A 72089-nucleotide genomic window follows, 5' to 3' on the forward strand; every position below is an offset into this window, starting at 1 on the left:
TTACTGCTACTGTTGTTATGAGAAAACCAGAGCAGGCCTTACTCTAACCTCTCACCCTAAATTTCATTGAGTCCAGTACTCAAGTGGTGGGAGATAGATATGGTTTTAACCAATAGTACTCCTTCCTTCCAAGTTCCCTTCCAAGACCTTCTCTTAATCACTGTCTTCTCCTTTGCCTAATGCCTTCTCCATTTTTCCTTATCCTATCCTACCTAAAGGACAAAGTGGGGAGGTGTGCTAGAAGGGAGAAGAAATTTTGTACATAGTGACCTTATATATCTTCTTTACTCCAACTCCTTCAGTTTTACAGGTAAAGTAACTTGCTAACACACTGTCATACTATATTAATTTATTAAACACAACTTAAAATTTTAGCAGAAAATAATAAAAGTCCATTAAAAATCAAACCTTTTTGGAAAATGTTCTCATTAACTTTTGCCATTTTTGGAATATTGGAATGTTTGGAAGTGTTAAATATATCAAACAGCTTTTCCAATAGAAAGCTATGGAATTCTTAGGAGACTTTTTAAAATAAACAAACAGGGAAGCTAATATTAACTATTTAACTGCAAAAACTTTCTCACTGACAGAAAGTGAATTATGCATATATGTGTGTTTCAGGGAAGGAAATAAGCATTTGTATGGCACCTGCTGTGTGCTTGGCATTGTACTGAGATAGGCTCATTATTATCTCCATTTTACAGTTGAGGAAAATGAGGCAAACAGGTTAAGTGGCTTGCCGAGGAGCACAGCTAGCGTCTGAGGTGAAATTTGAATTTGAGTTTTCCTGACTCTAGCCCAGCACTAAATCCACTTCCACACCTAGCTACCTATGTATCACATACAGGACATTCCAAAAGCCTTAGTGCAGTCTTAAGCAATTAAAGTTTACTACATCTTTTTGTTCAGGATGTCAGTACCTTTTCATTCTGCGTGTAGGCCTATCAATCTCTTTAATTAAGTCTTAGCATCTTTTACTTTAATGACAAATGCTTTTTCTTCAAAAAGCTATCTTCATACATATTTCCCCACAGAGTTCAGAATCTATACAGGATTTACTTTAACTTTTAGACCCTAAAAATGTGGTGATCCCAAGATGGGGGACTGCTTATAACTCACTGTGTAAGCATGCTAGTACATACACAAACACATACAAAACATTCCCACATTTTTAGAACATAAACTAACAAAGCTCATTCTGTTTCTTTAAAACTGTTTAGAATCCCCAATCCTCCCCTTCTCAAACTTGAAAAAAAAAGTGTTTATATGATATGTGTATGTATATAAAGTAGGATTAAAATCCTACTCTGACACTCCATCATGGTGTAGAGCTGCCACTGGATTATCAAAGGCTGTTTAAGCAGAGCACAAGCTTTGACAGGCCCTCCCAAGCTGGAAAGACTTCAAGTATGGACTCAGCTAGATTATTTGTCTATAGCCTAAGAACTGGTTCAGAGAATGTCACCAGGTTGGATGATGAATTTGCTGACCACAAGTCTTAAAAATCTACCAAGTCATAGAGGGGTTGCATTGTCTGTGGGGAATGACCATACCAGTGAAGTCACCAATCTCTGAAGTATTCAAATGGTTGTATTTTTTTTTATACACATATATATAGTATCTCATTAGCCTATTATGCCCACATGCTATAAATACACAGATGTCTTGTTACTGTATGGGGGAGGGGAGGTACAAACAGAATACTGATAGAAAGCACAAAGCTGACTAGCTCAATGATCCTGTTCATAAAAGCATTATTTTCATATATATGCATATGTATATATACATATGCACACATACACATTAATTAAATAAGTAGGAAGTATGAGTTGGAATTAGCCAATTGGAATGAGACCAGCCTTTGCCAGTCTCAAAAGTACCATCTTCAACACTGCTTCTGTGGTATTATGAGTAGGAGTAGCAACAGAAAACTCTGCTCAGGTCCTATCACATTCACAACTACAGAATTAGAATTCATAGTTGCACAAGTGGAATTACAGAGATATCAAAAATGTTAATGAGGGATATTTAACTTAGATAAGGGGAGTAGCATGGCCCCCAGGATGACTACTGTAGTGGTTCTGTGTATGGGGCACTCTGGCCTTGAGCCCACACCAACCTCTTTGAAGATCAACCCCTACAATCAATTCCTTAAATATGATTTTTTTTAGTCATCAATGTCTACTTCTTACACAATTAATTCAAATTATTTTTGTCTGTGATAGTTCAAACTGTTATGTGACATACCAGAAATCCTCTTTAAAATGGAATCAAGTTATGTTTACAAGTATTTGGTTTCACCTAAATGTAGCAAAAAAACAAACACATACACCTAGTATAAGTCAGGGTAAACAATTAAGAATCTAGATTTAGTTCAGTATATAATTTTATAAAATATACATTTTAATATATTCTGGTTTAAATGTCTAATCTAGTTGTAACAAAATAAATTCAGTATGATCATACTCTATACTACAGACATGGTCAAATTGACCAACCAGACATACATACATACATATATATGTATATATATACATACACATATATAATTTTCATTAAACATAACTTGAATACATACATTTTTCTCTTATTTAACCTGCTCAGATGCATCTGCACTTAATGTATTATTCACTTCACCTACTAACCAAGAAAGCCACTGCTATACTAGTCTTCTAGGCCAGATGGAATTGGGAAATAAAGCTACTAAGGAGAGTTACTGTGCAAAGAAGGTGCAGTGCCTTGCCTATAGCAGGACCTTAATAAATGTTCAATTAAATATTTGTGTTGGACTAGGACAACTGAGAAGCAGAGATAGAGCTATGCAGTTTCTTAAAATCCGAACTGCACAATTTTTCTTATCTCCTGACTCCTATACTGTTATCATTATTACCAGTTTTTAACAGCTATTTTTATAGTTACATATATTTAGTTCCCATATATGGTCACAATAGTGATATAGTGAAAAAGAGTACCAGACCAAGAGTCAGACCAGTGTGATTTGAGGCATTCACTCTCCTCATTTGGGGCCTTATTTTACTCATCTGTTTGTTCCATGAAGAGATTGAACTACATGAACTTCAAAGTCCTTTCCAGATCTAAATTCCATGAGTCTGAGTAATCAAAAACCAGTTATTAGCAGGCATCAAAAGCAAATTAGAGAGCTTTCTATTATTTAAGAGACAGTGTGGTATAGTAGAAAGCGCCCTGGACTGGAAATCAGGATTTGGGTCAAGCTCTGAAAGGAAGTTGCTTTCAGATCTTGTACAATCACTTAAACACACTCAGCTTCAGTTCCCTCTTCTCTAGAAGATCACTAAGGACTCAAGACACCTCTGGTTCTACAAAAAAAAAAAAAAAAAAAGTTTTCTGTAATTTACTGTTCCTCCTCTTCTTGATTTTTTTTTCACTATAATCAAATGCCTTGACCTTTACTTTCTCCCCCATCCCTATGACATTCAGTTTCTCTAGAATACAAACACTAAATATGCACGAAGGCATGAAACAGTCTTTCAATAATTTTTTGTTTCTTTACAGTACTTTTGGGATAGGGCACAAATTAGATGTTAACCATGTGTCTCTGTCCCTTGTCTTACAAATGTCTAGCCATGATTCCAAATGAGGAGAGGTGAGGAATAAGCACTAGTAACTGTTGAAAGGCAGAATGACTGTGGATAGTAAGAGTTCTCTTGGCAGGAGAGGAAATGGGATTGGGTATAGGGAAGATGAAAGAAACATCTTGCTATTACCACTCAATTTTCTGAGCAATGCCTCCTAAACAAATAGTTGGAATATATTCCTCTACCACCTTCTCTGCTATTCCTTCCCATTTCCAGTCATTTATAAGCCCAAAATAAATTAATTCTATTGTAATGCTCCTGGTTGCAATGGGCAAGTTCGGTGTTAGGGAAAGATTTTAATTTCTGAGGAAGATGGCAAGATGACAAGAGTCTCAGTTTTATTTAAGCTTTGCATGTTGTGCAGTCCTCAGGACATACTACTTAAAACATGTTTTTGCAAGTTAATGTAAAAACATGAGGGCAGAATTAGTCAATTTTTGCTATGTCTTTATCCCAACTTGTTTCCTTTTCTCCATTAACCATAATCCACCAACCAATTCTCAGATTTACTCAGTCTTGTCCACTAGTTAAAGAATGAATAAGAGATTCCAGATTTTAATCACTAGAGAAAATTTGGAGCTACATCTATAAAGTGAAAGATTGAAGTCACCATACTCTTAAAGATAGGTATAACATCTAAAGCCTGAAGCTTAACATGTAAACCTACCTAGGTTTTGCCCAGTGGGCTAGGACACTGATTATCAATCTATTTGGAGGTGAAAAACCCTCCTTTTTTGTTGTTTGTTTTTGGTAAGGCAATTGGGGTTGAGTGACTTGCCCAGAGTCACACAGCTAGTAAGTGTCAAGTGTCTTGTCTGAGGCTAAATTAGAACTCAGGTCCTCCAGACTCCAAGCCCAGTGTGCTATCCACTGCACCACCTAGCTACCCTGAAAAACCCTCTTAAAAAAATTGTTTTGGAAACATATCTCATCAGTTTACTCCCTGCTGAAAACTTTTGAATGGTTCCTGATCCCCTATGGCCTGCACAATTAAAATGCAAATTCCTTAAGACTGCTATTTAATGTCTTCTAGAATATGCTTCCAACCCACCTTTCTAGATGTATTTCATACAATCTACCTTCTAGCCAAACTGGATTACCAGCTGTTGTCTTGCCTTCTGTGCATTTACCCAAATTATTGCCAATACCTGCAACCTTCTCTCCATACTGCCATCTGGTGAAATTCTTCAAGCACCACCTCCAAGAATTTTTCACTCCCATTCAGAGTGACCTATCCTACCTCAGTTTTCTTGTACCATTTTGGATCTCTTCTTCGCCTTTATTCTACCTTATATTATATATATTTTTTATATGTTTCTTTTTCCCTCTCCCCGTTTATTTAGGAATCTTTTAATCTCCAGCACCTACCACAGTGCTTTGTGCATAATAGATATTTAACAAGTGTCTGCTGGATTAAAACTGAAATATTTATAGTTTGATTTTGAAAATGAAAATGAAAAATCAATTTTGAGTATGAAAATTTTAAAACTCTTAAGTGACCAAAACCAAAGGCCAGTTATCCTTGTGCTAGTCCAACCAAACCTTCCTTTTTATGTAAGGTTTATCACAAGGAAATAGTGTATGCTTTTGGTATGAAAAAAATACAAGTATCAAAAGCCCAAGAAGAAAGTGATTCATTCATCCAATAAACAGTATTAGGTAGCTGCTATCTGTAAAGCACTATGCTAGCTGTTAAGGATATAAAGATGAAAAATGTTACCTCCTTCTAGGCATATGACATGTACACAGATAAGTACAAAACACATCAGGGAATGATGAGGGCTATGGAGTAGCAAATGGACAAATTTGTTGAAAGAAATTTGAAGACAGAATATTTTCATTTAAGAGTAACTTCAGAGTTAAAATGGCTAAGTTGGTCTATCAGAGTTGGTTTTTTGTACATTTTAAAAAATATAACTGTGTGAAACTACTCTTCACAACACCAAAATCATTCAAAAGACATGTTTGGTGAATTAAAACTCTCAAGGGTTTCTTCCTAAAAAGTTTAGTGGATTGTACTCCAGTAAGAGAGACTAAAAATCTTAGCTCATATTACCTCCTAGATCTTTAACATAAGGGTTATGTGTCTTAACTAAAGTCATAAGCACAAGTGAATACATTTACAAAGCAAGTAATATTAAATATGGCCAAACTCTATGATGGGTAATTATGAAAATTGTCAATATTTTTCCTTTTCTTACACTTGTTATAGAGGCGGTGTATAGCACAGCACATCAGTCAAATAAGATTTTTCTATCACCACTTCTGAACAATATTTGTAAACATGAATGGATAATATGCAGAAAACAGAATTAAGTTGTACTGGGATAAAAATCAATAGACCTATTTAATCTAGGAAAAAAAGTAGTTTTTAAAATCTCCAAATTCTGGAATATTAATGCAGGAGAACTTAAACAGTGACTCTCAAATTTATATTCTACACCTTTCTGAGATGTCTTACAACCTCTCCTAGAGGGATGGGAAAAGAAGAGAGAAAATGAAGCTGGCCATTCTAGGAAGAGAAAAGAATGGGCCAAGAAGAGAAGGCTACAAGCTGCTGGGAAGTGTAGAGAAGCTGGACAAGAGCTATAAAAAGTAATTTTCCCTAGATCAGCAATAAGGAAATGCCACCAAATTTATGCAGATTAAAGTAAATTTAAAATATATGGAACTGTGTAACTGAAAGTATTTAAGTGATTTTCAAGAATACTCCTAGGGAAATGTCCTCAGGACAAGGAGTTGACAAGTTACAGAATCTTGAACTACAACATTACCAATCTAGAGAGTTCACAGTTGCGTCTAAATCTATGTGTCTAATAGTAAATCTATATCTACTGGCAAGTGCTAACAGAAAAATGACCTGCTGCAGCTTTCTATTTAACTGCAAAACAAGTACAAAGGAAAGAGCTATATAAGATTCCACCCCTTTACTATAGTACCACATAAAGGGGCTTGTTTTGTAAACCTGAACCTACACAAAAATCTCTAAGGAGAATTAATGGGCATGATTCGTGCACTCACTGGCCTATGAATATACAACAATTAGCATCAGTTTTTCTTTTTTATATTTCAAGCCTCATTATCCGATGCAAATTGGGACAAACTAATTAATATATACTATTACTCAATCAATCTGTAAATTATTCAAGAAGAGTCAGTATGTGAAAACAGATAAAATTAAACTATACAGGATTTATACCACCTATTTCATTCCTTTCCCATAACTGCAACATGTTATCATTTATATTATACAAACTAGCCATAAAAATCACCAAAGAGAAACTTCATATCATGTTCCTTGGAACTGTTCCAGTCTCAATGATGTTACCAAGCTTCCTGTTCACCTAACAAAGTGACCATAAATGAGAGAGCCCACAAATAAGTCTCATTACTTTATAGCCTCATCCTATAGTATTTTTCTTTCCCTAGAAGCAGAACTGATCAACATGTGAACCTGACATAAATCCTGAGATTTTCACACATGTATTTGACCTCAGGCTAATGATTATATAAAAGACTCATGTAGGTGAGGCCCTGGACCTAATGGGGAAAAAAACCTTAACACAGAGTTTAAGCATCCTCATACTGCTGATCTGTAAACTGTATACAACTAACTTGAAAACAATTCCCCCAGATGCCACTAGGGTTTTTTTGTTTTTACTGAATGGGGTTCCTGAGGTGATGCTTAACTAGATCTGAAATATCCAGTAACAAAGAATAATACTATCCTTATATATGTGCCTTCTGAGCCAATGATACGTTTCAACTACACCGTCTTGTTGGTCTTTTCTCCCTTTGAGACAAGTAGCAGGTTTTTAAAGCCTGATTAACTGGCACAGACTGATTTTGAATAGGACACCAAATGACCATTGGTAGGGCAGCTGGCCTAGGTTACAAGGGCCATAAAACAAACAAAAGCTAACAGAGCCACTTGATGATCTAACCCATGCTTCTGACATTTACCACTGTGTTCTCATTAGGTGAGCTTAACTAGTCATGGGCTTATCTAGTCAGTAGAAAAAGGTAAAGGATTACAGCCATAAAACAATTATATAAAGATTTGAAGATGGATCAAATATCAGCTTTATTCTAATAATTATCAATCATAAATGACTAAATAAAATTTTAGACTTAATGAAATATCAAGATATTTAAATAAGTTATTTCCGTATGACTGCTACTTTATCAAACATGCTTAACTCAATACTATTACACTGTTTATTCTGATGGGCATACAAAACAAACCTGAGGCTGCAGATTAACTTATCAAAGGTTATTACTATAATGTACTTTGGAACTGTAGTTATTGTTTAAATAGACAAATGCAGGATTCAGTTTAGCTGATTAGCTGGGGAAAATATGTAGCCTAGTAACTCCATGGCATTCCTTTTTTAAAAAAAATTCTCATGTCTAATCCAATTTTATAAAAATTAACACAAAATCACAATAACACAAAAGCAGGGATTATTACCCTGGGGTCTATCAACTTTTTAAAAATATTTTGATAACTATTCCAATTTAATTGGTTTCCTTTGTAATATTATTCATTTTATACATGTAAAAACATTATTCTGAGATGAGATCTAAAGGCTTCATCACAATACCAAAGGAGTTCATGACATAAAAATGGTTAAGAATTCCATGCTTTATAACATATTGTCTTTGGTTTTGGATGGTATTTCAGAGCCAGTATTACCAATACTTTATGGTTAACATTACTAAAACTTTTTTGCTCCTGATTTAAAAATCGGGTTTTTAAAATTCAGTAACTAAATCTACATTTAGAAGGAGAAAATGTTTTAAATACTTCTGTCTCTTTATAATACCTAACTTACCACCTTTGATGCAGTAACAGTTATTTCAGATTATTCAAATATTTTTCATCTACAACATATTAAGGCATAATTCCAAGGAAACTTATTAAAAATGATTACCAAAATTTGTGAGATATGGAGAAGTTGGGGAAAAAAGCAGCATGTTTTAACTTATAATTTTAATATAGCAACCAAAGAAAACTCCAAATACTGTACAGTGAAGTGTAATATGATACACTATATACTGTTATAATACACTATCATTACATTACAGATTTAAAAAACCCAAATGTAATTAATACAGCAATCACAAACAAAACAAATCAAAACGTGCTAGATAACAATCAGTGCTGTAGGGATGGTGTAACTTCTATGCTAATTTCTTTTAGTCAACATTTAAAGCAATTGCTGTCTTCTAAATATATACACTATTACTTCTTATTTATATATTTTAAATAACATTTTCCTCCAAAAAGTGCACTCATTAGTTCTTGGCAATAATCCTCAAAGTCAAATAAACCTGAAAATACTAATAACTTTTTCAGTCTTTTATTGCTCTACCACAGGCATAAAGGCTCAGAAATGGGATTCTGCATTTTAGAAAGGATGCAAGATCTTAAAATGTAAAATACTAAATAGTTGATATTGACAAGGAAAAATAACATCAACTTTAAAGTTCAACTAGTTTTCCTTTTCTTTTACATGACAATAATCATGTTACTATTGTAATATAAAAGCATATAGATTCCATAATTAAAAATTTTTAATGTCAACTATACAAGTAATGGCATTTTCTTCAGTAATTCACATTTCGTATGATTCCTGGTGTTTTGGAACAAAGCTAAAACTCCCACGATTTAATAATACTAACATGAATTAAAACATTTAGCATTTCTATGTATTGTCAAAAATGGCAGAACTTGCTAAGTTACCTGGCAAATCTCATGTTGTTAGTACCCTTTGTTATTTTGTTTTACTAAGCATACATTTAAATATTATGTTTTTTTTATATATAGCAACAGTTCTGGGTCTTCTGGTCCTCAAAATAATACATTTCTTACAAAATTAGTAATGATGGGCATTAGGACAGGATAATTCTGTAAAACTAATCTAATAATCCTCTTGTAAACCAGGATCTACCAATCTTATTCAGAATACCTATTTTGTTACTAACTCTAAAAGGCCATCTAAAATTCAATTGTAAAATGGTTAGAATTTGGCCCATGGTACAGTTGTATGACAGGAAAAATAGCCCAAATGTAAATTGAGTCTTAAGAGAATTTTTAAAAATCTCAAATTCTTCTCTGCAGTATTTTAATAATAAGCCAAATCAAAGTACTCTTGAATGGCTTTAAAAACAAAATGATATAATGATTTTAAAAATAAAGATTTTATGATTGCATAAAAAGTTCAAGTTAATATAATGTCAAGTTCTTGTGTGATTAATAAGAGAAGTGGCATATTAATGCTGTGCCTAAATATTCAGACATTCCTAAGTGTTAATTTGTAGGAAAATGTTAGCTAGCAGCTTATATTAGTACTTAACCATGTAAAATAATACTGTTATAAATTTTTCCATTTTGTAGCTAACAAATGCTACATCAGTGATCATCAACAAACGTCAATACTGACTGGTATGTGGAACTTTAGCAAATGATACTCCCTGAGGTAAAGACCCCTGCACAAAACTACTGCTCACTTCCCATTAAATTGGATACTGTAGAAATTTCCAGAAAGTCTAAGAACCACAGCTGTTTTTCAGTCATGTCTCAATGATAAGCAGTAAGCTTGATTGGGGAAAGAAAAAAAAAAAACAACCAACCAACCAACCAACCCCAATACTGTTACAAAGCAAGAAGTTATCTTCATATCTTCCATAGTCAACAGCAGCTGCTAAACTTCTTGGCTACACAGCAGCTTCCCAGGGAATATTATGAGGACAGTGATGGGGAAAACAATAAATTTTAGGCTTTTAAACTTATTCCTGAATATATCATCTCTTCATGGTTCATAATTCACAGTTAATAATAGATATTTTCCTACATGTTATTGTGCAGTACTGTTGTTATATATTAGTTTTAAATTTTCAACTGGTTTCTCCACACTCATTACCAATATTCTGGTTGTTTTTAGATATATCTGAACTTGGACCATTAACAACAAACATGATAAGTTTACCTATAAGAAAGAGAATTGAAGGGAAAAATATGCAGAAATTAATTTAAAATGTTCAACCAGACAAAAGACTGTAAAATAAAGCTTAGTTTGAAAAGTTAACCTAAAGTTATGGCATAACTTCTAAGAGGAAATAAAAATACAATGACCACTGCAAGACTTTCCAGTTCACAGAGTAAAAGTTTGGTGATCATTTACAGTGATTCCCATGCTGTCACAAAGGGCAGGACTAAAATAACAACATTTAATTCTACAGTAACCTATTTGATTATTGTACACGTAAAAGAAAAAGGATGGCTATAACTAAACAGAATGAGACAAAATAACTATAATGAACTTCTGCTGTGAGACTTAGTGAAGATCTGTCATTTTTCTTATCTCTTAACAGGCAGCACCTACACCATCGGAGACCTCAACTGAGATAAAATCATTTCTAGGAATCTGATCACTTCAGAGCCAAGCATTTTATTCTTTAAACACAAGAGAGCCCAAACTACTAATGTAATGTCCATACATCAGTGTAATGTAAGCAGCCATGCTGTAGCAACAGAAATTAATAAAATGTCTGACGTTATGACCAAATTACTGCTTTGGCATGTACATTCTGATTCACATTAGATAAGCATGAAAACTTAATACGAGAGGTGTAACTTTGTGTTTGTTTTGCTTTATACTCAAATAGGATTTGGAAGTCATCAACTCAACACACAAAGTCACTAGTGAAGAAAATATTTCTGTGTTAAAGAAAAGGTGGTTCTGTGATTTACCTGGAAGCAAGGAATTACCTTGTTAGACAGTTTCCCTGTGGTAAAAGAAGAGGAAATGTACATTTTAGTGACCAAGAAAGCCAAAATAATTATTGTGGTTAGATACTGTAGTCTGTAGATTTATACATAAGAATTCTTACAGCCAAATGTAAAATGTTATTTGGTGGTTATATTTCACACCTTATGCAAAAATAGTACACACTATAAAATAGTTAGTTATAAATCTCCTTCAACCTCTCTGATCTGCAGAAAGACAAATTCTTCTAAGTAAAATTTAGAAACCAAAAAAACCTGAAAGTTTCCAAATTAAAAAAAAAAACTTGATAAAATTAACCCAAACATGCCTCACTCAGTTTAAAGTGTTCAGATTCTCCAAAATTAAGTGACTTCAATTGATTTACTTTCACGAAGAGAACCTTTTTTTTTAACTGAGAAGCATCAATTAAAGTGCCTAAATTCCTTATGACAAAAAGAGGTTTTAAAATATCTGATAAGATAACATGCGAATATTTTCCAAATTAAAATATAATTTTCATGGACCTGTTTTACATGTGCAAACAGAAAAAGCCAGGCCTTCAATACTCTAGAGAGGAGACTATTAACATACATTTTGTCTTTCCATCCATGCAAATACAACTTAATTTCTGTGAACAGAGGAAGAATGTAAAATAAAATGCACATTACAGAATACAGATCTGCAGGATAAGAGGTAAAATAGTGCAATACCAATGTGAGGATAAACATTCTTTGTCTTATGGAATAAGCACGACAGCTGCTTCTCAAGGAAGCTGGCACTAACAATTTCATGAATACACTAAGTGAATGCCAAGTTGCTCAGGGTATGATGCAGCAAAATTTGCACCACAAATTCAAGTGAAGCCAACAAATGATGATCCTATGGGCACCAAAAAAAAAAGAAAAAAAGGAAACATTATCTGTTTCCAAGAAATTTCAACAAAGACACTTAGCATATATACCATTGATCAAAATTTTAGAACAAAGCAACTCATTAATAAAGAATAATTCTCAGCTGATAAGTTCTCTGTCACTGACAAACTTTGAAAATTGGAGATCATGTAACTATATCTACCATTATCTATTGTATTTCCTACCACAACACTCCCTAACCAACCTTTCTGTGAGTTTAAAAAATTAGATGGCATTTGCCTTGCTTAGGATTCAGGAGACAGTATTAACATGCTACTGCTTACTAACAGCATTCTACAGGCTGTGTTGATTCAGACAGTAACATAACGGAATCAAATTCACTTTATCATTCTAGACTAGCTTTTTTTTGTTTTAACCTTGCTCAACTGGCAAAAATTGTATATCATTACACTCTATTTCCAAGTTATTTTAATCAAGAATACCTAGCTCTATGAATGTGTTTAAATCTAAGGAAATGTCAGGTTCATATAAAGTGTCTAATATACTGTATTATGAATTTTAATATACAGTTCAGTTCTGGTTGTTCTCAGATTTACATAGATGTATTTTTACACTATAATAAATGTCTGGGATGGTTATTTGGAATAACATTAACTTCAACAAATTTAATTTTTGCCTAGTTCTAGCTTTTTCAATAATCTTAAACATACTTTTAGCAAGAGAACTTTCACATGTTTGAAGAATTAAGACTCTCATGGAATTAAAATTACAAAGAACTTCCAATTACCCACACATCTACAACAGAAACTCATTCTCAGTGCATCTTCTAATAACTAATTTACAGGTAATTCAGAGCCAGCCTGGGCAGGAGTATATTAAAAGCTATTGCCAATCACACACTTGCTATCATGCACTGAATAACAAGATATAATCTTTGAAGTATACATACAAGATTTTTTCTTTTAAATGACTAATCATGTATGTGGTCCAGCCAACAACATTACATATTCACAATAAACATTCTGCCCTTATTAGCCCCTCACTAATCAAGAATGATCCATTGGCTCAGTTGCATTAGTCATGTCAGCATCTTGACTATCCATCTCTTCAGGTTCCTCCACAGAATTTCCTTTTTGTGCTTTTGACCTAGTGGCAAATGTTGTTCCCACTTCACTTGTCACGTTTCCACCAGTTGTTTCCACATTCAAATGCTCAGTACCACCAGTTATGGGAAAAGATTCAGGTAAGCCAGCCTGAAAACTCCCAGATTTTGCAGATGAACTTACAACTTCTACTTTCCTTTGAGGAAAATCAGTTGGTGACTGCTCTGTGTTCTGATCCCTCAAGTGCCTGTCCATTGAAGCCTGGATAGATGAAACCATTTCCTGCAACTTTTTTCGCTGGGCTTCAATCAAGTTAGGATCCAGCTGCCTGCTGTCTCTCATTGTTACTACTCCAGGAGCTATCCGAATAAGCTCACTGTTACTAGAAGGCGCTGTGAATACAGAAGGATCTGGTTTTGCAGAACTAGCAGCAAAATCTGTCCCTGTACTATGTTTTCTGACAACTGGACCTTCTCTAGCTCTCTGATCGAGGTGGGGGCTACTGGAAGCAGTTCCAAGAGAATGCCCTTTTCCCTGGAAGGCAGTTACATTATGCAACTGTTCTGATTTCTTTTTCACTACTCCACCACTACCTAATTTCAAGAGACCATGTGAGGGACTTGATTCTCGACTTCTTGAAGTAGTCTCTGCTCGAACCTGACTTAGAGCCTCTTTCACTAAATCTTCAACATTAGGACCAATGGGAAAGTGCCCTGCAGCATCCACACACAATTCCAATCTATCTTCTGAAGCATTGTAGACAAAAGTTTTACCAGGAAGATGTGGGAAAGTGCAATGCTTGCCATCAGTCATACCTGTGAAGAAGGAAAAGAGTAAGAAATTTAACTTCTTCAATTCCATTTAAAAGATTACTGAAAAAGCATTGTTACCTCTGAAATATAGTGAAGCTTAACTACATTAACTCAGTGAGTGGTCAGCAGCTTTATGCAGCTTTTCCACACCTAGCAGTTGAGAAACCAAAGAATTAAAAGTAACAAGGATATCCCACCATACAGAAAATGAACTTAAAGCATTTGTTTATAAGTCTTTACCTACTTACTTGATAGAAAAGGAGAAAACTGCAAAAGAAAAATTATTGTTGGGAGAAAACATTAGCTAAAGAACAAATTAAAATGAAGATAAAACATCTCAGAAAGTATATTGTGTAATTCAAGGGAAATGTGATTCAGTTTTCCAAAATTCAAATTCTACGATTTTTACAAACACATCTAATATATTTAATGGAGAGTTGCCTAATAAGACCATAATGGATAAGAGATGTGGTCTTCTGGCCTATCAGAATGATAGATTCTTGACCAGAGACTTATGCCCAAAAAGAGCCAGAAACAATGTATTTGCCTAGAGATAGTTGTCTGATTATAAAGACTTTTAATTAAAAAGGCATAAATTAGGAAAAAAGCAGGAGGTGCTCTGTAGTCCACAGGCAACACAATAGGAAAGCAAGGCAAAAACAATACTCAGATCCAATATGCCTGGTGCCAATATGCCAACATGTGGATTGTATTATAATAAAGAGGACGTTTAAGTTCGTAAAATAAGAAAGAAAATAGAAACTCAGAAGCACATCACAGTTTTGGTAAGATGAGTTATACCTGAAATATAACAATGAAAAGGGTTCTTATTCCCATTCAAAGAGACTAGTTTGGGAAAGAGAGTAACACTGCACATCATGAAAACATTTAATTTGTGGAAATCCACAAACCTCACGGGAGCATGGCATTGGAGAGGGAGATGAAGACAGAAAACATCTGAGTGAAGATCAAGACAGAAAAAAAAAATAAGGCAATACAGTGGTGGGAATATATAGTGGGGGCCCCCTGCCACAAGGCAAGATAGAAGAAATGGATGATGCAAGCTCATAACAGTACTTGGAGAAAGGATACAGAGTTCCTAAGAGATAACAAAAGGAACAATGGACATAGCCTAATTAAAATCTGCTTGACTTTTTAATGTATATTTGTTATAAGGATTTTCCTCCCAATTAGGGATAGAAATTTTTGTTAACTGAAAATAATAAATAAAATCTAAAAATTTTTTAATCGCTTTAAATTTAAAAAAAAAATTAAAAGTCAAAGTTCATTAATAGAATAAGGCCCAAGACTCTAAAAAGGTAAGATGACTCAAAAGGGATGGGAGACTTCCAAGAACAAAGCTCTACCTTGCTGTTCCTTGCAAAACTACACTTCCCATCTATATGACTTTGTACCAGCCTCCCCACCTAGAATGTTCTCTCTTTTAACTTCTGCCTCTTGACATCCCTGGCTTCTTCCAAGACTCAGCTCAAATGGCATCTTCTACAGGAGCCCCCAAGCCACTTGAACCTTCTATTTTAAGGTTACATCATATATGTGTACTTATTTATTTACATGCCGTTTCTAAATTAACACATAAACTCCTTAGGGATTTTTTTGTGTATTTAATGTTTCTTTGTATATTTAATGTTCTTTGTATCCCCAGCATTTAGCACTTACAGTGTGTGGCATATAATAAGCACATAATAGAGGTTTGTTGACTGATGAAGCAATTCTCCAGAATTCTGATCACAAAGAAAAGATGTCTAAAGAGAACAATATGATTATTCTCTCTTTGATTGTCATCAAAGGTACTTAGACTTTTGAAGGACAGCATAAAGCATGGTAAAAGGCAAAAAGATGAATATGAAAAATTGGCAACATCCTTTAAGAATATAGGAAAGGCTACATTATTCCAGGAAGCCAGAAAGAGTCAAGGCTTGCAGTAAGTGCTCAAGATGACAACAAAAAAGGATTTCTTTGGCTATACCAGGTCAAGATGAATATGAAAGAGAGAACTTACACTTGTTATAGTAAGAAAAGAAAGAGGGAAGAATTGGTGAATTCCTATTTTGCTGCTTCTTTTTCTACAAAGGAGAATGATCTTCAGACTAGAAATTATTTTAAAAGTGGTTAATAGGGAATTAGAATTTTAAAAAAAACATAAGGATATAATAAAAGTGTCTAATTACCATTAATGAGTATAAAATTTTGTGGTCCAGTGAAAGTACAAATCAGGGTAATGAAATCACTTACAAGTTAGTAATCTTTCATGAACCACAACAGCAAAAACAAAAAATGTGTTGTAATATTTGTTGAGAACTAGGTCTGGTGTCAAAAGACCCTGGGTTCAATCCCACACCCGTAATACTAAAGTGACCTTGAGCATGTCCTTTAACCCCATTTCCTCATCTGTAAAATGAGAGTTAGAACTGATAGCCTCCCCTTCCAGCTCCATCTATGAGCCTATCAAACTACTGGCCAATGAACATGAAGTCAATCCCTGGCAAGATTCTAAAATTGTTATAGAATGGTTCATTGGTTTGTGATCACTTAGAAAAGAGGTAATCCTAGAGGCCAATATGCCTTCATTAAAAATGCCATGACAAACTAACCTTGTTTTCTTCTCTGGCAGAGTTACTACATACTTAGTACACTAAGCACTTAGTAAGTACAGGGTCCTTCAGTAGATCCTGGAGGAAACTGCAAGTTTAGATAAGCTTGAGAGAAAAGATGTTACCAATAGAAGAATGAGCAAAGGTTTCATGCAAAAAGTGACATCTAAATTGGACTTTAAAAAATGGGCAAGAATTCAAAGAAAACAGAAAGAGAAAGGAAGAGCAGTTTAATTATAAAGGACAGTGTTACCAAAGGCAAAAGGCAAAGAGACAAAATAGCATAGAACACACAGCTAGCATCTGAGGTCACATCTGAACTCAGGTCTTCCTGATTCCAGGCCCACTTTGCCACCTAGCTGCCTCTTTAGACAGAAACACCAATGCATTGCTGATGGAGCTGGAAATCTATTCATTCTGGAAATCAATGTGGAAATATGTAAATAGACTAAAACGTTCATACCCTTTGACCCAAAGATTTCACCATAAGACATATGAGACAAAGGCTCCATATGTGAACAGCAGTACTTTTTAGTGGTAGCAAAAAACTGGAAGTAATGTAGATGTTCATCAATTAAACAACAAACTGTGGCAAACGAATGTAATGGTGAATACAGAAAAGAATGGAAATACTATGAACTCATACAAAATGAAATAAGCAGAGCCAAAAAAACCCAATATTACACAATTACAGCAATATAGATGGAAAGAACCACAAAACAACACTGAATATTATGAAATTATAAAGAACAAGCTTATCCCCAACAAAGAGATATGAGAAGATACATCCTCCGTCTAACCTTTGTAGAGGTTCTGGTCCACTGGTGTAAAACAGTGAATATAACATGAGATTTTTTTTCTAAGAATTGATCTGTTTTATTCAACTTTTTCCTTCTTATTCCTCCTTTTAGGAGAGTGAAAATCTATTTTTCAATACATATTTTTTAAACTGCCTGCAGACATGAGAAACTGACCAAAAAGAATTCAAATTGAAAATGATGAGGAGGGGAAGGAAGAGATAATTCATAGAAATCCATTAAGCCAGATAACAGAGAAAAGCAGATACAACATAAGATTATCCAAAAAGAGGGACAGGAATAAATCTCATAGTATTAGATATCTAGACTAATAATAAACAAAGTAAACTATGTTAACACAAGGTAAATTTGATCTTACAAATTTGATGGTATATGACTAGAATATGACTATGTTACAGTATGCTGTACGCAGAAGGAAGTGGTAGAATAATTGCATAAAATATCAAGATAACACATTCATGGGAAAATCCACAAACAAGAGAGGGAAAGCATAGGATGAGGATCAATGGAAGGAGTAATAAGTGTTATTATGCTGGGATCATCTAAACAAAAGAAGAAAATGGATGAGTCCAGGAAACTGATCACATCATGGCATGGAGGCATGAAAGAGTAAAGATAGGGTATTTCACTTATCCAAACATCTCTTGGAACACTCCCTTTTCTAATAGTAGAGCATCTGATTAATTTTTGACTTGCCTTATGATCATTTCATTCTTCAAAAGATCGAGAAAGTGTATAATAGGAACTTCTATTCTGGAATGGATTCTGATTGATAAGGAGAAAGTGACTGCCAAAGTAGAAATGATAGGAACTTTAGGAGGGAAAGGCTAATCCATCCTAGAAAGTTCATGTCAGATAAGGAGGGGGACACCAGGCACAATCTGAAACATACCTAAGATTTCAGTACAGTCAACTTCAAAGAATTCAGATGAATAGGATCCCAGAACCTAAAATTCCTAAAAGAAAGCTGGCCTGAAAAGTACTGGATGCTCCAAAGAATGTTATTCTAATAACAATTTCAATTAAGTAAGAGCAGTATAAAGAAACCAATTTGAATATCCAAGGAATTCACTGATCAATTTAGATTTTTAAAGGACGAGAAAATGGAAGCAAAGGCAATAACTGAAAATGATAATAGTGTGTCTGGAGGTCTAAACCTCAGAAGAAGCTGAAGCTAGTCATGAATGCTAAGAATAACAAAAAAGGCTTAAAAAGAAAAGCTATGTTGGAGGCAAGAGTAATATCAATGAAAGGAAGGGACTGCTATTCAGAGGAAACTGATGATAACAGATGGCAACAGACTCTTTTTTTACTTCTACTTTTTCTACCAAAAAAACAAACAAACAAACAAACCAACAATCAGGGGGTAGACTCGAACAAAAAGAGTTAACTAGAAGTAAAAAGATGGAAATAGTATCTAGTTGGCCTCAACTGAATTCAAATAACTAGGCCTAAATAAACATCATATTTCTCTTTGAACACACATATACTACACATATCCAAATAAGCAAATATCTTTCAAAAAATGTTATCCATCTCCAGAGAAAAAACTGATGGAGTCTGAATGCAGATTGAAACATAACTTTTCTTTACTTTATTTTTCTTGGGTTATGTTGTCTGTATCTTCTTTCACAGCATGACTTACATGGAAATATGTTTTACATGACTGCCCATGTATAACATGTCAAATTGCTTGCCTTCTCAATGAGATGGGAAGAGGAAAGAGGGAGGGAGACAATCTGGAACTCAAAATTTGAAAAAAGAAAGTTAATTGTTTTTACATGTAATTGGGGGAAAAACATATATATATATATATGTATGTATGTATGTGTGTGTGTATGTATATATATAGATATATATATATATTTTTTGTTTTTTTTTAAAAGAGCAACGGGTAAAAGTTGCAAAAAGGCACATTTCAATTAGGTTCCTGAAGAGAAGGGGGAAGGGGTCTGGGCCTGTGAACTCCCAGTGAGAAAAGCCCTTCTACCAAGGCAGATCAACAACTGTTGTGCAACAGTCTCAGAAAATTGCCTGGGGTACTGAGAGATGTCCTCAGGGTCACACGGTCACTATGTGTCAGAGGCAGAACTTGCACCCAAAGCTTCCTGGCTATAAGCCCAACCTCCTCCGCCACACTGTTTCTCATTCAGATATATATAGGGGAAACCTCCTGACTGTTAGAGTTGTCCAAAAGTGGGGTGGGCTTCCACGGGAAGCAGTGGATTCTGTACACCAAAATATTCATAGTAGAACTTTGGCGATAGCAAAGAACTGGAAACAAAGTAGATGACCATCAACTGGGGAATGGCTAAACACTGCAGAACATGACTGTAATACAAGAAGGGTTCTTAACCTTTTTTGTGTCTTGAAGCCCTTCGGCAGTCTAGTGAAGCTTATGGATCTTTTTTCAGAACAATGTTTTAAAACACATAGGATTTTAAAGGAAACTATTTACACTGAAATACAGATGGAATTTTTTCTCCCATTCATGTTCACAAATCCCCCCTGAAATCTTTCCATGGACTCTTTGGGAATCTACAGACGCCAGGTTAAGAACTCCTGCATTGTAACAGAATATTACTGCACTGAAAGAAACAATGAATGATTTCAGAGAAACATAAAAAAGACATATGAAGTGAACCAGGGTGGTGGTGAAAAATTGATATAATTGCTTTATAATAACCATTTTATAGTACTAAGAACCAAGGAATCCATCCCAATTATTCTGAAATCTTATATATAAATGCTTTGAAAACTATAAACTTCCTTACAGATAAAAAGTATCTGAGACTGCTTCCCCTTTAAGACGGACTGTTAAACACTGAACTGAAACCCTTAACTAGACTCACACCCCTAACATGTGCAGTACATTACTCAGCCTCCCACTTCATTAAGATTTCATCCACAAGACAGAAGCTCCCTTCACTTCAGTTCTGCTAAACTTCTCAGGAGCATCACTCAACCTCTTTTTCTTCCCTACAGTCACAAAAGGAAAGGTATCTTCTTCCCTTGCTCAAGCTAATCCCTTTATTTGTCCCCTCAAGACCATTCCTTTTCAACTCCTAGACCCAAGAGGTTGCTACAAACATCATTTTCCTCTCTTGCTTACTACAGTCACCATGTCATCTACCTATAATAAACATGCGCAAGTTTCTCTAATCCTAAAAAAAAATTTCCTCAATCCTTCAACTTCTTTCAGCTATCAACCACTCTTTTCTTTTCTGTGCCAAACTTCTGAAAAAAGTGGTCTTGACCCTAGGCCTCCACTCATTACCTCCATGTTCAGACGTTTTTTCAGTTGGATCTGACTCTTTGTGACCCCACTTGGGGTTTTCTTGGCAAGGACCTGGAGTGCTTTACCATTTCCTTCTCCAGCCCATTTTACAGAGGAGGAACTGAGGTTAGGTAACTCGCCCATGATCACACAGCTAGTAAGTGTCTGAGGCCGGACTTGAATTCACAAAGAAGAGTCTTCCTTACTCCAGGCCTGGCACTCTCTCCACTTTACCATCTAGCTGTACTTCCTACTCTGTCCTAAACCCCTTTGCAATCTGGTGCCTATCTCCCAATGACTCTACTAACACTGCTGTCTCAAAAGTCATCTACTATTTGCCAAATATGGTGGCCTACTTTCAACCAGAAAGGCCTCTTCATTCTCCTAGACCTCACGACAATATTGATACTATCAACCCCTCCCACCACTTTTCGCTCTTTAAATTCAAAAGTTCCACCTTCCTAGCTCTCCGAGCTTTCTTCATCTGCTTTACTGACTTCCCATCTACTAGATGACTCCTTACTTGAAGCATTACCCAAGGGTTGGGCCCTGATGCTTTCCTCTCTAGACTCTCCCTTAGGAATCTCATTGCCTTTCATGGCTTCAACTACCACTGACTTGGGTCCCACACGGACATTCCTAAATGCTTAAAGATATCTTTACTAGATGTCCTCCTGGCACCATGTACTCAACATGCCCCAGCCTGAGCTTATTATATTCTCTCCAAATCTGCTCCTTTTTTCTGACTTCACTACAATTATCCCTTCCACATCAAGTGGATGAGGAGTGAAGCACAGCACTGGCACCTCCTTCCCATCCCACCCCAGTGATCTGGAAAATCCATGTAAAATTTTTTGGCCAGAGAAGTCTGAATTATTATGGTATTAAAAGTTAAAATATGGTGATATTACATAATACTATACGTATATTTTATGCATTTCTGAGTTTCTAAACTTCTTCTGTGTCATCTGTGGCTTCTGCAAAACTCCCCCAAAATTTCCATTTAACATCTCACGCTGACCTGAGATATATCAAAACTACTATAGGGAAAGTCTCAATGTGCCACCATTTATTATATCCCCTCCACACACTCAATACTCCAGGCAATCAATAAAAAATCATTTAAGTACTGTGCTTTCTAGAAAAGTGAACCAATAACATTTTGACTAATAGATAAGTAGAGGGTCTGTCTTTTCACATCCCTCAGTAAACTTAGGGGGAGGGGGTTAGGGTTGGAGAAGAGTTTAACTCAATAGTCTCTAAGGACCCTTCCAGCTCTAAATGTATGATCCTCTGATCTGTGGTCTATAAAAACTGTGTGTTTCCTATCTATCTATCTCGAGAAACAATCCCTGGTCATTTTTTCCCCTGAAAAGAGGTTTTGTTCGTGGATGCCAGGTCCGAGAAATGTTATTACTGGGGAAAGAGAGGGGAAGACAAAGGAAAGAGAAGGCAGACTATATTCAGTACAGTATACTGCATTGAGCATTTGGGGGATATTGGGACTGACTCTACCACCATGAAGAGATGCCAAGCTGGTAAATGTGGTAGTGCTGCTTATGATTTATATGTATATCACACCTGAAAAACCAACAAAAATGAAATGTTTATAGTAAACAAATCTTTTTTTGGTTCAGTTTACTCTTGGAAATTTTTTATTTATTTTATTTATTTAAAATTTTTTTTAAAAAACTGGTATATGTCTGGTTTCATCAACTAGACTCTTAAGATCCTCAGAGGCAGTGAATGTTTTATACTTCTGTATCTCATTCATCAACCAACCTATATACACAACATACACTCAAAAATACTTCTTAAGTAAACTACATCTCAGTTAACTGAGGCTTCCACTATACTATCTTAGGTTTTTTTTTTTTAACACAGGAATTTTCTAGTTCAAGCCCTCATTTTATAAATAAGGAAACTCAGGCTGAGAGAGATGAAATAATTTGTTCAAGGTTATATAGCTTATACAAAAAAAAAAAAAAAACAAACAAAAAAAAAACCCAAGAGCTGAACACTAGAACCCATGTCCTCTGCCAGCTAATCCAGTTTTCTGTACAACTAAGATTCTATAAAGGGAGAGTTCACAGTAGTGTTCATTAAGGGGAAAAGGTAAATGTTCTATTTTAAAATAATTTAGTCTTAGTCCACAGTCACCTATTCTATTCTATGTAAATATTTAAAGTATCCATCACCAGTTGTGCCAGAATGGAGCATGACAACCATGTTTTGTCTATGTAGTTCATTCTTACCTACCCAAGGGTAATAAATAAGAGTCTATTACAGACTTTGGGTTCCAGCCCTCCCCACTTCTCTTGCTTTACTCTTTTCCCCCCTCATCCTGCCTATCAACATATTAAGACACAATCTGTTCAGATAAATAACCAAACCATAGTAGTGTGAGAAAACTTCAGGATGCAAAAACATTTGAATGTAGTTTTTGTAAGGCTATCTTAGAGCCAGTTTAAAGAACTTAAGAGTACCAGACATACCCTATTCCAATTGTGGGGACAAAGGCCATTCTTCTACGCCTTGATGTGTTTGCCCTACTTTCTTCCTTCCCATCGTTAAGGGTGGTTAGTGTAAGGTATATTAGAAAAATGACTGGACATGAATTTAAAATATTTGGATTACAGCCCAATCTACTACTTTATTATTCTGTGACCTTGAGTAAGTTACTTAAGATCCATGAGCCATAATTACATCATTTGTAGAATTCACTAATGAGACTAGATCAGACTAGATGACTTACTGCTCTGATATTCAGAAGGGAAACAGATCAAGCCCCAAGTTACACTAATATTTTCCTCTGGTTAAAAAAGAGATGACTTTCCAAGGACATTTCTTCATCTACTCAGTTGTCATCTTTTTGGCTCTCTTCCTGGGAATCTTTTTTTCTTTTTCCTGTCACTGGGCCATAGCTATTCTCTAACATTCTTCTAATATTACAGCCTGGAGACTCGATCTTCTTGTTTGCCCTTTGTCTTAGGGACCTTAGTGTTTTCTAGTCCATCTAATTTGATTAGCACAACCTGGATATTCTTTTTTTTCCCTACTGCTGTCTGCCTTTGTTTTCTCTCAAAGCCCCTTTCAGTTTTGGGTTAGGCCTCTCTCACAGCAAGACACTTGGATTTCTTGATAAATCATATTAAGGTTCTCTCCAGTTCCTATACTCCATTCCTGATCTCCATGTGCCTTGGATTCAGGTTCTGTGATTTCCTTTACTATATTCCCATGTTTGCATTTGAGTACAAGTGCATCAGGTTCATCCTTCCCTTGGGAGTTCTTTCAATTCTCTAACATTTGGAGAGGGGATATTTTGACATATCAATGTTTAAGTTTTCATCTTTACCCTATATCCCAAGAGAAATTAGAATTCCACAGAATGTAAATTATTTGAGGACAGGGAATGTTTCATGTTTTGTCTTTGCATTCCCTAGCACACAGCATAGTACTATTATATAGGTGTTTCATAAATGCTTGTTGAATTAAAACAACAGATTATAATGGCTTCACACACCTAACTAACCTAATAATATAATACAGTTTCTCTTCTTTTCTCATCCACTTACTATGATCATCAAAAAGGATTAAGTGCTAATTCACTTGTAACCTTTTAGCTTTAAAGCCAAATTGCCAAGTTCTCATAACACGGGGTTTTTTCTAAGAGTAAACTGTGACTAGTAGTCCTACCTCATCTCCTTTCCTACCTTCAAGACCATCACATCTATATACTAGCACTTGACATTTATATGATGCTTTACAGATTAGCTATCAAATATGAGAAAGGAATTTACTCAAGAGTAAAATTCAAAGACTACAAATACTTTGGAAGATTCAATATACCCTAATATGGAATGATTTTTTTCCTTAGTATCAACCAGGAAAAATAGTTTACAGAACAACAAGCTAAACTTATTGTCCTCCCTGAATGACAAATCTATTTCTTAGTATTCTAAATTAATCTGGACTTCCTTAATGCAGGAGACAGAATGTAACTGCTGAGTTTCTGTATTTACAGTTACCTTCATAACTTTCTGCTAGATAACAGTAAGATAACTTTTTCTCTATACAAACCAACTGTGGCTATTAAAGAATAAAAATCATTCTTGGTTTCATAGTTTCTAACATCCTTGTAACTCCCAGCTATTACAATACTTAATATAGTGAATGCCTATTACCTGACATAGACAGGAAAGGGGTCATTTTGATTAAACATCATAGTGCAGAGAATTATCAAATAAATATCACATGTGCATTACCCAAATTCAAATAATTAGCATAAAATTACCTTAATGCTAAATAATAAATATAATTTAATTTTTTTATGATTCAGAAAGGTAGTTCAAAATCCTATGGTTATGTTGAATATTCTTTATAAACTTCATCATCTTACTGACCCAGCACTTAACAATGGCAGTAGTTTAGTTCAATCTTATGATTATCATTGGGGGTGTATACATACGTACACACACACACATATATATCTGTATAATATATAATTATATATCTATATAATATATACTATATATACATATATATACACATACACATTATACACACACACACACACACATATCTATATACATACATATGTTGTTGCTGTTGTTGGATATTGCCAGAGTTTTACTTAAGTGCAGGAGCATGGGTCTGACCATGTCACCCTTCTACTCAAACTCCAGAGCTCCCTACTGCCTCTAGGACAAATATAATTCTACTCCTGTCCATCATTTAAAGCTCTTCTCAACCTGACTCCTTCCAAACTTTGCAGTCTCTTACACAGTGCTCCCCTCCATGCTCTCTATGGTCCAGTCTCACTGATCTACTTGCCATTCTTCACTCACAATATTTATCGTTTGTCTGTCTGCACTCCTTATGCCTGAATAGAACATACAATATTCCTCTTCACCTCTGTCCATCCTTCCTTCCTTCCTTTCTTTTTCTCTTGCAGACAATCTGGGTTAAGTGACTTGCCCAGAATCACACAGCTAGTAAGTGTCCGAGGTCATATTTGAACTCAGGTCCTCCTAACTCCAGGGTCAGTGCTCTATGCACTGTACCACCTAGTTGCCCCCTCGGTTTCTTTTAGGACTCAACTCAACATCACCTTCTGCCTGAAGCCTCTCCTGGTCTCCCTGGCTACTAATGCCTTCCCTTTCAAGGTCACCGCCTGTTTGCTTTGTAGGTGCCTTGGAAAGCCCTAAATATGTATGTGTTGCCTCCCTCATTAAAACATAAGCTTTTTGAGGGTAGGGACTATTTCAATTTTGTCCTTGTATTCTCAGTGTTTAGCACAGTATCTGGCACATAGTAGGCACTTAATAAAATGCAAATTGACCAATATATAATCCTTACCCTTAAAAACTTCGCAATCATAATGAGGAAGTAAGACTTACACAGAATAACTAAGTTAAAATATATGAAAATATGTGATAGGCATAAGTATAATTTAAGGTCAAAAATGCAAGGAAAAAACATCACAGATTTAAAGCTGGAAGGAACTTAAGAGATCATCTAGTCCAACTTCTATTTTACAGTTGAGGACACACAGGCACATAGAGGTAAAATAACTTGCCTAACATCACACAGGTCACAAGTGGGATATATTAAGAAAGGAAAGGATCTGTGCTGACTGGAGGTGGGGATAGTCACACTTGTACCACTGACCTGATTTGTCCCAAAATGAATGAGACTGAAATGAGAATGTGGACAAAACACAAAGCATCACAAAAGTTTAAGTTATAATTACTACAAATAAAGTTAACAATGAGAGCTGCTCTGATGTATATTAAAGTTTCTATAATATGAAAAGTGTCTTAAAGGAAGAAGAAATAAGGAAATGTATCACATCACCTTTCCTTGGAGACATGTGGAACTATGGCTATGGAATGCTGGATATGCTGTCAGACATGTTTCAGAGGTCTGACTATTACATAAAATAAAGCACCTCTATCAGTTTTTACATCCAAGTTAACTCAATTATATCAAGCCTTTGTATCTGATAAATATCTTTTATCTTTTTAAAAGATATATTTTAAAAAACTCTTTTCTTTCCATTTTTTAAATAATTTATAACACTACATATACAAGTTAACACAACCTAAGTAACTGTACATAACCTTCCCCCATTTGGGGGGAGGGGGAGAGAGGTGGGTCTGGACCTGTGATTTCATACCCAATGTGGTAACTCCTCAATGTATGTCAATGACTCATCCATAACTTGGAGTCTTAGTTGCCCAGGGAACTGAGATGCCTTGCCCATAGTCACGTAGTTTATATAAGAAGCAGGACTTGAACCCAGGCCTTCTATGCTCACAATAAAAAAAAGTTAACATTCTCTTTTCACATATGTACACAAAACTTCACAAAATCACTATAATTAAAGAAAAAACCAGTCTGAATTTGTGATCCAAATTCTAAATATTTTGAAAACGCAGTTTACTAACAAGCGCACAAGCTATTATACCTTTGTTTACTATCATACAGAATAATTGAACCTTCTGAGGCCTGCAGTGAAAAATAAAAACCATGGAAAGTAACAATGAAAAATGGCCTATACTTATTAGTTTATGGAGGCCTCATCACTTCTCATCTCATCTGGCTTAATTGGCCACCTCCAATTTCCAAATCTCCACACATCTGCCAAAGTGATAGCCCTCAAGCACAATCTGAACATGTCACTTCCTTGCTCAATAACCTCCTGTGGCCCCTTATTACCTCTGACATCATATGCAAATTCATCTGCTTGGCATTTAAAGCCTTCACAGCCTGGCTCCAACCTACCTCTCCAGCACTACAGATTATACTCTTTCATGAATTCAATGGTCCAGCAAACTGTCGTTCTTCCAGTCTCTCACTTGACACATTATCTCCAATTTCCATGATTTTGCAACTTGATTTTGTTGTCCCCATGCCTATAATGCATTTCCCTCTCCTCACCTCTGAATGAATGAAAAAATGTGTATTAAGTATTTACAGATGGCCAGGCACTGTGCAAAACAATGAGGATACAAATTTTAAAAAACCAGAAATCCTCTACCCTCAAAGAGCTTACATTCTAACAATAGAAAGCAACATATACAGAGGGGCTGGGAAAAGAAGAGTTTTTAGGGAGTGGAAAGAAAGGAGGGATGGGACACAAGGCAGCAAGAAGAAGGTAAAAGTAGCTTGACAGGCTTGATGGGATGTGAAGTTGAAGAATGATCTGTTTGTCTGGGGCCAATCAGTAGATATAGTGGGCTAGTTTGTATAAGCAGTCACCAATCAACCATTATACTGTTTTCTCTCAATAGAAAATAACTTCCTTAAAGATACAAACTTTCATTTTTGTTTTTGTATCCCTAGGGCCTAGGTCAGATGTAGTTGACATAATAAATACTTGTTGGTTAATTTTATTTCTAATTCAGCTGATGTAGGAGAGGGAAGCACTGGCTCTACAGTCAGAGGCCTTGGGTTCAAATTCTGCCTCTGTTGCTTATTACCTGTATGACCTTAAAGCAAATTACTTTAGCCTTCCCAGGCCAAAATCTCCTTAATTATAACATGATAGCGTAAAATGGATTGGGTGGTGTCTTAGGATTCTATATCTAAGGTCAGATGATATATTTTTGAAACATTTTTGTGGCCTTCTAAAACTTCCAGTCTATATGGTTTTATGAAAATACTTTATTTTTCCTTTTAGGTTTGCTCTGCTTAATTAAAATAACAGACAACTCTAACTCTGTATTTTTAGGATGCATATTTCAAATACTGAAATTACAGGTGATGATCTCTCCCTGGAGGCTCACCATACTGGTACCAGACTTCATGCAGACACCCAATGGCTTTAGCCCACTCCAACTTAGAAATGAGCAATCCATTGGCCTCAGCCTCCCTGGGAGCAGGGATTATAATCACCTGCTACTACATCTACTGCCTCAGTACCTTTTCTGTAACTTGTGGTCTTAGGGAGTTGCGTACAGTACTAGGTAACTAAATGATTTGCCCAGATTCACACAGTCAGTAGGTGTCAGATGAAGGACTTTAACCCAAGACCTACAGGCTTGAAGGCAAACTTTCTAGACAGATAAGAATGCCTCTACAGATAAGAATAATATCAATACGTCAAAAATTTTTACTAGCACTTTTTTTGTGGTTGCAAAAAACTGTAGATAAATGGCCATCATTTGGAAGGGCTAGACAAATCGTGGAATATAATGGAATATTACTAAGTTCTAAGAAACAATAAATATGATGAATAAAGAGAAGATTGGAAAGACATGAACTGCAAACAGAAACTAAGTAGAGCCAGGAAAACAATATACACAACGATTACAACAATGTAAATGGAAAGAACTACAAAACAATTAAAACAAAATGTTGTGAAATTATAAAGCTCTGAAGAAGAATTATAAGAACACACCTCCCCTACTACTTTGAAGAGGCTACACAGAGTTTATAACCTTGTATATGATGTCACAATTTTTTGATAAATCGATCACTTTTGCTGATATTTTTTCTCCTTTTTAAGAAAAAATTATTTGTTATAAGGGATGGTCCTCTGGGTGGCAAAGAGGAGAAGAATCTAAGGGGAAAACAGGAAATATAAAAACAAAAGATATGGATAAAAATCTATGTTAAATATAAAAAATATGAATGATATTAATATATAAAAGAGAGCTGAAGTACTTAAAAACAAGGAAAGTTAAATTTTCCCTTGCAATTTTCTTTACAATATTTGTCAATATCCTTTGTCAAGATGATAAAAAAGTAAAATTTGTAAAAAAAAAAAAAGTAAAATTTGTAAACCCTTCCTAATTATCAAATTCTGAATCCTGAAAAATTCAAACCTGTATTTTAATATACTTAGTGCCAACCTGTTTTATTCTCTGCACAACACAAAATTTAATGTTTCTTTGCAATTCTAAGTCTGAATTCACGATTTTAATAGCAAAAAATAAGCATAATTTAACATAATTCTTCATCCTGTATAATCTCACAGATTTTTAAAAAGAAGAGGGGCTTTTAATGTTTCCAAAGCATATAAAGCTATTTTAGCTTTATGAATACTTTTAATTTATAAATCTTTTTGTCTTTTAGAGTCAAATCTTTTACCACTGGAAGAATAATCTAAAACATATTTGGCCCCCTTCTTTCTGAAAATGAAGGAGGGGGAAATAAAAGAAAGAGAGGAGGAGAGTTGCTGTTCTATCTAGAAGACACTTTGACCAGAAAACACATTTCACTTTATAGGTTTTTCAGAGGCAATAGAATTAAAACTAATTTCTACCAGGTAAGAAAAACAACTTTTTTTTTTCCAGTAGGGTAGTGTGATTTTCAAGAACTGATAATGTTTTCCATCAAAACTAAACGTAACTTTAAGTCTCTCCCATTCAAAGCTTCAGGAACCAAGAAAAATGGAGAGCAAATAAGCCCAGGTAGTTTCTTCAATCATTCTATCAAACAATGGGGCAGCCAATCAGCAGCTGCTTCAAACTTCATACCACTCTGAGTATAGATATCACCTTAACAAAGTTTTATTAAAATTACTCACTTAACTAAAATATTTAACCTCCCCATATTATAAAAACTAGACTTAAGTTACTGCACATTAAAAATCTTATCATTCCCACATAACCTCCTTCATTCATGGTCATTTAGGTTATCTGATGTTATAACTTACATATCCTTATGAATTTGATTAATATATCTCAGCTTAAAAATTGTGGAACTACACTTTTATAGTTAGTCTCTTTTGTTGTTGCTGTTCGGTTATATTTCAGTGTTATCCTACTCTTTGCGACCCTAATTTGGGGTTTTCTTGGCAAAAACATTGGAATGGTTTGCCACCTTCTTCTCCAACTCATTTTACAGATGAAGAAACTGAGGCAAACAGGGTTAAGCAACTTGCCCAGATTCACTCAGCCAGTAAGTGCTGAGGCCAGATTTGAACACAGGAAGATAAGTCTTTGTGACCTGGCACTCTATCCACTTCTATACATAGCTGCCCTAACCTCTGCTTAATATATAACAGAAAATATAACTTCTGTTTAATGTAACATAAAATCTAGAGGGTTTTTTAAAAGTCATTTGGTTTGAATATTTCCTCAAATTCCAAAAGTAACACTAAATTTCTTCTGTACCAACTATGACACAAAGCACAAAGATCTCAGGATACTTGTTACTACGGATTTGAACAACCTAGCTATACTATATGCTGACTGTGTGTCTAGTAGTAGGTTTTGGGGTTTTCCTGGGGGGAAGGAAGGGGAATAGGAGTTATGTGAGTGAAAAATATAGCATACAATGATCACTTAGAACACTGGAACAAAATAATATTTGCCAGGTGAAACTGTCCTATATGCAATTAAACTTGACCTATCTACAATATGCATGGTTGCCATTGTTTCAATGGCAATTCGACAAGAAACAGATTAGAAGACAATCCAACAGAAAGATTCAATTACAAATGGCTGGATTTAATGCAACAAAATCAATAATTTACTTTTCTTCCCCATATAGCTAAGAACTCTCATAAGGATAAACATTAAGTACATATTTCAACCAGGAACATAATCAAGAAAATACTAACAAAAGCAAGGAAAATATTACTTTAAGTAGAACGAAACTATAATGTAAAGTTTAGTGGGACCCAGATAAGCCAAAAAGTAAATGTTAATTCATAAGACCAGGGCTCCAAAGGAAACAGAAGCCTGGACAATATCCCTAGAACATAGGAAAAGGATTTATATGTTAGTGAGCAAAGGAGAAAAAGATGTGTGGCCTATGACTCCAAGCATGTCTGTATATGTATATATAACAAATAACATATATCACATATACACCTGTGCATATATGTATACAAATACAATACTGAATATAAGACCAACAATATATGGTATAAGGGGAGGGAAAAGTCAATTAGTGGTTAACAGAGTTGGGCCAGAAAATCTCAAATACAATTGTTTATTATGCTACTCAATTAAAAAAAAAACCCACATATTTTCTGGTTCTGAAACCAGTCAATCTGCTTTTTACTCTATAACCATAACTTGCTAATCGTGGGGTACAGCTATTATATAACCCATGGACTTTTTCTGATAAGAGCTATAAAAAACTACTCAACTTTTTTACTTCTAGTACTTGGCAATTTTCAGATAAGGAGAAAGTGAGAAAGATCAAATTATTTGAACACTTTTAGTGATGATGTGGCAAGAAAAATATTTCTCCAACAGATGTCAGTGTAATAACATATTAACTGATTCGGCTACTATATACTGATGATAGCTACCATCCAGATTTTTTTAAAGGCACACCCACTTAAATCCAAACTTCCCTAGTGTTAAAATGACTTGAGTAGATATATTATCCAAGAATAAAGTTAGAAATAAATTGTACCCATGGTTTTCTTCATTATGTTGTAGAACACCCCACCCTGTTGGAACAAGTGAGGAAGTCCCTTCGCATGAGACCAGATATCTTCTCCTGTAGAACAAAAACAGATCCAGAGTCAATATTGGTACTATGGCTCACAATATCTGCTAGAATTCATTTTATTATCTCATCTAGAACAAAAAACAATGGTTTTAGAAGGGGGCTTTGTGATGAAACCATTTTATCCATTCACAGCTAAGGAAAATGATGGGTTTAAGACTAGATGATCTCTAAGGTCCCTTACAACTCTAATATTCATAACAAAGGATTATCCTTACAATAGTCCTGAGATATATAATGCAAAAATTATTATCCCCATTTTACCCATGAGGAAACTGAGGTTCAGAGATCAGTGATTCGCCCACTAAAAATTGTGAAAACTAATAGACTATGAATATAAAGCACCATAGAAATGTGAGCTACTACTATCAACTACTGATTGAAATAAATGGGCCAAAAAATAAAGACAATTATTTCTTTTATAACCTCCCCCAGCAAAATTTGCCTGGTGCTACATAAAGCATTCATGATTCTATTTCTGTTCCTTTTCTGACTATTCTTTCCCCATTTCCACTCCATGCATAGACTGTTCTCTTTCCTCATCTCCACCTCCAGGTTTTCTTCAAGACCCAGCTAAAATCCTACCTTCTACAGGAAGCCTTTCCTGATCCGTCTTAATTCTAGTGACTTCCCTCATTTGATTATTTACTCAAACAACACTTAGCACAGTGACTGGCACATAGTCAATGCTTAATAAATTTTATTGATTGATTACATAGTTTATTTTCACATAGTCTCCCCTATTAGATTGGGAGCTCCTCAAGGTCAGGGACTGTCTTCTGCCTTTGTATATCTTCAACACTTTGCAGAGCCTGACACACAGAGGCACTTAACAAACATTTAATGACTGAATGACCACTCCAACCTTCACTGAAGGCCTTCAATAGGCCTTTTATGTTCAACACTATCTCTTTCCCAACTCACCAAATTTTTTTTCCTCTTCCTATAGAAAATCTCACATTCAGGACAAATTCTCTAACTCCACTTATAAGTTTGCCAAATATAAGTGATACTGATGAAAAAGTGAGAACTGAGGTCAGGAAAACAGGGATGGTGGCACTTGGCTAAAACCCATTACCAAACTCAAGGGACCCACACTTTGCAAGCAGCTCCCATTTCCAATATTCCCATGCTCTCAATGGCTCTTGACCCCAGCCCCAACAGTACCCCAGTTGGAATTATAAACCCTCTTTCCCTGTCCATTCTTACTTAGTTTACCTATCTCAACTTTAACTTCTCGCATCTATGGTTGGAAAATTAGCAACTGGATTTTTCAATCAATTCCTAACAACCACCTTGTCATTTTAATGATAAGGCAGAATGGCATAGCTGAAAGAATACTGGATTTGAAGTCAAATGACAGCTTCTAATCACAGAATTGCTTCTTACTACTGTCTAAGTGTGTTAAGGCACTATACCTTCCTGGGCTTCATTTTCCTCATCTATAAAATAAGAGAGTTGTATTAGATGATGTCTAAGGTCCCTTTCAGTTCTAAATCTACCATCCTATGATGCCACATTTTTTTAAAATTCAAGAAACAGCACAACCCACAGCAGTGACATGTCAAGTTCTAACCCTTCCTCAGAAGAGGTCTGTATCCTGAATATTAATGGTAAAATGGTCAAAGATTTAAAACTGGCTGCTAATTCATAGAGTGAATATCATAATTGAGATCTGACTATAAACTAACATTTGAAACCTAAAATTAACACAAACTAAAAGTTTTAAATATTTTGTACAATTTAATAATGAAAATTCATAATTCAACACACTCTAAAACGCACCAAAAAATTAACATGGCTATGACTAAAGAATCTGCAACCATTAAAAATCGTATTGACAAAATACAAATTTCTACTGCAAATGAGGAAAATCTGTTTCCACTACAAAAGATTTCAAAGATGAATTAAATGAAAGGGCTATCACCAACTATTCTCTCATTTCCATTCTTTAACAGAGATTATTTAGCTAAAACAGCTCTCAAGAATCATCTGCTTGCCTCTCTTATTAGTATACCCAACTTCTCAAGAGCATCCACTTTATGCAATCAATGTTAAAGCTTATGACTTCAGAAAATATGTTTTCATGTAAAACATAACCAAATACAGCACTGTGCAAATGCATCTTAAGGTAGATACAAACACTGTTAATGATGTTTTATACAAAACTATGAATGCTTCCCTGTTAGAAGTACACAGTACATAATAGTCCATGAAGGCCTAGGGAAAGAAGGTGAAGTACAGTGAGGTACTAAAATGTCATTTCAATTTTATAAAACTGCGGTTCATCCAACATTTTAAAGAAAAATTCAGAGATATAGTGATCATATTCAGGTCCAACTACATCTACAGTATTCTCAACAGTGGCTTTGTAACTTGCCTGAGTATATCCAATTTCAAGGAGTTTTAAGATTTTAAAAAGTATATTAACAAAATCACTTAAAATCCATACTGCTCTTTACGGGCTGGCGTGGAATTAGGAAGAGGTTTCAAAATCAAACAACAAAAATATCACTCCATTCCTAAAAATGAATAACCACTGGTATGAAAACGGATAAACACAAAAGGTGTCATACCACTACTTACATAACTCTAAAATAAGTTATTCTCTCACCTAAATCAGTATGTCACTTTAAGGGGGAAAAAAATGTGATGGGAAGAAAACTGAATTAATAATACAACAAGATCACTGAAACTGACCCAATAATACAGACAGTACACTAAGTTAAATTTGGATTTAGAAGACATTTTAATACCATAGAGTCAACAGTATCAAAGGATGCACAATTAACCCATGTGTCATTTAAAGACTGGTAGATAACTTGCAGAAAGGCACTCAGTTCATTTACATTCAGCTATCTAGATGAAGAGGTAAACTATCCCATAAGAGATTATTTAGGTAGAATCATGAAGGATTTTTTTATTATTTTTCTTAATTAGTACTAAAACACCCAGCTCTATAGAAAGGCTAGCTCTACACTGTGGCCAATGACCAATATTAGTCATAGGGTAGATGCACCTGAGATATGGATGCTTTTCTGATGTAGATATAATGAATCTGATATATCGATATTCTGAACCAAAATGCCCTATAAAATAATGCCACGAGTCTCTGACTATTAGTTGTCAACATTTTTTAGTGGAAGATTCTAAAAGTCATCTGTTTTAATGTGTGTACATCATCCACTATTCTTTTTTTTTATGTTTTTCAAAATTATACATTGCTGATATTTGCTGCACGGTAAAGTGTGTTAGTCTCTAACTGATAAAAACTGTAAAGCCACAAGAATCCTTCAACTCAGGATGGAAATAAAATGAAGTAGTAAAGTTCGGGAAGCACCATAAGGTATTTTCTTAATTATCACCAGCTTTACTCAGATGTGGTCCTTTAAGAAACAAAACATCCTTCACACTCTGTCTCCAACCTGAGCTCCATCATTTTATAGCCTCTTCAGTCCAGCCATCAAGTGTTCTCCATCCTTTGTCAAACAGATATTCATGATAAACAGAGAATGTTAGAACTGGAAGGGACCTTAGATATCACCTAGTCCAAATGCTTCATTTTACAGGTGAGAAAATTTGAGACACAGGGAGGTTAAGTGACAAGTTCAAAGCTACAGCTAATGACAAAATTAGGATCAGAACTCAAAATTACAGGGGCAGCTAGGTGGTGCAGTGGATAGAGCACTGGTCCTGGAGTCAGGAGGACCTGAGTTCAAATTTGCCCTCAGACACATAACACTCACTAGCTGTGTGACTCTGGACAAGTCACTTAACCCCAATTGCCTCACTAAAGCAAAAAAAAAAAAAAAAAGAAAATAAAAGAAAAAGAAAAAAGAACTCAAAATTATAAACACCACACTTCAAAAAATGTCATATTTTATTAATATCTTACACTGTGTTTAAACACACGTTATAGTAAATGGCCTCTTAAGCAAAGTTCAGCAGAAAGAATACTGGACCTGAGTTTAAATTCTGCCTCTGCCATTTGTAACTACAATTTTGAGCAAATCACTTACCCTGTCTGGGCCTCAGTTTCCTCATATGTAAAATTAGAAAGTTTGGAGTAGATAATGTTTAAAATCCCTTTCAGTTACAAATCTACAAACTTAAGTGTCTATGTTTATGAAAATAAAGCATTCACAGAAGAGGATGTTTATAAACAATAACACCACATTTAACTAACATTTGTTTTATGTAAACAAAATAACTGATTTAAAGAGGTTTAGCTCTAACTCAAAAATTTACACTTCCCTACAAATTCATTAAAATAGAACTCTTTCTGTAATACCAGCACAAATTTGCAGAGAAGGGACAAACTAAGACAAAGTGATTGCCTAGGTAATTTTATAAGATCATAAGTTGGTTTATAGAGGAGTATGCCCTGTAAATGAAATTTCTGAATTAATACTCTGTCCACTAAACCAATACATTAAAAAGATTAGTTCCCATAACTACTAGAACCCCAAAATTAGTAGTTCAGAAAGAAATCGGAGTCTTTACCTAAGAAAGTAAAGAAACACTGCCATTTAGTAGCATTTTGATGAATGGAACCACTTATGATACTATCCTTGTGGAAATCAGAAATCTCTCAAGAAAAAAAAAATCAGGAACTATTGGTATCTACATCTGTTTTCTTCATCTTATCACCATGTATATTGATCAAATTACTAATTTTAATAAAAATACAAAAAAGTCTAAATTTGTTTGGCAACATTTCATTGCAACATCATAAACCTTCCTATTCAAACTGGCTAGAATACAAAATTATTGTCTAAAACTTTAAATTACATTTTACTGGTAGCAAGAGGTTTTTTCATGAATTTCAGCTGCATCTTTGGAAGGGAAAAGTCACACCCATTCTCTCTAATATGTTTCAAAAACAATCCCATCACTACCTACCTCTTTCTTTCTGTGGCACTCCATTACAATCAAAGACTGATTCACTGAGGCCAATGAAGGCACTTAAAGCTACTAAAAAAAAGATGTGAACTGGAGTAAGGCAGGAGGTAAGAACAGCAAAAGGAGTTAAGACAACACCAGCATTGAATTAGGTGGGGGTGGGGTGGAAATATCAACACCAGAAACTGCAATTCATCAGACAGGAAGTCCTGAATCACCTGACCTAAACACAGGAAAACAATAAATTTAAACAAAAATCAAAGGAGGAAAGGTGGGTAGCCTCAACTGCCACCTAAGCCTTCGAAGAAAATGAAAGGCCAGACATGGTATTTAAAAAAAGCTGCAAGTATAAATTATGTTGTTTTAAGGAATCCAAGGACAGCAAAAGCACGTCTTTGCAATCTGGCATATTTACCCAGACATGTTAAAAACCTAAAGCAAGCCATTTTCTTCTAGCATACATGGTTTGATTTTCACAGACTCAGAGTTCTCAAGAACAGAAAGAAAAACAACTTCTTCATTTTACAGAGAAGCTATATGCTACATAAAGTAAATTGATCTTACCCATTAATGTTGCCAGAAGGCACAAGGAGTACATTTCCTTGTCAGTCTGCTCCTGAAATTCCTTAGAAGATATTTTGCTAGTAACAGCAATATCTTCATGTTTCACAGTGTGTGCTGAGTGTGCTGCACTGGGCTGAGCACCTTCCTCTCTACCTTTTAGGATTTCTATTGTTATTCTGTCACCGTGTTGCAAGGGCACAGGTTCCTTTTCCATTCCAGCTTTGGGGGGCATTAGCTCTTTAGGAGGAAAACCGTATCGAATACATTGTAAATATGGAGGAATATCAAATTCTCTAGCTATGCTTTCCTGAAGTTCAAAGTAAGTTGTTGAGGGTTTGAGTGTAAGCATTGACTGTCGCCCATCATTTGTTGTTATACGGATCTTCTTCTCCTTAGTAGATACTGGTGAATAAGGGGCCTTGGTAGGAGTAGCAGGAGCAGATGATGGCCCATCACGAATGATGCTTGGGGAAACAGTTCTAGGTTGGGCTTTTTGTTCTTGTTTTAACTTCTCAGTTTTCCGTTTCTGCATCATAGAAGCTTGTTCCGTAATGTTCTGTTGAATAGTTCTTTCAGTTTTACTCATATTTAATTCCTCCTTGTGCAAAGTTTTCGTTTTCTGCCCAGTAAGAATAATTTTAGTTGGAAGTTGAGACTCCAAATCTTGCCCATGTTGTACATCCTCAACTCTCTGGGCATGAGCACCATCAATATTTACAGGAGTGTAGTCATCAGGATTCTTTTTGGCTGTCTGATGCAATATAGTGTGGACAACTTTCTGAACCAGGATTTCACTCCCAAATTCACCAGGGAAATGTTTGGTAACAAGTTTCATTGCAACGTCATAAACATTGCTATTCAAAGACACATCACTTTCATACTGGAACCAATATACTGTTTCTCTGACCACTCTTCCACTCCATTCCAAAGTAATAGGAAAAGCTTCAGGCAGATTGTCATATTCTTTACCTTCCCAATAATGTTTGAATCCGCAGCCACATTTACCTCCGGTGGATCTGGTATTAGTTCGGTCCCCATCCAAATATACAACAGAACCATCACCTCTAACTCTTCGCACTGATGTGCCATGGCACCAATTGCAAGCTGTTAGATTACTCAGATTGTAGTCCGGTACCAGAACATCCTTGACTGAATCATATGAGCACACCAGATTGTTCAAAGGGAAGCTATAATTTTTGTCAGGCCTCAGCTGTCCATGGGTACTTTTGGCCAGGTTGTACAATTTCCCTCCTGGAGCCAACCACTCAGGGGGCACATGAAGTTCAGAAAGGGCACCACAGATCAAACACTTGTGAAGGCGATTATCCATCACTGCTTTTTTTGCAGCTGCTGTTACTTCTTCAGGTTGAACTCCTATTACCCCAGTTCTCCTATAGAAATATTGATGAACATCTGCAACTAAACTAGGATGAATACCATGTTTGTCCATGAAGACTTCCTCCATAGCAGCCACAAGCCTCAGTAAGTATTTGTCCTGCAAACTCCTATCTCCTCCAATCACACACCCACCATCCTCCTCAAGTTTAATATACTTTTTAATGAGGTCCTGAGGCACTCCCCACGCTTTAGGAAGTAGCTTCATGGGCAGTTTAGGTAAAGCAGCCCCTTTTATGCCAACCAAAGGAATATAGTGGTTTCTGCCAGAGCTACTCCAGGCAATGCAGATTGGTTTGTTCAAATGGCCATCTCTACCTGTGCACTTCTCCGCAGGGATGAGCCCCGGAAGAAAAGTGGCAGAATAGTCCCCAGAGCTTCTCATGCCACTGAGGGAATCCAGGAGAATAATAGGCCGGTGTAACACATTGGCAAGGCCAAAAATGTGGATGTTCCTCAACCCCAAGGGAACACCCTCAGGTGGCACAAAAAGGGGGTCACATTCGTTGATAATGTCCTCCCACTCAGCAGCATCAATGAAGTCGTGAAAGAGGGCTTGATATCGAGCCAGATGTTGCTGAAAGTGCTGTTTAAGATTCTCTCTCAAGGCATGCCAGAATAGCTCCCGGCCCACTAGGGCCCGGGACACAGCATGCACCAAGCAGTGCCCATCTCCATCTACATGCACTGGAATCAAGCACTCCTGACTCCGGTTGGCCCTCTTAATGTCCTCAAGAGTATCATGCAAGTAGAGCAGACTTCCAGATCGGTCCTTGCCGTAACCCACAGTGTTGACATGCTCGGGCTCAATGAGAAAGGCGCGGTCGCCCAACAGGGCGCAGTCAAACAGCTCGCCCTGATTCATGTCTCGGAGCAGCTTGGCCCTGCCCGTCTGCTTGTCCATCCCATATCGGGCCAGGATGGGCGACAGCAGTTTGCAGTGGTAGTTGGAGAGGCCCAGCACCTTCACCAGCTCCGTGTTCTTCTTGGGGGCCCCCGTCACCCCGAGCAGCGCGTTCCGGAGCAGGTTGTGCAGGACCACGTCCGGGTCGGTCACCTCCTCCACCCCCAGCAGCTGGTGCTGCTCGTGCCGCTGCCCGCACTCCGTGCACTCGATGCTGGCCGAGCCGGAGGCCGGGAAGAACAAACGCGCCTGACACTTGGGGTCCGGGCAGTTCCCGGACAGGATGCGTCGGTCCTTCCGCTTCGCGAGCCCCCCCTGAGCCGCCGCCGCCGCCGCAGCGGCCGCCGCCGGCGCCTCGGGGGGAGGAGGGGGAGGGGGGGGAGGCGGTGGCGGCGGCGGCTGAGACATAGCTCTCTGCTCTCGGGTCTCGCTCCGCGCCCCGGGCGACCCCTCAAAGGCTCATAGCCCTGACCCGCACCGGCCCCGATCAGTCCAGCCCAGGCCCAGGCTCGCCTGACTGGCGATTCTCTTTCCTCTCCTTATCAGCCCCCCCCCCACCGACACCGAAGTGAAGGCGGAAGCACTGGACGCCGCTTCTCTAATAGCTTCTTCACTGTGGTAGCAGTTGCCCCGAACGTAACGGCCTCCACCCTACCCCGCACACTTTCTTTCTCTCTCTCTCTCTCTCGCTCTCTCTCACACACACACACTCTCTCTCTCCCTATCTCTCTCTCACACACAGACATACACACACGCCCTCCCGAGGAGAACGCGCAGGCGCGGCCTTCGCTCTGCCCCCTGGGAATTAGAGTCTACCAGCTTGTGCGTCTGGCCTCGGGATAATGAAGGCTTGGGCCGGGTCGGGACTACGAGTGCCGTGAGGCAGTGCGGCTCAGGGCCCCAGCGAAGGAAGAAGAGGAAGGGGAAAGTAAAAAACTATGGTAATACAGAGGAAAAACAAGATGGTTCGCTTTGCCTACCGGGAGTTGTAGTCTCGCGCCGCTCCTTGGCCCGCCTGAAGGCGCAACCTTGAGCCAGCGAGGGACCACATTTCCTAGGTTGCCCTACGGTGGTACCTGTTGCACTTCCCTGCCGCTTCGCAAGATTGGGAGAAGGAAGGGTGCCGGTGAGGACCCGGTGTTGCATGCCGGGCAACAGAAAGCAAGTCGCTTGTGTTCATAGCACCTTTAAGTGGGTGGATGGGTTGATGGAAGTAGAGAGAGCTTTTGGGAAATGAGCATGCAGGGAAGTACTGGGTGGGGAGGTTGGCAGGAGGTGAGGACCAATGGGTGTTTGCGGGGGATGGGGAAGAAAGGAAAGGTTTCGGATTCCCCATGGCCTCAGGGGATTCCTCCCTGGTCTTTTCAGCCTCTGTGCTCTTCCCTCCTCGCCCCTCCTCCCAGTCAAGGCGGGGACTCTGGAGGCAGCCTTTCTAGCTAGGAACTGTCACTCCGGGAAATGAGTTCAGTTTCTCTTTTCCGATTCATCTTTGCTGCTCACAACGTAAAGGTCAAGAGAGCTGAGTCATCTGGGACTAGGGAAGGCGTGGGCTGCCAGGGGAAGGGGGGCAGCCCGGGCCACCACCTGCTCCTGGGAAGAGAATCCGACTGACTACAATCAGCCGGTCGTGCCTCTCTCTCTCCAGGTGCAGTGTTTGTTTACCTTTCAAGAGTTATTTTTATGACCTGCCATTAACCTGGACTGCCACACTTAATCCTACCACGTTCCCCTCCACGCACCTCCTAATGGACCTTGATAAATCACAATCTCTCTCTCTCTCTCTCTCTCCCCCCCCCCCCGTGTGGTTGGGGGTGTGTGTGTATGTACACACATATCTATATGGCATACAAACTGTGCTGTCATCAGCACTCTTCACTTTTCTGGAACAAAGTTTATCTTCATGGAAATGCTGATGTTGCTTTCTGGAGACTTAGATAAACCGCCTGAACATTTCTGTAAGACTTCGCACAAAATGTAGACAGAAAGTACTGAGCTTGAGGTCATGTGAGCTTCAGAGGCTGCCAAGGAAGCTGCCCGTCCTATTAGCTGCTTTGACGCTAGTCACATGAATGTTATGAAATGAGTGCTCTGGAAGGCAGTTAGGTTGTTCCCCCCACCAGGATCTTGGTGTTGATTCACTTCCAATAGTTGTCAACTAATTTAGCCAAAAAAGAAAAGTGGCTTGTAGATCACAAAAGCAAAACGATCCCTGTTGTCTCTTAATTCTTCTTCTCTTTTTTTAAAGCCCAAGTTATCTTTTTTTTTTAATACAGTTATACTATTTCACTTACTGTCATAGAATTCATTTTCAAATGCAAGCAATTGAAGTGATAATGTAATGGCTCCATAGCCAAACCTTGCCAAGTTAAATAAATTCTTCCAAAACTAATTGCTGAGAATTAATTCAACTCTGTGTTTTCTGCAGAGTAAGGATGTCTCTCTCACAATGCCTGGCATATAGTAGGCATTTACTAAATGCTTGTTAAATGGTTCAATTTAGATCAATCCTGTTTCTAAGCAGTTGTGGCGTTCATATGTATTTTTTAAAAAGCATCACAATAGTATGTACAGTAATATGATTGCTCATATGTAATCAAATGCTAACATAGCATTTTAAGACTCTAAAAGCACTTTGCATATAGTATTTAATCAAACCTTAGACAAGTAGTAAAGCTGATTAAAAATGGGAAAGGGTGTTGTAATAATAAATATTCTTTCAAGAGCAATTTGATTATTTACTTTTGTTTAGAGAGGACTTGGAATTTCTGAATATTATAAAGGTAAGAAAATATGATTGTCTAAAACCGACTTTTTCAGGTTTACATATATATGTATATAATACGCTACCTCATATATATGCACATATACAATGTATCATATGCAATAGTCTTTATGTACATGTTAATATACAATATGCATACAACATATAAGTTTGAAAAATGTAATTTTTAGATAATCATATTTTATCTAATTTTTTAAAATAACATTTAAAAGTTCCGGGTCCTCTCTAGACAAAAATAAATCATCACATTGCTCTTGAAAGAATACTTATTATTGCAGCCCCCTTTCCCACTATTTAATCAGCTTTACTGCTTGCCTAAGTCCCTGAAGCACTAAGAATATCAGACTTTTATTTAGTACTTCTTCCTAAGTTCCATTACATGAATTATCAAAAACCTTCACAGCATCCTAGTAGGGTAGATAATGTCATATCTTACTCACAGCATCCAAGAACCTCAGAGTTAGCCAGGCTCTTAGAAGCCATCATCCCTGTTCTGTAAACAGGAAAACTAAGCTAAAACAGTTCTGTGTTTCCAGCAATCTCTTGGTAATCCAGCACAACAACACATTTTCTTAATTTCTAGCATACATATGTTATAATCAGGAAGATAAACCTAGAAATAATAGAAGTAATGAGCCAGGTAAGGTCTAATCTGGAATCAAATCCAAAAATGCTTCTTGGAGGAAGTGTATTCTGAAAAAAAAAAAAAGAGAGAGATCATAGTGAAAATGAATTGTATAGTATGTTCTGAAATGAAGAGATGCCATACAAAACAGGCTAATTAAGAACAGATTGGGCCCTAAGGGTAAGCAACCCTCTTTCTTTTCTCCTCTCCCCTCCCACATATTAAATGAAGTTTTGGGAGAGCTGGTCTTGGTTTGCTTCCCTGGTCTAAAGGTTGATCCAGTCAGCCAGTCTAGCTGCCAGGCTGAGGCCAGAGTGCTTTGCCATGGTTACCAGGCCAGAGCAGTGCCCAGTCACCTTGACCCCTGAGCTATGCAGCTATTTGGTGAAAGGAAGAAGAGAGGGAGAAAGGATTCCAACAAGATTCATTTTTGAATCTCAAAATCAGAGGAAATGTTCTCTCCCTACTAGTGATGAGGCAAGGAGGTGGGGGAGAGGGATATATCCGAGTAAATGTCAGTTCTGGTGATATAGTTTGGGGTTGCTGGGAATCTCGAAATGTCAGGGCAGTGTCGGCCTGGAATGAATTCATACACTTAAACCTTCTTCCAGTCAAGTGACTAGGCTTATTACACTGCCTGTAGTGTGGGTGAGAATCTTAAGTAATCTGCAACTTATGGAGATGAGACTGATGCTTATCTACAAACGGGACAGTGAAAGCATATGGATAGGATTAAGGAATGGTAAGTAGTCTGGGGTGGACCAGGTGCAATAGCAAAAGGACTATCAAGTCGGCTGATTAGGTGATCTAAGTGGGCTGGTTTGGGCCAGTTGCCCCAGAAGGAAGGACCAGTGATCTGGGCTGCTGTAAAGTACGGGACTAACAATCCAGTATCTTGAGGCCAATAGGTGTCCTTCCCCTAGCAATATATCTTCCATACAGATATGCAACAATTTTTTTTTAAATAAAAAGTTCACATTGATATAGCACTTCATAGTTTTCAAAGCACTTTTTTCACATCTCTCCTCTCCCCTCCATACATGGGGTATCATGCCCTTACCTGAGGGTGTTCTGCCCAAAGGAAGGTAAATTTTGATGGCTGAATCCTACCTAGTTAGTTATCTTGGGGTGTGCTGGCTAGATTTCTTTCTGAAACACCAGGCCTTAAACCCAATTTCCTCAGGCTCTCATTGACTGGACAATAGGTACCTGCCCAAGCACCACCACTTAATGGTTACTTTTTGGACCCTCCTGGCTCAGAGTGAATGTAAATAGTAATTGTTTCTCTTTTGGCCAGCAACCCTGAGGGTCTTGGCCTTCCAATTTGATTTTTTTTTTTTTTAAATTAAAGGAGCTATCCTTTAACTTACTTCTTAAACAGGCCACTGAAAGGGCATTGCCTCACGAAAAGCAAGACCTCAGAAAGACCTTAGCTGTAAAAGGCCAATATCTCCCATTGCACCCTGGTCCATCTTCAGTTATCCTGATCAATATCTGGCCACTGGACCCAGATGGCTCTTGAAGAGAAAATGAAGCTGGTGACTTTGCACAGCCCTCCCTCACTCAAATCCAATTCATTTGCAAGTCATGTTATCATCTTCCTGATATCATGGTCCTCTTCAAGAACCATGAACAAACCATGCTACAACAACCTGTGAGATCAAGTAGTAGTATCCCTAGTTTATTTATCTATTTCACATATAAGGAGGTTGAAACTTAAAAAGACTAAGTGATTTGCTCATAGTGACCCAACTTTATATAATACAGTAAGCACTTGAACCCTGGTATCCTGCATTCTTTAACTAGGGATCATGTCTAACAATTGAATTGAATTTCTCAATGCATGATAGGCCCCTATTTTCTTTTGTGAGCCATTGATTTGGGGGGGGGGGGGGGGGAGTCAATCCAAGACCCAGTGAGTTAAAAAGGGAACTTAACAATTTTATTTAATTGGTTTTTGTGTTTTTCAGAAAAAATGTAAAACTTTCCATTCATAAGCTTTTATAATTAAGAATGAGGAACACAAAATTTTATATGGTATATCCAATGAATAATGAATATGCTTCATTTTCAATTCATGGCCAATTAAGGGAAAAAGACTGAGGAACAGAAGAAAAGATATGAGAGAGAAGTAAAGTAGACTAGGGACAGGAAATTAAGCCAAAGTCTTGCAGAAAGATCCACCCAATACATTGGAAGACTTCTTTGGGTTCTTTTCATATTTTGTGTATGCCAATGGAACATGCAGGCTATCTATTGTCCCTTCTCCCTACATAACAGGCCTTCCTTCATATATATTTATCTTTAATGACATTGCAACTCACCCAAACAACATCTTTCATTCTACTTTTCTCATGCAAATCTTCATCAGACATGTGCTACAGCCCACATTTTACAACATCCCCACATCTTTCCATTATCCTTAGGTTTACTTGCAATTCTGATTTTTCTGAGATCCTGTGATTGGCAGCCACGGTGGATCACCAGGAGAACACTGGTATTAAAGAGTTGGGCTTTATCAGAAATGGGCAGCCAGGTACCATTAAAAGTGTCACATAGGTTCCCAAATGAACTCATCCTGTTCAATTCTGGGCCTGGTTCATTATATATCTGTAATACCTGGGCAAGCTATGCTAAGTCATTCACTAAAGTTCTACTCCACTGTCACATGACAACGTGAAGGTAGCTATCAGTTATTGAAGGCTATGTTAGTAAAGCATAAAGTTTGGTAGTCCTGCAAGGCTAAACACTCATTGCATGCAAACCTGCTGAACAACTCTATCTTTTGACCTGGTATTCATAGAGGGAAGAGCCAGGCTAATGCTGCCCTCTATAATCACAGGATGCTGGAAGAACAGGTACTTGGTTTGATGTTTAGCAGATTCATACCTACTTCTCCCAGTATCTCATCCCCGTCCAGCTAAATCCTACCATGCTCCAGTCACTTTACTCCACTGCCCTCTGGAACTTCAGTTCTATTAGTATAAAACTTGGCTCTATTCTAGATCTCTTCTTAAATTCTTTCTATCTTTTTGTGTTCTCATAAATCTAGCTCTCTCTTGGTCATCCTCGTCAGTACTAATTACTCCTCTGGTATCCCTAGATGTATTAGACAGGCAGATGAAGGATGCATGTTCCTTGCTCCCTATCACCTCTTCCAGATTCTCCATCACCATCATTCAACAATCTGTCCTTTGGGGTTCACTCCATTTGTCTAAAAGTCTGGTTCTAATCAATCTTCTTACCAGCCTTCAGGTCACTTTCCTTCATTTTCTAAGGTATTGAATATCTAGTTCACAGTCTTTCCATCCCAACCCTTGCCCTCATACTTGGAGACTTCTGTGTACATGTTGATGTTTCCTCAAATGCTCCTGACATTCAATTAATCAGCCTCCTTAATTCCCATGGTGTGTATCTTCACAACAACTACCCACAGAGATGACCATATGTTGACTCTTTTGTTCACCCATACCTGTGCCACCTCCATGATTTTGAACTCTGAAATTTCTCTTATTATAACCTCCTTTCTCTCTTCCTAAATCTGCTTTTTATGTCCTATCATCTCAAATCCGTGTCCAAACAAAACTCATCACATTCTTCCCTATCTCCTTCACAGTTCCCTATTTCTTTTGAAGACAACCATCATTTTTATGCATGTGAGATTCCCAGCTCTCACTCCCTCTCTTTCTCCATATGTGTGTGTATACACACACACACACACACACACACACGTATAATATGCAGGTATATACACACACACACCCACACACGTATCTCTAATTTCTTTCTTCTGACCTCCAGTTCTATATCACTTAATGTTTACTATGCAACTCCAATTGGATGACTTTGGAGATCTGACCATGATATTCCCATGTTCAGAAACCTGCCGGGGTTCCCCACAGAATGATTCTAGGATAAAATACAAATTCTAGTCCCTTCCAGTTTAAAATCCTTCACAATCTATCTCTGCCGACTTTACAGCCTTATTTCATACTAATCTTCAGAAGTTCTGTTTCATCCAAACCAGAATACTAGATGTTCTCTCAATACTCCATTTCCTGACTCCAAACCTTTGCATATATTATCTCCTATACTTGGTATTCGTTATCTCTGCTTCTCAGAATCCTTTTATTCCTTCGACTCAGCTTGGGCTTCTCTGTGAATCTTTTCCTGAACCCCACAGTATCATTGTTCTCAGAATACCCCCCACCAAGATTATACTTATCTTTTAAAATGTATCTTCTGAGGAGAACTTCAACCCATTGAACAGGAACTGTTTTCAGTTTGCAGCTAACATAGCACTTGACCAGAATAGGTACTTAATAAATGTTGACTTAGTTTTTAGAGTTGAGTTGAATTGGCCAGCTAATTTCATTGCTTATCTTCCCTTTCCAATTTTTTCTTCCATAGTTTCCATTTCTTTTCCATTTTTCCTCTTCACTCCATTTATAAAAACATTTTTAAACTCTTGTTTCATCACTTCTCTCCTGTATTTATGTCTTGAGTGTCTCTGCTACCATAATGGCTCACTTTTTTGTTTGCTCATTCTTCCAGCCTTCTTCCTGATTTTGAATTTAACGTTCAGGGCTAGGTTCTTCTAGGGGGAAGGTCTAGAGTGGTGCTGTTGCAGCTTTCTTGGAGTATTGAATGTTGTATTATTCCAGGATCTCAGTGACAGTCTGGGGATCTACAAGCTTTCAGTGTTCCTATAGTGACCTGATTTAGAGCAAAGTTGATGCTGCCCCCATGGTCTGAGCTCTGCAAGTTTCTGACCTGGGTTTGGGTCTGGGCAAGAGTAGACTGCTGCTGGACTTGCCCTTATCAGCCAACTAAAAGCTCTGTTGGCTCAGAGCAGTAGAATTACAGGTTCTTCTTTAGTCTGGGATGTCCTCTTTGGTTATTCTTCTGCAAACTGGGCTAGAAGTTAGAAGTGAAACTTTTCTTTACACCTGAGGTCTGAGCCACACCACTGCTGCTCTACAGCTAGCTTCTGAACTTTTTCCTTTCTCCAAACACTGTCCAGGGCCTCCCTACCCTGGAACATCACTGCCATGTGCATATTCCCTTTTACTCTGTCCAAGAACTGTGACCTGGGACTGAGTAGTGAGAGACAAAGCTTCTAGGTGGCAGTTTTCCTAATCATAGGTCCCTAGTGTGGGCCTGGGATATGGATCTGAGATCACCTCTTGCCCTGGTGTAGTCTCTCACTGGATGCTAGAGTGCTTTGTGTATATCACAATGCAGCATGCTTCTTGCCTGAGCCCATCTCCAGTGCCCACAAATCTCCCTGCCTATCTCCCTATGCTGAGCTGGGCTGGACAAGGTCTCACATGACTTTTTTCTGCATTTCCCTGTCAGGATTTGGTCTTGTCCATTTTCTAGAACTGTTAGGAAGAATTTGTGCAGAGGAGCTCATTACATTGCTTCCTATCACTCTACCATCTTGACTGTGCTTCAAGTGAAAAACTTTTTAACAGTTAGAATTATGCACAAGTGAAATGGACCATCTCAGGAGGTAGTGAGTTCCCCCTCACTGGAAGTTTCCAAGAAGAAACAGGCATTTCTGTGTTCATCCCCTTGTCAGGGATGTCATAGAAATGGTTCCTGTTTAGGTATTAGTTGGAGTAGTGACCTTTGAGATCCCTTCCAATTTACATTCTAATCAGTGGTCCCTGATTTGGGGATCACCTAGGAAAATTCTAAGCAGAAGGAAGTTGTCCTGGGAGGACTACCTCTCACTATACAAAACTCAAGTTTCAGCAAACAAAACTAGTAATCTAGTCTTCAATAAATCCAAAGACCTAGTTACTGGGGTAAAACTCATTATTTGACAAAAATTACTAAGAAAAGTGAATAACAGTCTGGCAGAAGTTATGTTTAGAACAACACCTTACACTAAATGCTCCAAATGAATACATGACTTGGATATAAAAGGTGACATAATAAACAAATTAGAGTGAAAAAAAAGAAATTACCTTTTGGATTTATGGATAGGGGAAGAGTTCACAATCAAACAAGGGATAGAAAGGATCACTGAAGATGAAATGGACAATTTTGATTACATAGAATTTTAAAAGTTTTGCACAAACAAAACCAAGGTAGCTAAGAGTAAAAAGGAAACAGTTAATAGAAAAGAAAAAAAAATCTTTACAGCAAGTTTCTCTGGTAAAGGTCACATTTGCGAGGCATATAAGGAAACGGTTCAAATTTATAAGAGTAAGAGCCATTTTGCAACTGAGAAATGTTAAAAAGGATATGAACAGTCAGTTTTAAAGGGAAAAAAATCCAAGCTATCTATAGCTATATGGGGAAATGCTCCAGATCACTAGTAATTAGAGAAATGCAGTTTAAAGCAACTCTGAGGTTCTGCCTAACATCCATTATATTGACAGAATCAAGGGGGAAATGATAATTGTTTTAGTGCTGAGGAAAAACAGTCACTTTGATACATTGTTGATAAAGCTGTGGCAGTTGGTGGTGTGCTGGACCTGGAGTCAGAAAGACCCAAGTTCAAATCCAGCCTCAGACACTTCTTAGCTATGTGATCCTGGGCAAGTCCCTTAATCTCTGTTTGCCTCAGTTTCTTCAACTGTAAAATAGGGATAATAACAGCACTGACCTTGAAGGGTTGTAAGTCTCAAATGAGATATTTTAATGTGCTTAGCACAGTTCCTGACACATAGTAGGCACTATGTAAATACTTATTCTCTTCCTAGTGAATTAGTGCAGTCATTTTGGACAACAGTTGGGGACTATTCCAAAAAAGTTACTAAACTGTGCATATCCTTTGACCTAGCTATACCACTACTGGCCCTATAACCCACAGAGACTGAAGAAAGAGGGAAAAACAGCCATATGTACAAAAATAATAACAATTCTTTTCATAGTAGCTAAAAATTGGAGACCAAAGGGGTGTTTTATTAGGGAATTGTTACACAAATTATGATATGTGAATGTAATGAAATACTATTATGCTGTAAGGATGAAAGACAGAATTTGAGAGAAAACTGAGAAAGTTTGTATGAATTGATTCAGGGTAGAGGGAAAAGAGCCTGAAGAACTATCCGTACAATAACATGAACATTGTAAAAATGGACAACTTTAGAGGGCTTAAGAACTATAATCAGTACAACCATGATTCCACAGGAGCCAGGATGAAGATATATTACCTACTTTCTTATAGAAGTGATACAGAATGAAACAGATTTTTTGGACATAACCAGTGTGGGAATTTGTTTTGCTTAGCTATGCCTATTTGTTAGAAGGGTTTTCTTTTCCTTTTTTTTTTTTCAGTGTATGTGTGGGGGGAAGGTAGTGTGGAGGCAGAAAGGGAAAAAAACCACTTTTTAATTGAAAAAAATTTAATTAAAAAAAATCAAGCTTCAGTAACATTGAAACTTGGGCAATTGCCATTTTTGTCATTGCCATTATCTTATTTCATTTCCATTCAACAAACGTTTCCTGAGTGCCTGATATCCAAAGGACAAAGTTTAGATAGGACATGGCCTCTATGGATTCAATTAAATTGAGCAAATATTAAGTGCGTGCTATGTACAAGATACTATTCTGTCAATCAATCAGTTTTAAACCTGTATCAGAATCTGGCCCTGCATCAGGGCCAGTAACCAGAGTAACCAGAGAGACTGAGACATTTTCTCAGGATTCAAGGCCACTGGGTCAGTGAAATTTGTGTAGGCTTCTAGGACTGTACATAGAGTTCTGAGAGAAAGTCCATGGAAAGAAAGTGGAGACAGTGTACACTAAGGGGGTAAAAAGTTGAGTCATCTCCATCTTGTATTCATTAGGAATTTGTAGAGTTACTCAGCATGAAATTCATGCTTCTCTGATCTTTTCTTCAAAGACTGAAAGAAGAGGCAATTGCTAAAGCATTGGGCCACCACCCAGGTTAACAATTCAGCTGCTGCTAGAAAAGAATGACCAGAGACTACTGAGCCTAGTGGATCAGGCTGGGTGGGATGATCCTTGCTGACCAAAGACAGAGTCTTGCTCCCACCATTCAGGAGAAGGCAGTTGCTTTTAATTGTATCACTCCTTTGGAATTGTGCTTTACTTCTCTGCAAGTGGAAGGAATTAACACAGAAAAAAGTCTGGTTTAAGTGGCAACTGGTTGAATCCAGTCAGCAGGTATCCACAAGTGTTCCCCTTTCCCCACTGCAATTTCTGTCCATTTCTTTGCCATTGTTTATTTTAGTGTTATAGCAAATATATAATAGTGACCACTGACATTTCTTTATATATTGTTCTGTAGGTGATGGAAATTGGCAACCAACAGAGTCTGGAAAAATGTCCAGAACCCATTATGGAGGCAAGCACCTGCCTTTAGTGGGATGCAACTGAGCAATGAACTCTCCCCAAAACAGGTGGTGCCATCTGCAACTGCCTTCTAAGTCAGCTCAAGGTGATTAAACAAGAGAAATGAAAAGGAAAAGAGATATTTATAATCTTAATCTGAGCAATCACTCTCCTAGATTTCATATATGTGTATGCATATGCATGTGTATGTATTTAATATTTGAGTGAGGCCCAAAGCCTAGGACAAGGGGAAGGGGTAGATATAAGGGAATGCACTGAGGTGGGCTCACCTGTCTTTCTCTACTCCAGACATCAGAGCTTGTACTCCAAGAAGGATTTACTCATCACAGGTGGTATATCAAAAATGCTACCCAATCATGCATTTATAAGGATATCACTGTGTTAGGTACTTGGAATACAAAGACAGAAGTTAAAATGTCCTTTCCTTCAAGGAGCTTACATCCTTCTAGGTCAGGGAATTGTTACCAATTTTATGTCATGCACTCCTTAATCTGGTGAAATGAAAGTACCCCTTCTCAGAATAACATTTTTAAATGCATAAAATAAGATGCATAGAAAAGAAGCATGGTGTGTGTGTGACAGATACACACATACAAAGTTCATGGACCACAGGTTAAGAGCTCCTGTTCTAAGCAGTACAAATAAATAACCGATAAGTAAATACAAGAACATTTTTGAAAGGAAAGAGCTTTAACATAGGAATCTCAGGAAAGATTTCTCATAAGAAGGGATACATGTGCTGGGTAATGAAGGAAGCTAGAGGTTCTCCATGGCAGAGATGAGGAGGAAGTACTGTATATTGTCACACAAAGGCACAGAAGTGGATATGATATGCTGCATGGGGAGTGTGGTCCAAGTAGGCCAATTTGAAGGTATTTTGAATGTGGGAAAGGGATGAATGGGAAATAAGTCTGGAAAGGTTAGAGTTCAATTGTAATGAGTATAACATCAAGATGAGGAGGTGGTGTTATATCCTATAGGCAATTGAAAGTCACTGAACATTCTGTGGGGTAGGGGGAGTAGCGTGAGGAGGTGACATAGTAAGAGCTGTGTTTTAGGAAAATGGTTTTGACAGCCGTGTAGAGGATAGAGTGGAAAGAGGAGAAGCTAGAAATCTAGTAGTAGGCTGTTGTAAACCCACTGGAGAAGGAAATGGCAAACCACTCCAGTATCTTTGCCAAGAAAACCCTATGGACAGCATTGGCATGCTGTGGTCCACAGGGTCATGAAGAGTCAGGCAACAACTGCAGAACAAGAAGAAGTAACAATCTGGGTGAGAGGTAAGAGTGTCTAAATTAGGATGGTGGCTATCTGAATCGAGAGAAGGGAACAAATGGGATCAATGGAGTGGAAGTAGAATTGATCATTCTTGGCATTGGGTGAGTGAATAAGGAGAGAAAAGATCAAAGACACTTTTCAAAGTGAACCTCAGCGACTGTAAGGTTAGTGATCCCTCCAAAAGAAACAGGAAGTCTGAAGGAGAGGCAGGTGGGGGTGGGGTGGGGAGAGCAATTTCTGTTCTGAACATGTTGAGTTTAAGATGCAGATGGGACTAACCACTAATTGGGTTCTTCTGCAAGCATAATTTAATCTCTGATGAATGAATGATTGTACTGTTGAAAGAAACATAGGGTAACCCCAACTAATTACATTGATTAGGCTTGAAACAATATGACATTAGATGAAAGAGTGTTGCAGTGAGGAGTAGGAATGGCCTCAATGTTATAACTATGTTTCGTGACTTTATGGTAAGGTTTGGTTCTAATTTATTAATAATAACAACAAACAATATATTAATAACTATTGTGAAGACATGTTGGTCAGGGCAGTGTTATATAGGGTATGCATGTGTTGTCCAATGTTTTAAGTTTCAATGTCTTAGCCCTAGCACTCCAGTAGAAAACAAGTTTTCAGAGGGCACAGACTATGACAATTTTTATCTTTGTATATGTTGACTTTGGTTCTTAAACAACATACTATAAGGAGCCCTACCACACACTTCATAAATAATAACTCATGTTACTTTAGAATATGTAGTACGTGGGAGGGGAATTTTAAGTAGCATTCCCCACATTTTATAAATGAGAAAACCAAGACTCAGGTTAAATGATTTGCCAGAATTACACAACTTAGTAAATTAAGTAGTCAGAGCCAGGATACAAATTTAAATTTCTCCTAGCATTTTTCTATTGCACCATGCTGCCTCTCGATGTTTGTTGTTGGTGTTGCCATTATGACATGGTGACACATACTTAGACATGATTAGAAAGGGAAAAAAAAGGAAATGAGAGGGAGGCAGGCATGGTGAATGAGCAATCCTCAAAGCCAGGGAGGCCTAGGTTCAAGCCTCGCTTCTGATACCTGCTGACTATGTGACCCTTGGCAATCATTTAACCTCTCACTGCTCTAAGACTATAAATTACAGAGAATTTGCCAACCTGCACTTGTAGAGGGAGTTTCTTTGCTTGGGGCTTCCCTCTACCAGTGAAATCAAAGGTCTTTCACCATATCTAACAGGTTAAGTGACTTTTCCAAGGCCTCATGGGTAGGAAGAGCCAGGATGGGAATCGAGGTCTCCAGGTTTCAAATTCAATGTTTTATCCACCATATTAGCAATTATTGGAAAGTCTTAAAACCCCAACTCTTGGAGTTTAATTTTATATGACATGTAACATGTTTTTTTCTCTGGGTATATTTCCCACAGCTTATTTTAATCAACAACATACCGTTCATTTCAGCACCAAAGCTCAATATATTCATGAGCAAACACCAGGTATTTTCATAATTTATTAATGAATACATAAGTAATACATTTAAATAAACCAGCAATATGTAAAAATTACCATCATTTCTTGGCTCATATAGGTTTCATATGTTAATCCTAGAATGATAAGGAAAAACTTACTTTTCCACATCCCTTCAGTTAGTGTATGAGTATCTAAAAGTAATGAAAAATAATCCTTTTGAAACCAAGTTCTGCAAGCCAGTATTTTGTAGGCTACGTTAACAGTCACTGCGCTTTTCATCAGTGCTATGTTGGTGCATTGGCACTAGGTGTCAGCAGACCACAACTACTCAAGAATTAGTGACTCAAAGGATTTATCTGTAAGAAAAGGCCCTAATGTTATAAACAGACTGGATAGGCAACCTGACATAGTAGATAGAGAGCCAGCTTCAGATTCAGGGAAGACCCTAGTATAAAAAATTTTGACAAATATGACCCTTTACATGTCATTTTACCATATAATGCCTAAGTCAACCCTCCAAGACTACCAGTTGGTAGAGGCATGTTTCTCATTGGGAATTCCCTCCACCAATGAAATGATAGGTTCAGGATGGGGCAGGGGAACAAAAGTGACAGGCTCTGAATAATTGGTTAATGTTATCCCTGCAGAAAAAGGGAAATTTATCATCTAACCTTTCCTCATTCAAAAATAAGGTGGAAAATACGTTAAATATAGCTAGAAGAGATCTGAAATGCTAATGTTTCCAAACAACTCAGTCAGTGTTTGACATAATTATAAATAAGACATTCATATTTTTTAAAGTGTATGGTTAATTCTGTTTTGTAAGCGCAGCCATAAGAATAGATACCAATGATTGCTCGTATGGGGAAAGAGTACTGAGAGGACCTAGACTCCAATTGGGCTCTTCTCCTTCCTATCTGTGTAACTTTGGGAAAGTAATTTTGTCTCATAGGACTCTATTTCCTATCTATAAAATGGAAGGTTGGACGGATGACTTCTGAGGTTCCTTCTACATCTAGGTTTATGATCTTATATAATTGGCCCTTGTTTAGGTATAAGAGGGGAAAGTACAGGACTTGGAGTTGGGACATTTCCACCTTTGTGACCTTGAGATGGTTACTTAATTCCTCTTGGCTTCAGTTTTCTCATTTCTGAATATGGGAATGATAATATTTTCAATGTTATCTCACACAATGAAAACCTTTAAACTGCTTTATTAATGTTATTTATTATTTTAATATCTACTATGTGCTAGGCCTCTAGATTGTATGCCTATTGTCAGAGGTCTAAGTTTGCTCACATCAGATACAAAGATAAAAACCAACATGGTCAATTTCTCTCCAAGAGCTTATGGGGTGAGGGATGGCTGGGGGGAGGGGGGAAGAGGATTGTTTGGGGGATGGAAAAGTGACTAAGGCTAAGATATACTGAAACTTAAACACTAAAGTGTGACTTCAGTATATTCATAGATTTATATGAATTTGGCCGCTATCACATCAGCAAAGAGTTTATTGGTGAAGTTCCCCTTGAAAGTAGACCATACCAAGCTCAAGATGCCATTTTGATCATGACAGAATGGTCAGTGCTTTAGTAGAGATTGAGTCAGAGCAAAAGCAAAGCCTCAAATGGTAACGATCAGAGACTTGAGAAGAAGCTATATCATGAGATACTGTCCTAAGGATGGTAATATTATTCTGAGTAGTTTAAGATGTTGAGCTAGGCATTCCCTATTGTATATCTCAAGGAACTTGGATCATTTCCATTGTGTGATGTGGGAATCAGAGTAAGGCTTTCATTTTTCTGTTAAGGAATCAAGTGAAGGAGCAGCTAGGTGGTGCAGTGAATAGAGGTCCAGCCTTGGAGTCAGGAGGACCTGAGTTCAAAACTGCCCTCAGACACATGACACTTACTACCTGTGTGACCCTGGGCAAGTCACTTAACCCCAGTTGCCTCACCAAAAAAAAAAAAGGAATCAGGTGATTAAACAAATTATGTAAAATAACAGGATTATAGTGCATATTTTGATTGAAATAAATAAAGCAATTTGACCAAATCACTGAGTGTTTTGCCTTTCTTTGAAGGGTGTGTTATTAATTTTGGCTCTTCTTTTTCACATAATGCCTTAAGTACCTGTACTCAAGAACCCTAAGTAATTTCAATCGAGACTTCTGAAAAGGTAAAATTTACTTCTTCAGTACTTTGAAAGATCGATGTTTTCATGTGGGTATACTTTCCTCCACATTTTAGTGGATGAAAAAGATGAAATTTAATAGGAATAAATATAAAGTTCTACACTTAGATTTAAAAAATCAGCTGTATAAATACAGGATGACAGAAACTTAGCCATTCATTAAAAAAAAAGACCTGTTTCCTATATATTTGTCAAATGAGACTTTTATAAAAGAAACTGGCTGTAAAATTTATTTCCCCGTTTCCTGCTTTCTTTCTAATTTTGGCTTCATTAGTTTTGTTTGTGCCAAAATTTTTTAACTTCAGGTGATCAAAATTACCCATGGTATTTTATTTGCTATGGCACTAATAGGTATATTAATTTAGAGAATATTGTAATTTTTGTTATATTGTCTTAGCCTACCCATTAGCAATTATATTTTTCCAATTGCTCAGATTTGTATTTCTGTGAAAAATGTTTTGTAATTGTGTTCATATAATTCCATTGCATGTCTTGGCAGATAGATTCCCAAGTATTTTATACTGTCTACAATTATTTTAAGTGCATTATATCTTTCTATCTCTTACTGCTGGGTTTTGTTGATGCTATATAGAAATGCTGATGATTTATATGGGTTTATTTTATATCCTGCAAGTCTGCTAAAGTTGTTAATTGTTTTAATTAGTTTTTTTAGTTACATGGCTAATTCATTGATCTGCTTTCTTTCTTTTATTGATTTAAGTATTTAGAGATACAAACTTCCCCTAAGTACTGCTTTGGCTGCATCCCACAAATTTTGGTATGTTGTTTCATTTTTGTCATTATCTTTAATGAAATTATTGATTATTTCCGTGATTTGTTTTTTGACCTGCTCATTCTTTATCATTAGATTATTCAGCTTCCAGTTAATTTTTTAATCTATGCTTCCATACCGCTTCATTGAATGTAATTTTTGTTGAATTATGGTCTGAAAAGAGTTCATTTTATATTTCTGCTTTTCTACATTTGGTTGTGAGGTTTTTATGACCTAATATATGGTTAATTTTTGTGAAGGTGCCATATATATTTGAGAAGAAGGTATATTCCTTTCTTTTCTTATTCAGTAAACTTCAGAGGTCTATCATATCTAACTTTTCTAAAATTCTATTTAACTCCTTAACTTCTTTGTTATTTTTTTTCATGGTTAGATTTATCTAGATCTGAGAGGGGTAAATTGAAGTCCTCCACTAGTATAGTTGTACTATCTGTTTCCTTCTATAATTAATTTAACATTTCCTTCAAGAAATGCCATTTAGTTCATGTATGTTTAATATTACTTCATAGTCTATGGTACCTTTTGGCAAAATGTAGTTTCCCTAATTTTCTTTTTTAACTTGGCCTATTTTTGCTTTTTCTTTGAGATCATGATTGCTACCCCTGCCTTTTTTACTTAAACTGAAGCATAATAGATTCTTCTCCAGACATTTATTTTAACTCTACATGTGGCTTTCTGTTTCAAGTGTGTCTCTTGTAAGCAACATATTTCTACCTGATTTCTAATCCATCCTGCTATCTACTTCCATTTTGTGGGTAAATTCACCCCATTTGTATTCACAGTTATGATTGCTAACTATGTATTTCTCTCCATCCTATTTTCTTCCTTCCCTTTGTTTTTACCCTGACCCCTCCTCAAAAGACTGTTTTGCTGCTGGCCACTGTTTCCCTTAATCTGCCTTCCCTCTTATCAGTTCCCCTTTCTTTTATCCCCTTCCCCTCCTACTTTGGGTAAGATGAATTTCTATACTCAACTGTGTATGTGTATATGTATTTTTTTCTTTTCTCTTTGCACCAGTACAAGGGAAAATGAGGTTCAGACATTACCCACCCCCACTATTTCCCCTCCATTATAAAAATGTTTCTTTGTGTACCTCTTTTATGTGACATATTGAGCAAGTTCTGGCAATGTGTGCATCAATCTCATCATCTATGTGTATGTCCTTGGAAAACATACCGCCAAAGTAAGTGAACTTTATCTACAGGAGTCAGAATTTCTCCATTTGCTGTAACTGATGTTTCCACATAAGGATGGTGTGACACTGGCTATTGGAGAACCCCTATTTTCTTGGTGTTAATTGTTAGGCCAAAATTGGCACAGGCAGTGGCAAATTGATCCATACTTTGTGGCATCTCAGTCTCAGAGTCTGCATTGAGTGCACAATCAGCTGTAAACGAAAAGTCATACATCAATTTTCCCTCCACTTTAGTCTTTGCTTGTAGCCTTTTCAAGTTAAATAATTTACTGAAAGGAAGTGTGGGAGAGAAAAGGTGTTAGACTGTCTACCAAACTGAAGATCTACCGAGCCATTGTACTGACCTTATTGTTGTATGCCTGTGAAATCTGGACAGTATACTAGTACCATTCCAGGAAACTTAATTACTTCCACTTGAATTGTCTTAGGAAAAATCTGAAGCTCACCTGTCAAGATAAGGTACTGGACACTGAAGTCTTTTCTTGAGCTGAACTGCCAAGCATTCAAACTGTACTACAGAGAGTGCAACTCAGATGGGCTGGCCACATTATTCAAATACCAAAAGTACATTTCCCTAAAGGAATATTTTTATGGAGAATGCACACAAGACAGGCGCTCACATGGAGGTCAGAGGAAGCACTATAAGGATACTCTCAAGGTCTCTTGGAAGAATTTTGTTATCAATTGTGAGACATGAGAGACACTGGCACAGGACAATCCAGCATGGTGTGCCTACATCAAAGAAGGCGTTGAGCTCTCTAAACAAAGCAGAATTGCAGTAGCTCAAAAGATATGAGATGCACAAATTTAAAGACATCTCCACTCCAAATATTCATATGGACTATTAGTGCCTGACCTGTGGTAGAGCCTTCTGAATTCGTATTGGTCTGATCAGCCACAATCAGACACACTGTACCTTGACCCTAACATAATGATGTCATTTTGGTCATCTTCCAGAACAAAGGACAACAGCCAACCAACCAACCTATGTGAGATAATTCTTCCTTTCCCAATTCTCATCTCCCGACGCATCTCTCTTTCTCACCTTTCTATTTTTCTTTTGAGATCATCTCAACATAATAGGCACCCCCACTCTCTCTGTCTAAGTACACTCCTTCTAACTGCCTTAATTGTGATAAAGTTCTTAGGGTTCACATGTATCATCTTCCCATTCAAGAATGTAAACAGTTTAATTTTATTAAAGTCTTTATGATTTCTCCCTCATGTTTACCTTTTTATTCCTCTTTTGGGTATTGTGTTTGAATATCAAATTTTTTTTTATAGCTCTGGTCTTTTAAATCAGGAATGCTTGGAAGACCTCTGTTTCCTTAAATGTCCACTTTCCCCCTGTAGGATTACACTCAGTTTTGCTGGGTAGGTTATTCTTGGTTGTAATTTTATCTCCTTTGCCTTCCAAAATGTTATATTCCAAGTCCCCCTTTCCTTTGAGTAGTAGTTGCTAAATCTTGCGTAATCCTTATCATGGCTCCATGATATTTGTTTATAGCTGCTTTCAATATTTTCTTCTTAACCTGGGAGCTCTGCAATTTGGCTATAATATAACTGTCAGTTTTCATTTTGGGATTTCTTTCAGGAGATGAGTAGTGGATACTTTCATTTCTATTTTTACTTCTGGTTCTAGAATATCAGGGCAGTTTTCTTTGATAATTTCTTGAAATATACTGTTTTGGTTCTTTTTTTGATCATGGCTTTCAGGTAGTTTGATAATTCTTAAATTATCTCTCCTTGATCTATTTTCAGGTCAGTTATTTTTCCTATGAGATATTTCACATTTTCTTCTATTTTTTTCATCTTTTTGACTTTGTTTTATTGTTTCATGAAGTCATTAGCTTCCACTTGACCAATTCTAATTTTTAAGGAGTTATTTTCTTCAACAAAATTGTGTACCTCTTTTACCATTTGGCCAATTATGATTTTTGAGAAGTTCTTTTCTTTGTTTTTCTTTACCAAGCTCTTAATTCTCTTTTCATAATTTTCTTGTATTGCTCTTATTTATTTTCCCAATTTTCCCACCACTATTCTTACTTGATTTTTAAAATCTTTTTTTTTTTTTTTGCCCTTTTTATACTTCTTTCTTTAGCTCTTTTAGGAATTTTTGTTGGGCTTGTGTTCAGTCTACATTTTTCTTTGAGGCTTTGCTCGTAGATGTTTTTAAGTCATTATCTTCTTCTGAGTTTGTGTCTTGAGCTTCCATGTCACCATAGTAGCTTTTTATGGTCAGATTCTTTGTTGTTGTTGTTGTTGTTGTTGTTTGCCTATTTTCCCAGCCTATTTCTTGACTTCGGACTTTATATTAGGGTTAGACTCTGCTTACCTCTAAGGGTTGATGATTGTCCCAAGCTTAAGACTTTTTGCTCTGTTGTTTTCACAGTTAGTTCTGGGGGCCTGTTAGTTTTTGGTGCTTTCAAGGTGATGTATTCAAGGAGAGGTATGGTCACTGCTCTCCTAGTCTATGCTTTGGTACTTACCCAAAATACCAAAGGTAGGGCCCCTGCTCCCTCTCAACTCCTCCCTGCTCTGATATTGCAACCCATACTCAAGTAGAACCCCTACTTTCTTGTGACTCCAAGTGCTCCTCACCACCCTGGGCTATGACCCAGAGCTAGGTTATGGGCAATAGAGTTGCAAAATGGCATCCAGTTCTGGGCTCAGTGCCAGCACAGGGGTCCTTTGTGTTATCTTTGTGACCAGATATTCAATCCCTTACTATGACTAGGTGCTGCCCAGTAGAGCTGCTGCTTTTGTCTCTACCTCTAAGACCCATAGCTGGTATTGTTTCCAGCTCACTGTGCTCCTGACCAGCCCCCACCCCAGTGTCCACATATCTCTCTTTCTGACCTCTTAAGTTGTCCTGGGTTGAAAAAACGATTCACTTTGACTTTTTGCTGGTTGTGCCACTTAGAATTCATTTTGATACTTATTAAAAAATTGGGGGGGGGGGTTTGTTTTCTTTTTTTTTAGGCAATTGGGGTTAAGTGACTTGCCCAGGGTCACACAGCTAGTGCATGTCAAGTATTTGATCTGAGGCCGGATTTGAACTCAGGTCCTCCTGACTTCAGGGCTGGTGCTCTATCCACTGCACCACCTAGCTGCCCCTAAAAAGTTGTTTAGAGAAGAATGTTAATAGAACTCAGAAAAATGCTCCCTTTACTCTGCTATTGTGGCTCTGTCCCTCCCTTTGAGTATGCTCTTGGTGATGGACTCTATATATATATTCCCTGAAGGTCAGCCTACCGTCAGGCGCATTACCAGGTTCGCCACAGGTTAATGAAATTCCAACTAACACCAGCTCTCAGGAACCATCTAATAAGTTAGAGAGAAACTGCCACTCTGTCACTAACAAACCTCCATCTCATTAAATCATTACTATAAATAATTAGAGAGAACTGAATTGAATGAACGGACTGGAAGACATACATAGAATGGGTTGCCCTAGGAAATAGGGCATTCCTCCAGCATTGGAGGTCTCTTCAAGTGGAGGCTTGATGAGAACTAGTCAATGAATGGGATTTGTGTTTTGGTTAATGGGTGAAACTAGGTGATTTCTGAAGTTCCTTTCAACACTGCCACCCTAGATGATCTTGAATACCGACATAAACATCTTATATTATAGGCAATAGGAAGCCACTGAAGATTTTTGAGCAGGTAGAATGATGAAAATAGAGTTGTTCTCAACAAAATTTGTTTGTAAAGCCTATTTAACCCATAACAAAACTGAAATAAAGTTTCAGCTTTATTTAAATAGATATCAAAGATATCTATTTAAACACTAGATGGCCCCATTAGACACTTCCTTCAGAGTACCTGCCTTCCTCTGATGAGTAAGTGCCATGCTCTCTATAGTTACTAGGGAGTCATATATCTTCTATCCCTCAGCTTTGCCTCTCTCTATAGGGCAGCATCACTCCTTGTCTAGGAGTGTGTGGATTTGTGGGTCTAACAACTAATGAGTGTAAGTATCTCTCTAACCTCATTCTCAGAGCAAAAATGGCTTTATTCCAACTTTGGAGTTTCATCATTCTAGGGAGCACTCTGAGGACTGGGGCAGGGAGGAGTGTCTAATGTGATCAGCTCAAATGCCCCTTGATTCTGTTTCCCTTTACTGTTAGCTGCAGTGAATAGTGTTCCCGTTCCATTTATCCACTTAACCTCAACTAGCTTTACAAAGATGTTTATTTCAAAGGTATACAATAACAAAAGTATGCAATAACATTCCGCTCCCTAATACCTTGGGGGTTACAATCTCCTCTATGCTACTTCAGTCTCTGGGGAGAATGGACTCAGGTTTAATAATTTCTACATAGCTTGATCCTACCAAGTTCATGACCACATTTGGCATAACTGCTAGATGAGTCTCCACTCTTGAAGGGCTGGGTGCTGAAGCTCATTCCCTAGGGTCACTCTTTGATTCTCAGGGCATCTATGCTGGACATGTGGCAAAACCCAGCATTGAACTGGAATCCTCCCAGAATCTCAGTCTCAGTGGCTCCCAGATCCTAGAGGTTTGCTCTCCCTTGATCTTCTGAAACAAGTTCTGAGCCTTCTTCACCTAAAAAGAAAGAACAAACAGCAAGGCAAAAGACCAAGGTCCATTTTCTCAGGATAATTGAGGATGAGAAGGGAGAAGGCCACTCCCCTTGGAGCAATGACTCTCACTGGCTGAGCAGAAAATGACTGAGGCTCTGGTCAGCTCCTTCTGAAGGCACCTCCACTTCTGTCTACACAGCCAGTTGAAAGGGCTCATCTTAATCACTTGGTTAGCAGGTTGGGATCAGGTACGGAATGTCTACAAGTGGCACTTTCATCACGCAACATCATGACTCTCTTGGAAGCATGTTCCCCAGCCTCCAAGTGGAGAGTAACGAGAGGCATTCTGAGTTAAGAGAACTGAATACTGAGCTCCCATACACTAACTAACCCCATCTCCTTTTGACTATGCTCTGTCTTCAGTAATTGCCAGTCACTTTACATTGGCATAATGGAATTGCTCCCCCTAGGGTAATAGACTCATATACTGGAATATTGTATACAACATTTTTTACCCTTAACATAAAATGGATAAGCAAATAAACCACACTTACATCAAGGAGACAATGTGTAATAAAACATAAATCTTAAAACGAACATTACTCCTCCAAACCACCTCAGATGCTGTCCTGCCTCCCCCTGCATGAACATAAGTTTGACCTGAACCCAGAAGTTCTAGGCAATGTACACTCAAGTCTCCCTTGAGCAGGCAAAAGGACTATGATAACACAGTTGTCAAAGACTATTTGATTCACATTCCCCAAAGAATTGGCCAGCAGGTTCTGGTACAGAAACAATGGAATCAAGGTCAGTTCATGGGAGTTTGAATGTGAGATCTGGTATGAAAAAGAATTCAGAAGGAGTTTGTCTAGTAACTGCTGGGACCTACTACTTTTCCTGGCCAAAGTTAATCTACCCTGGAGCAGAATGAGTAGAATCACCACTCAGCCCAGGCAAGTATCAATGTCTGTATCCTTCATTTTTAAAAATTCAGTTTTATTTTCAGTTTCAAATTCCCTCCCCTCTCCCCACTCACTGAGAAAGCAAGTAAAATAAATCCTTTACAGATATGTGTAGTGAGCCTGCAATATCCCTTTCACTCTGAGTGTGGTACCACTCTACTGCTTTATTTCTATGCGTATCCCCAGCCTCATTGCCCATCACCCTCATGTACAGCTGGGGGAATGGTGACAGAGTGAGAAAGGCGCTATGGCTATAATTAAAATAATCACAAAACAATGCTTTTGAAATATTCATTAAAAAAGAAAGAAGATACCAAGTGGAACTATTGGCCCAAAGCAACTAGGTTAAGTGGATGGGGGCAAAATGGTATGAAACCATCTGTTTATCTATACAGGAAGTTCACAATTGAAGTGTTTCAAGTTCAAGGAGGAACTTAACTATGGCTGTCCCGTTTTCTATTTGTGATTTGATGTAATAAATCATGTCCCAGTGCCTGTGACTGGTCACTCCTTTTCTAGGGATAAAGATGTTGAGCTCAGTCTCTGAGGTTCATATAAGCTGAATCTGTGATACATATGTGGGTGTGGGTGGGTGCAGGTAGGGAGGATGTTCTATGTTTTGCCCATGTAGGTTCTATCCATGTGGATTTGTCTAGATGTGGCTCTCAGGGAGGTATGATTAGAGACACCTATAGAGTCTTCTCCACTTTTCTTTCTCCTAGAGAGACTGGTTCCTGCCAGGAGGGGAAGTAGGAGGTTGGGGCCAGAGGGGAGTCACTCTGCTCTCCTCAGAGAAAGGATACCAAGTTAGGATTCTATCTATCTACTTCCCTAAATATTGTTAGCCTTAGGGAGACATTTTTAATAATATTTTATTTTCCCCCATTACATTTAAAAACAATTTTAACCTTCATTTATTAAAATTTTGAGCTCCAAATTCTCTCCCTTTCTCCTTCCCCCTACCTCAGATGGGAAGCAATTTGATGTTAGTTATGCATGTGCAATCATGCAAAACATATTTCCATATCAGTCATGTTGTGAAAGAAGAAACAGACAACACGCGCACACACACACACACACACACACACACACACAAGTGAAAAATAGTATGCTTCAGTCTGCATTCAGACACCATCAGTTCTTTCTCTGGAGGTGGATAGCATTTTTCATCATGACTCCTTTGGAATTGTCTTGGATCACTGTATTGCTGAAAATAGCTAAGTCATTCACAGTTGATCATCATGCAATATTGCTGTTACTATATACAATATTCTCCTGGTTCTGCTTACTTCACTTTGCGTCAGTTCATGTAAGTCTTCTTCAGTTTTTCTGAAGTCATCCTACTCATCATTTTTTATAGCACAATAGTATTCCATTACAATCATATACCACTAGTTCAGCCATTCCCCAATTAATGGACATCCCCTTAATTTCCAATTCTTTGCCACCACAAAAACAGCTGCTATAAATATTTTTGTACAATTAGATTCTTTTCCCTTTTAAAAAAATCTCTTTGGGATACAGACCTAGTAGGGGTATTGCTAGATCGAAGGGTATGCACATTTTACAGCCCATGGTTCCAAATTACTCACATCTCTCTCCAGTTCACAATTCCACCAACAGTTCATTAGTGTCCCAATTTTCCCATATCCCCTCCAACATTTATCATTTTCCTTTTCGGTCATATTAGTCAGTCTGATAGGTGGTGCCTCAGAGTTGTTTCAATTTGCATTTCTCTAATCAATAGTGATTTACAGCATTTTTCATATGACTATAGATAGTTTTGATTTCTTCATCTGAAAACTGCCTGTTCATATCCTTTGACCATTTATCAATTGGGGAATGACTTATATTCTTATAAATTTGACTCCATTGTCTATATATTTGAGAAATGAGACCTTTATAAGATACTTACTATAATTTTTACCCCAGTTTTCTGCTTTCCTTCTAATCGTGGCTGCATTGGTTTTGTTTCTGCAAAAACATTTTAATATAATCAAAATTATCCATTTTATATCTCGTAATGCTCTCTATCTCTTGTTTGGTCATAAATTTTTACCTTCTCCATAGATCTGATAGGTAAATTATTCTTTGCTCTCCTAATTTGTTTATGGTATCATCCTTTATGTTTAAACGATGTAGCCATTTTGACTTTATCTTGAAATATGATGTAAGATGTTGCTCTATACCTAGTTTCTGCCAAACTGTTTTCCAATTTTTCCAGCAGTTTTTGTCAAGTAGTGAGTTCTTGTCCCAAAAGTTGGGAGTTTGGGGCTTATCAAACACTAGATTACTATGGTCATTTACTACTGTGTATTATATACCTAATCTATTCCACTGATCCACCACTCTATTTCTTAGCCAGTGCCAGATTATTTTTTGTTTGTTTATTTGGTTGGTTGTTTTTTTTTTCTTTTTCTTTTTTTGCGAGGCAATTGAGGTTAAGTGACTTGCCCAGAGTCACACAGCTATTAAGTGTCAAGTGTGTGAGGCTGGATTTGAATTTAGGTCTTCCTGATTCCAGGACCAGTGCTCTATCCACTGCACCACCTCGCTGCCCCCAGATTGTTTTGATGGTTACATTGTGATAATACAGTTTGAAATCTGATATAGCTAGGCAACCTTCCATCACATTTTTCTTCATTAATTTCAAGGGAGTTACTTTTAAGGTGCAAGTCCTTTAATGAGAAGGGAGTTTTCCAAGCTACATATCAAGGATTGACTTTCCCCAAAAATGCCCATTCCACAATGAACACATCTAGCAAATAAACCCATTTATTATCCAAGCCAGTAGCAGACAGAAATCAGAGAAGGTATACAAATGAGTATATATCAGATAATATATATAGTGAATGAGTTTTCCTCCTGAGAGGGAGATGTCTTAGCTCAATTGAAAGAGAGTTTCAGATCTTACCCAAAGGAAAGTTCTCTGAAGTTTCTAATGTAGCAGGTTGGGGCTAGGGACATGATCAAGGTGCCAGCTCCTCTACATGTCACTTTCTTTTTAGAATCTTTCTCTCCCTTCAGGGACCTCTTCTTGAAGAGAACCTGGAACTCTGAGTCTTCTCTCCTGAAACTTGAAGTCAAGATACAAAGATGTCTCTTCTCCCTCAAGCTCTCAACAACCCAAGTAGTAAATTAGTCTCCACCAATGAATAAAGTTTTATGCAAGTGTTACACATATCATTATTCCACTTTTTGATATATAGGATGATAGATTTAGAGCTGTAAACTGAGTTTCAAAGACGTTGCATGACTTGCCCAAAGTCACACATGTAGTAAGTGGCAGAGCAGGGATTTGAAAACAAGTCTGGAACAATTTCCCTTGCACCAGGGTCCCAAAGCAACAAAGGACCCAACTTTGGACCCACACATAGCCAACACATATAGACATTTCACATAAACTTCTCATTGCTTATCACAGAATTCTGGAAGCCAAGACACTCAGGACCAATACAGAGGGAAACCTGAAGGAAAAACATGAGTCACCAAGTCACAGAAGAGTCTCTGAAAGTTCCTTGGAGCTCTTGTCTCTTCACTCCCACACGTTCACATGCTATATAATGAATATTGACACAAATTGGTTGGTTTGACTTCTGTATGCTAGTGTTGTACATTCCTCTCCAGGATGCTCTCCTGATTCTCCCATGAGGCCCCTACACTAGGTACCTCCATCTTTTTCCCTCTCCCCCTTTCCCCTTACTGCTTTTCAGCTCCATTTTATGAGTTGTCTTTCCTCATTAGAATATAAACTCCTTGAGGATAGGGAATGTTTTTTTTTTCCTCTGCTAGTATTTATATTCCCAGCACTTGTGCCTGACATATAATAAACTCTCTATAAATATTTATTGACTTGACTTGGTGTTTGCCTAGCCAAGCCAAACTAAATAGTTACTGGCATTTATAAAGTACTTTAAAGTTAATAAAGTGCTTTTAAATTATCTAATCATCACAGTAACTCTGTGAGGCAAATGCTATAGGTGTTATTATTTCCATTTGACAGTTGAGGATATAACCCATGGTCCCAAATATGGGCCAGCCTTATAACCCATGATTATGGGCTTTGGTGGACTAGACTCAAAACTGGGGACTTCTTAATACGTTTCTCTTAAACTCTTGCCCCCACCTAGTGTTTCCCTTGGGAACATCAGAATTTGCTTCTAACCAAAGGGAAAAGGATCTTCAGCTTTCAAAAACAAAGAAACCACCCTCAAGTTAACAAAACTGTGACTATAGTAAAGACTATCCTAAACAAAAATCATAAAGGACTCATACTTAAACCCATGAATAGCCAAAACAACTCTCCTTCCTGCCCTGGTACACAAGGACCCATGCTTAATGGTGATACTTAAGATAACAAGAGAGTTGACCCTTCTCCCCTGTCTGCAAAACCCAAATAACTCACAGTGCCGACAAAGATCAAGATCACAGTCTAGGTTGGCTCTCCCACATCATGATTCTTTCTCTGCTCCCTGACTCTAGGTCTTGCTAGGTCCAAGCATGCATTTGCTTGGTCCAGGAACTTGGTATGTCCCAGGTGTTACTCTGCTAAGTATAAGAGTCTTGGTTTGGAAACTCCATTGATCTACCACTGCCACTCCACTAGATTGTTCTCCAAGGAATGAAGTCTGAGCCTCTGTGTTGTGTGATGCATCTCTCTCCAGCTGTATACTTCTGATAAAGCCCCTTGGGATTCAAATGGAGCTACTTGACTAGACCTTGTCCCATCCCCAAGCTTCACTTGGTCATTGCTTGAGTTTTGATGGCTCAGAGGGAGCAATTGTTTCTGTTCCAGCTAGGAACAGTGAAGGTCTTCCTCTCCTGGCTTGGTTTTTCTTTTTTTAAGTAGGCAAACCAGGTCATCTTTTGCCTCATTTCTTACCTAGCCTTAAATCACTAAATAGGTGTTGTCTCAGACAAACTGAACCCCAGAAAGACTTTAGCTTAAAAAGGTCAACATCTCCCACTGCATCTGTGGTCATCTCCAGTCATCCTGATCTATGTCTTACTACTGGACTCAGATGACCCTGGAGAAGAAAGAGCGGTGGATGACTTTATACAGCCCTGCCTCACTTAAATCCAAGTCACTTGCAAGTCAAGACACCACCTTCCTTATGTCATTGGTCCTCTTCAAGAACAAAGGACAAACAACAAGAAAAATTTCTCATTTACTCTGTCCAATCTCATACCTCTTACTCATCTTTTCTCTGCCCTGGTGTCTTCTCCTAGAACCTCCATTTAAGGCAGGTGCCCAGCTTAGCAATCTCTTCCTTTCTCTAAAGACTGAAATCAAGACTCCTCTGTCATGCAGTGGTACTGGGTACCTTCCTCTCCTTTCTTCCCATCTGCATTAGAATGTAAAATCCTTGGGAGCAGGAACTGTCTTTCTTATTTCTTATACTTGTATTCCCAGAGCTTAGTATAGTACCTGGCACCTAGTAAGAACTTAATACATGTTTGTTGATTGATTGAATGACTGTCAGTAGCAGCCCAGCTGGGGTTAGGGAGAAGAAGGTCCATAGCTATAGGAACCACTTGTGTTGGGTCCTTGGACTACCAGTTGGCATATAACAACTCCAAAGTTTCAGCATGAACCTAAACTCTAATTTCTTCATTTCCTCTTGAAGAGTGATGACTTTTCTCCATGCATTATATATTGTAACTACTATGAACATCAGCACTTGAACCATAACTCTCAACAAAGCTTGGAGTAGTCTTTGCCCTGGTCAGACCACCTCTGGGGTACTACACTTGGCTCTGGGTGCTACATTTTAGTAAAGATATTGATAAGATGTCTTGAAGATGACAATGAAGATAGTAAAGGCCCTCGAGGACCATGCTATTAGAAGATCCATTAAAGCAGTTGGGGATGTTTATCCTGGTGAAGCTGACTTGGGGAGAAATAATAGCTGTCTTGAAGTGTCCGAAGCATTGTCACATAGATGAGGGATTCCCTGGTTCTGCTAGAAGGAAGAACTAAGAGGAATAGGTATTTGTGTGCAATTCTTCATGACCCCATTTGTTGTTTTGTCTTTTTTTAATTTTTAAAAAATACTTTTTTTTTTTTTTTTTTTTTTAGCAAAAATACTGAAGTGGTCTGCTATTTCCTTCTCCAGCTCATTTTACAGATGAGGAACTGAGGCAAATGGGGTTAGGTGACTTGCCCAGGGTCACAAAACTCATAAGTGTCTGAGGCCTGATTTGAACTCGGGAAGATAAGGCTTCCTTTCTCCAGACCCAGTGCTCTATGCACTGGATCACCTAGCTGCCCAGGAGTAATAGGTGGAAGCTGCAAATTCAGGTTTGATGCAAGGCAATATTTCCTTAGAATTAGAGGCATTCAAAAATTAAGTAGACTCCCTCAACAGGTAATAGAATCCTTACTAGAGGTCTTAAGACAGAGAATAAACATTAATAAAGTATGTTTTATTACTCATTCAGGTAATAGTTGAACTAAATGATCTGTTAGATCCTTTACAACTCTGAGGTTCTGTGATTCTGGGATCTGAGAACTACATATCCATTTGGGTGGTCTTTAATTCCCCTCACAAACACACAGGGGAACAAAGCTAAGTATCATTTATAAACTCATAGAAATAGATAGGACGATCGTCCAAGCCCGTAAAAAATGAGTGAACCTTATTCACACACCCCCCAGGTCCTCACAGTCAGGATGACTAACAGTACTGCCCCACACAGGATTCCATCTGGAAATGGTCAGCGTTCTTTAGCCACCCATCCGTCATTGCTCCCCTCCTCAAATCCTTTGGCTGCTTTGTTTATTCTCAGCAGTTTTCATTCTCCACATTTTTCACTGTGGCTTCTGTCCTCCACAGCTTCAATTCAACCTTCTTGGGCTTCTTAGGGGCCCTCCTGCCTCCAGTGCCTCTTATCACAGTCCTTTCTGTATCCCACTCAATTATTCTATTGGGCTCCGAATTCCAGGTGGACTTCCAGGTCCCACAACCCTACCAGAAGTTTAGCAATTATGTTCTCAACCACCAGATGGCAGTCATCACCTTCTGCTTCCTGATCCCTGGCTCTCCATTCAGGGTGCCCATTGCAGTTTGGAGGTTCTTTTCAATTCCTACAGATGATGGAAGTCTTCTTTTCCAGGGGACCGGCTCTCTAACACTGCCTCATATGTGGAGCCTGCTTTGAGTGCTTGGTTTTTTTTTTTCTCTGCTCAAAAGAGTCCTATTTCCAATATTCTTAATTTTATACACGATCCCCAGAGCATGGAATCTCACACAAGAAACCTCTGGAGTACTAAAGTTAACTCCTTTTTCTTGCATCTTGCAAAAAGATTTCTGTCTTCAACCCCATGGAGGCTAATGGTGATTCATTACTGTTTGCCTACCCCCTCTTTTAAAATCTAATCATTATACTCCCTGCTCACATCAGTCCTTCCTGATCTACCTCAGAGTTTAGGAGATTAACCTGTTTTCCTCAATTATCCTTCTGTCTACAACTTCCTCTCTTCCCCCAACTCGATTATTCACATTATCTGGGGACATTTCCTGGGTCATCTAGAAAAAAGGCGAGTGCTGTACCAGCTCTTTCTGGTATATGCATCTTTGTTCTGGGAAGAGATAGAGAATTCTAGTCTCTGAGACATATTTAAAAGAGAGAGAATTTTAATGGCTTGTTCATGTGACAAATTCCAGAAGAGCAGGAACTTTTCTTTGTCTATACCACAGGCCTTTTTCAGTGGCTCGAACCTAGAATATACTTAAGTAATTGTGAGTTCAGTGAATTAATGATTAAATGAAATGCAGATCAAAAA

At 37.6% G+C, this 72089-nt stretch overlaps 1 protein-coding gene and 1 long non-coding RNA gene across 3 annotated transcripts; one reads left to right on the forward strand and one right to left on the reverse strand.

Annotated features, from left to right (window-relative positions):
- Positions 1-8964: 8964 nt before the first annotated feature.
- LOC114054076 (deubiquitinating protein VCIP135) lies at positions 8965-40857 on the reverse strand. 2 transcript variants are annotated; one of them, XM_027877172.1, is made up of 3 exons: positions 37828-40857; positions 32266-32352; positions 8965-14179 (listed from the first exon to the last, which is right to left on the reverse strand). In XM_027877172.1, the coding sequence occupies exons 1-3, from the start codon at positions 40532-40534 to the stop codon at positions 13308-13310; spliced, it is 3666 nt and encodes a 1221-aa protein (XP_027732973.1). In that variant the 5' UTR covers positions 40535-40857; the 3' UTR covers positions 8965-13307. The 2 variants fall into 2 exon arrangements, with proteins under 2 accessions (XP_027732973.1, XP_027732974.1); XM_027877173.1 differs by lacking the exon at positions 32266-32352.
- Positions 40858-41090: 233 nt separating this feature from the next.
- On the forward strand, positions 41091-57550 carry LOC114054316. The gene is made up of 4 exons (XR_003570451.1): positions 41091-41252; positions 51803-51952; positions 56742-56790; positions 57527-57550. It is a non-coding gene; the product is annotated as an uncharacterized LOC114054316 (long non-coding RNA).
- Positions 57551-72089: the final 14539 nt, after the last annotated feature.

The sequence above is a fragment of the Vombatus ursinus genome, unplaced genomic scaffold (assembly GCF_900497805.2).
Source record: "Vombatus ursinus unplaced genomic scaffold, bare-nosed wombat genome assembly UNPS02014812.1, whole genome shotgun sequence".
Taxonomy (NCBI): domain Eukaryota; kingdom Metazoa; phylum Chordata; class Mammalia; order Diprotodontia; family Vombatidae; genus Vombatus; species Vombatus ursinus.

Bases quoted from the DNA above. Each gene is read 5' to 3' on its own strand.
- LOC114054076 (XM_027877172.1), bottom strand. From the start codon at position 40,534: ATGTCTCAGCCGCCGCCGCCACCGCCTCCCCCCCCTCCCCCTCCTCCC. The intron at 32,353-37,827 runs GTAAGATCAATT...TTTGTTCTACAG, and splicing joins CCTTCTGGCAACATTAATGG to GAGAAGATATCTGGTCTCAT. The intron at 14,180-32,265 runs GTACAATTTATT...CCTTCTTCACAG, and splicing joins CATAATGAAGAAAACCATGG to GTATGACTGATGGCAAGCAT.